The sequence below is a fragment of the Balaenoptera acutorostrata genome, chromosome 1 (genome assembly GCF_949987535.1).
Source record: "Balaenoptera acutorostrata chromosome 1, mBalAcu1.1, whole genome shotgun sequence".
Taxonomy (NCBI): Eukaryota; Metazoa; Chordata; class Mammalia; order Artiodactyla; family Balaenopteridae; genus Balaenoptera; species Balaenoptera acutorostrata.
Genome location: NC_080064.1, coordinates 157,279,801 through 157,351,889, shown reverse-complemented (window position 1 = coordinate 157,351,889; position 72,089 = coordinate 157,279,801). Strand labels below are relative to the sequence as shown.

At 39.0% G+C, this 72,089-nt stretch overlaps 1 protein-coding gene and 1 long non-coding RNA gene across 7 annotated transcripts; one reads left to right on the top strand and one right to left on the bottom strand.

The window, feature by feature from the left end:
- Positions 1-13,901: 13,901 nt before the first annotated feature.
- On the bottom strand, positions 13,902-50,799 carry LOC130704738 (centrosomal protein of 78 kDa-like). Of its 6 annotated transcripts, XM_057527810.1 has the most exons (13): positions 50,311-50,799; positions 46,695-46,867; positions 43,176-43,350; positions 36,024-36,137; positions 35,502-35,607; positions 34,199-34,263; positions 31,741-31,857; positions 30,133-30,268; positions 28,898-28,942; positions 27,349-27,499; positions 16,449-16,563; positions 15,454-15,625; positions 13,902-14,538 (listed from the first exon to the last, which is right to left on the bottom strand). In XM_057527810.1, exons 11-13 carry the CDS (start codon positions 16,535-16,537, stop codon positions 14,275-14,277), a joined length of 525 nt encoding a protein of 174 aa, XP_057383793.1. In that variant the 5' UTR covers positions 16,538-16,563; positions 27,349-27,499; positions 28,898-28,942; positions 30,133-30,268; positions 31,741-31,857; positions 34,199-34,263; positions 35,502-35,607; positions 36,024-36,137; positions 43,176-43,350; positions 46,695-46,867; positions 50,311-50,799; the 3' UTR covers positions 13,902-14,274. The 6 variants fall into 6 exon arrangements, with proteins under 6 accessions (XP_057383793.1, XP_057383787.1, XP_057383812.1 ...); XM_057527804.1 differs by having other exon boundaries at positions 34,199-35,607; XM_057527829.1 differs by lacking the exon at positions 35,502-35,607.
- A 65-nt stretch (positions 50,800-50,864) lies between these two features.
- LOC130704947 (uncharacterized) lies at positions 50,865-64,018 on the top strand. The gene is made up of 3 exons (XR_009005516.1): positions 50,865-50,938; positions 56,277-56,471; positions 63,810-64,018. It is a non-coding gene; the product is annotated as an uncharacterized LOC130704947 (long non-coding RNA).
- Positions 64,019-72,089: the final 8,071 nt, after the last annotated feature.

Here is a 72,089-nt window from a genome sequence, read left to right as displayed (position 1 = left end):
TATATATTTAACATCTTCATTGGAGTATAATTGCTTTACAATGTTGTGTTAGTCTCTGTTGTGTAACAATGTATCAGCTATACGTATATATATATGTCCCCATATCCCCTCCTTTTTGTGTCTCCCTCCCACCCTCCCTATCCCACCCCTCTAGGTGGTCACAAAGCCCCAAGCTGATCTCCCTGTGCTATTTGGCTGCTTCCCACTAGCTATCTAGTTTACATTTGGTACTGTATATATGTCCATGCCACTCTCTCACTTCGTCCCAGCTTCCCCTTCCCCCTCCCCATGTCCCTGAACAGAATTTTAAGAAGATAGCCAAGATAAAATGAGAAACTGATTTAGACTTAGGTCCCAAATTTACAGCTTCAATGATTTAGGAAAATTTCTTGACAGCTATACTGAGCCTCAGTTTTCACATTTGTAAAAGTGTGAGGATTAAAAAAACTGATACTTCTGAAAATGCCTGTCATTCTGATTGGATATTTTTTTAATGTTAACTGAAATTTAAATGTATAAATTATAAAAAGAAGATGACAAAAAGGCCTATTATCATTTTATTACCCAGATAAACCCTGGTGGTCCACTGATAGGAGAAGGGGCTTCTCTAAGTAGTTTTCTTCATCCTGATTTCTGGACACTCCCTTCTTTAATCTGCTTTTGGAGGCAGCGGGTGACATTTTGGCAAGTTTTATTCAATTTCTTTATGCCTTGCTTTTAGGAAAGAAGAATAGTAGCTGTGCTGAGCTCTGCCAGGTCAGATAGAATTTTAGAGTATTCTTTATCTCTCTTGTAGACAGCCACTGTCATTTGGTAAGCCATAAGCCTTCCTTTGCTTTGACTGTGGTTAGTGTGTTTGCTGGATTTCTAAAATATATTTTTAGTGTTTACTTGTTTAGATTGAAAAGATTGGGCTATATTTTCAAAAGTGTATCCCTTCATTTTGGAAGGCCTTTTAAGTTGTGATATTGCATGCAAGAGAGCTAACGGACTTCTGGACTCCATATTTTCATTTTTACCTTTTTTTTTTTTTTCCTCAGACTTTGAACCAACAATGGCTAAGAATGAAAGGAACTCAGACCCAAATATTTTTTCCCTTGTAAAGCACAAAGAATATGGGAAAAAATGAATTGTTTTGCTCTCTTCCTCCTCCTTGTTGGTCAGTTACCTTAGTCATCCACCTCACTTTGTATTTCCAGCCTGGCTTCAGAAAGACCTGAATTTGATGAACTACACACTGTTGGAGTAGTAGATTGCTAGAAGGAACCAAGATCCAGACAACCTTAAATGGCAGCTTCATGGAATTCTATTCAAGAAGGATGGTCCAGCCAATTTCCTCACTTCCATTGTGAAAGGAGTTCCCTATTCCTAAGAAAATGGACCTATGTCCGACTGACACAGAAGATGGAGATTTATCCCAGTGCATTTATACATGCATATATATTAAAATTATGTATATATATGTATATATATTTATATATATATAATGCCTAATGGAAATATCTCAGATGGTCTATTTTGTGTTTTTTCTTTACTTTTACTTATAAAATTGTGACCATTTTTTAACTCAAAAGAGGAGAACCTTAAAAATTAATTAAAAAGACATTCTCAGTAGTCTAAGTGACTTGGCAGAGAAAATTGCTGAATGGTTAGATAACAGTGCTGGTATGCTTGGCTATTGTAACACTTTACATTTGAGTTTCTCTTCCTTGAAATTACAAGAACTATATGACTCAAGAGGAAGATTGATAATTAGGAATATTCTGCTTGCTTTTTATATCGCCGATTGAAGAACATTTTGATTAATTATTTGGAGGTCATAGGAAGGAACATTCATGATCTAACTTTTGAACAAGCAGTGTTGCAACACAAAGCTATGGCTTCAAATTAAAAAGGAAATTTGAAATGACCTATTTCTTTTGGCATCTCAATCCAGATATCTGTCAGTAAAATGAGTCACTTTTCAGTCAAATGGGTGGTCAGCAATATAATTTTTTATTGGGAAGCTGAAAGACACCATTGCCAAACAGAGCATCTGCAGTGTTAACATCTATATTTGAGCATCTTTCGTTTTCCCAAGGGGTGCAGGTGAGAAGAAGGAAGGCAGAGAAATGCACTTGAATAAAGCTTTTCAAGATGGATAGAACAGAGAGCATTCCCAGAGGCAGGTCAAGTTCAACCCAAGAACAACTCTCTCAGTGCTTTCACAACTAGTTAAAATACAAGACCAGTAGTAACTCAGCTCTCAAATCAGTGCTGAAATCAAGCAGAAGGTTGTTAACATTGATACGGTTAACATACATCAAACAGGATTACTGAATTTTCTGAATCCAAAAGTTCTCCACAGTGTTGACATTTCCTTACTGAACTCCCAGGATTGTTTGGTTTCAAAGGCTGTTGGGCTCAAGACGCATTTTGTTTTAAATAATCCTTCATAAAATGTTCAGCTTTCAGTCTAATATGATCGAAACCCAGCTTGAGTGTGTTTTATAATGCACTGAACTGAAAAGACTATGGGCATTGAATTATTCAAAACATGGTAGGCGAAGGAGTGATTGGTGGGGAGGAGGTGATCAAAGAAATCAGTGAGACTTGATATGTCTTGTTATCTCATTTTATTTAGCTTTTAGAAGTCTTCCAAATATCAGAGGAAAGAAATCGATATCAATTTTCACCTGTCACGTTCCACACTTCAATCATTAATGAATGTCAAATTTGACCACAGTTTTCTGTACCACCTGCTCTGCAATAATATTTCTGAACCTTTATTAAAAATGTAAAATTGTCATTGAATTTCCAAATATGATTCTGCAGTGGCTAATTCAGCTTGTTTTATTAATAAGCAAGTTCTGATGAGTAATACTAATTTAATACGCCTGCATGTAAGGTTAAAGTGTAAATTATTCCTGCCGAAGGTAATGAGATATGACTGCGATGTGGTGGTAGGGTACTCACCTTCCTGAACGAACCCTGCAAGCACACAGTTCTTGGGAGAAACCAGTACTTCATATAGTAGCAAATCTGATATTATTTTGCATGTCTCCTGTAGCAGTGGAGTGCACACACACACACATCATGGGTGAAAAAACACACATGCGCACCTTAGATGCTTGCATTAATTTCTGAATATAGTTCTCCGGAAAGAAAAAGCTTTACTGATGATTTGTATTTTTATAGTTTATTATTTTATCCATACTAAAACACTTCATGAAATCACTTACTGTTTTGTTGTCCATGGAATCCTTTCAATTTTGAGATGCTAAATAGAAATCGAAATAATGATTATAGTCCTTGGCCATGAAAGACTTAAGTTACAGAGAGCCCGGTGACTGGAGGTCAGAGCTGCCACGGAATTATTCCCTGCTCCAGAGACCATTAGAATATCACTGTGTACCCACTTAAGGATAGAATGCTGCTATTGAGAAACTAGCTCTCTTTTATTTATGCTAAAAGGAGAGAAGAGTAGGGGACCTTGGCTGTGTGAGTGTATGAGACTTTCTCTGTTTTGTACAATAAGCCAAAAACTATACATGAAATAGCCTCCGGCCTTTTGTCTTTTGTACCCAGCTCTTTCCTGTATTGCTCCTGATCAATTACACTTAAATCAACAAGAGTGGCTTGAACATTTTGACAGTTATGTTCCCCATACCCTGAAGCATTTTTAAAGGGTTACTGAGATAAAGCTATTTCAAAAAATACTCCCTCCAAATGTTTTCAGGGTGGCATCAATGAAAGTAGCTTAGAGGAAGAAAACTCCACCTTGAGTTCCTGGCCTACCACTCTAAGGCCAGTCAAGCATAAACCTTCATAGCAAAACCTAACTTTGCTCCCAGTTGAGAATTTGGTTTCCATGGTCTTGTATGAAAAGTATATGGAGACTTTAATTCCCTATAAGCCCTTTCCAAAGAGTAAATACAGTTCATCATTCATAAGAGATGATGAAAATTACAATTTTGTTGAATAGGTGGAATATATATTATATGTAATATATATATTTATTTTTAATATATATATAAAATATATAATGTTACTATTCAGAGTCCTAAAACATGGATTTTTCTTACTTACCAAGAATGAACAGTAACTTGATCTCTAAACACAATAAAGCACCTGGTCATAGCAGAATCATAACAAATATTTGATATCAGAATGAATTCACTGTTCAGGTGTAAAGAGGGAATACCTTCAGCTTTCCTCTTTCTTGTACCGCATTATTGCATCCTGGACAGAGGGGATTTTTCTTGATTTTAATCTAAAGGAGAAATGTTCACTTTTGTTAAGATGGAAATTGACAACCTCAGTAGGCAGAGGCACTGTTTTTATTTGGCTGAATTCATGTTTCTAGAGATAATTCAAGGTGTAATAGGGTTTTCTCCACCACTCCAAAATCTGAAAATGATAAGCATCTCACCAGAGTTTCAGGACGGCCCATTACCTATTCTGTGGAAAGGATATTCAAAATACCATGCTTCATTAGTGTCTTCTTTGACTTATTCATCAATGGACAACTACTGAGTTAAGACAGTGTCTTATCCTTGCTTCAAAAAAATAAAAACAAAAAACCCCACAAACATAAAAAAACTGTTAATGATGAAAAATTATTATGCCAGGCCTTGGTATGGCCTGACTTGGAAATTTAGTTTCAGAGGCTTTTGTGAATATACCAAGGAAAGAGGACCTAGGTGTATCTTGTTCCCACAGGCCGCCAATAAATATTTGCTTAATGGAGAAAAAATTAATATATAGTACAGGAGAGAACCTGACAGATGCCTAACATTATTGAGTGATAGCAATGCCCAAACTCATCTGTGATCAAACACTATGAAAATATCCTCCTAAGGATAAACTTATTACAAATAAGACGTGAAAATTCAATTATGGAGATACTTTCAGTTTCAGCTCTGATATGCAAAATGCTTGGAAGTTGTCACTGTATCTTGTCCTTACAAGATAATGCTGTACAAAATGAAAATCAATGACTTTTCTCAGCCATGATTAATAAAACATGTAACTATGAAAGAATTTTAAAACTGTAATTATGTATGCGTATATATGTATCTCTGAAAAATCTGTGTCAAAGAAAACTGAGGCTATCAGTATAAACTCATTTAACTTCTATCTCTTCTTACCTTTATTTCCTCCCAAACTTACCAGTATCCATCCAACTCGAATGATACAAGTGATTTTTATATACTGTGCAAGGTTTTTTTCCTATTCATATGTCCATGTTTCCCCAGTTCTCTAAATTATTATCTACATCTTCAGGATCTCATTTATCGGTTCCTTCATTTCAACATATAAAATATGTCTTTCTCGTTCTAAAAAATTCTTTTTTACTAATTATTTTCTCTTTTCATCCAAACTCCTTCAGAGCAGCCTATTCCCACTGTCTTCAATAGCCCCGCCTGGCCCCCACAGGCAGCCCTATACCCTCAATTTATTGCCTTCTGGCTTTCTTGCCTACCACTTCACTGAACTGCTCTAAGGTCACTGGGGACCTAACTGCTCATATCCAATGGATACTTACATTCTCTGAAGGATGACACTGTCATCTACTTCCTCCTTCTTGAAACTCTATCACCTCTCTCCTTCCCAGAATTCTTTCTATGCTTATTACTTAAACGTTGTCAGTACTCACAATTCTCTGAAATCTCATCCATTTTCATGATTTTAATGACTGCTAAGTGCTGATGACATTCAAATTTTTTTTTCTTATTAGGCATCAATTTTATACACATCAGTGTATACATGTCAATCCCAATCGCCCAATTCAGCACACCACCATCCCCACCTCACCGCAGTTTTACCCCCTTGGTGTCCATATGTCCATTCTCTACATCTGTGTCTCAACTTCTGCCCTGCAAACTGGCTCATCTGTACCATTTTTCTAGGTTCCACATACGTGCACTAAAATACGATATTTGTTTTTCTCTTTCTGACTTCCTTCACTCTGTATGACAGTCTCTAGATCGATCCACGTCTCAACAAATGACTCAATTTCATTCCTTTTTATGGCTGAGTAATATTCCATTGTATATATGTACCACAACTTCTTTATCCATTCGTCTGTTGATGGGCATTTAGGTTGCTTCCATGACCTGGCTATTGTAAATAGTGCTGCAATGAACATTCGGGTGCATGTGTCTTTTTGAATTACGGTTTTCTCTGGGTATATGCCCAGTAGTGGGATTGCTGGGTCATATGGTAATTCTATTTTTAGTTTTTTAAGGAACCTCCATATTGTCCTCCATAGTGGCTGTATCAATTTACATTCCCACCAACAGTGCAAGAGGTTTCCCTTTTCTCCACACCCTCTCCAGCATTTGTTGTTTGTAGATTTTCTGATGATGCCCATTCTAACAGGAGTGAGGTGATACCTCATTGTAGTTTTGATTTGCATTTCTCTAATAATTAGTGATGTTGAGCAGCTTTTCATGTGCTTCATGGCCGTCTTTATGTCTTCTTTGGAGAAATGTCTATTTAGGTCTTCTGACCATTTTTGGATTGGGGTGTTTGTTTATTTGATATTGAGCTGAATGAGCTGTTTATATATTTTGGAGATTAATCCTTTGTCCGTTGATTCATTTGCAAATATTTTCTCCCATTCTGAGGGTTGTCTATTCGTCTTGTTTATGATTTCCTTTGCTGTGCAAAAGCTTTGAAGTTTCATTAGGTCCCATTTGTTTATTTTTGTTTTTATTTCCATTACTCTAGGAGGTGGATCACAAAAGATCTTGCTGTGATTTATGTCAAAGAGTGTTCTTCCTATGTTTTCCTCTAAGAGTTTTATAGTGTCTGGTCCCACATTTAGGTCTCTAATCCATTTTGAGTTTATTTTTGTGTATGGTGTTAGGGAGTGTTCTAATTTCATTCTTTTACATGTAGCTGTCCAGTTTTCCCAGCACCACTTATTGAAGAGACTGTCTTTTCTCCATTGTATATTTTTGCCTCCTTTGTCATAGATTAGTTGACCATAGGTGCGTGGGTTAATCTCTGGGCTTTCTATCTTGTTCCATTGATCTATGTTTCTGTTGTTGTGCCAGTACCATATTGTCTTGATTACTGTAGCTTTGTAGTATAGTCTGAAGTCAGGGAGTCTGATTCCTCCAGCTCCATTTTTTTGCCTCAAGACTGCTTTGGCTATTCGGGGTCTTTTGTGTCTCCATACAAATTTTAAGATGGTTTGTTCTAGCTCCGTAAAAAATGCCATTGGTAATTTGATAGGGATTGCATTGAATCTGTAGATTGCTTTGGGAAGTATTCTCATTTTCACAATGTTGATTCTTCCAATCCAAGAACATGGTATATCTCTCCATCTGTTGGTATCATCTTTAATTTCTTTCATCAGTGTCTTATAGTTTTCTGCATACAGGTCTTTTGTCTCCCTAGGTAGGTTTATTCCTAGGTATTTTATTCTTTTTGTTGCAATGGTAAATGGGAGTGTTTCCATAATTTCTCTTTCAGATTTTTCATCATTAGTGTATAGGAATGCAAGAGATTTCTGTGCATTAATTTTGTATCCTGCAACTTTACCATATTCATTAATTAGCTCTAGCAGTTTTCTGGTGGCAGTTTTAGGATTCTCTATGTATAGTATCATGTCATCTGCAAACAGTGACAGTTTTACTTCTTCTTTTCCAATTTGTATTCCTTTTATTTCTTTTTCTTCTCTGATTGCCGTGGCTAGGACTTCCAGAACTATGTTGAATAATAGTGGTGAGAGTGGACATCCTTGTCTCGTTCCTGATCTTAGAGGAAATGCTTTCAGTTTTTCACCATTGAGAATGATGTTTGCTGTGGGTTTGTCATATATGGCCTTTATTATGTTGAGGTAGGTTCCCTCTATGCCCACTTTCTGGAGAGTTTTTATCAGAAATGGGTGTTGAATTTTGTCAAAAGCTTTTTCTGCATCTATTGAGATGATCATATGGTTTTTATTCTTCAATTTGTTAATATGGTGTATCCCATTGATTGATTTGCGTATATTGAAGAATCCTTGCATCCCTGGGATAAATCCCACTTGAACGTGGTGTATGATCCTTTTAATGTGTTGTTGGATTCTGTTTGCTAGTATTTTGTTGAGGATTTTTGCATCTATATTCATCAGTGATATTGGTGTGTAATTTTCTTTTTTTGTAGTGTCTTTGTCTGGTTTTTGGTATCAGGGTGATGGTGGCCTCATAGAATGAGTTTGGGAGTGTTCCTTCCTCTGCGATTTTTTGGAAGAGTTTGAGAAGGATGGGTGTTAGCTCTTCTCTAAATGTTTGATAGAATTCACCTGTGAAGCCATCTGGTCCTGGACTTTTGTTTGTTGGAAGATTTTTAATCACAGTTTCAATTTCATTCCTTGTGATTGGTCTGTTCATATTTTCTGTTTCTTCCTGATTCAGTCTTGGAAGGTTATACCTTTCTAAGAATTAGTCCATTTCTTCCAGGTTGTCCATTTTATTGGCATAAAGTTGCTTGTAGTAGTCTCTTAGGATGCTTTGTATTTCTGCGGTGTCTGTTGTAACTTCTCCTTTTTCATTTCTGATTTTATTGATTCGAGTCCTCTCCCTCTTTTTCTTGATGAGTGTGGCTAGTGGCTTATCAATTTTGTTTATCTTCTCAAAGAACCAACTTTTAGTTTTATTGATCTTTGCTATTGTTTTCTTTGTTTCTATTTCATTTATTTCTGCTCTGATCTTTATGATTTCTTTCCTTCTGCTAACTTTGGGTTTTGTTTGTTCTTCTTTCTCTAGTTTCTTTAGGTGTAATGTTAGATTGTTTACTTGAGATTTTTCTTGTTTCTTTAGGTAGGCTTGTATAGCTATAAACTTCCCTCTTAGAACCGCTTTTGCTGCATCCCATAGATTTTGGGTCTTCGTGTTTTCATTGTCATTTGTCTCTAGGTATTTTTTGATTTCCTCTTTGATTTCTTCAGTGATCTCTTGGTTATTTAGTAACGTATTGTTTAGCCTCCATGTGTTTGTCTGTTTTACGTTTTTTTCCCTGTAATTGATTTCTAATCTCATAGCGTTGTGGTCAGAAAAGATGCTTGATATGATTTCAATTTTCTTAAATTTACTGAGGCTTGATTTGTGACCCAAGATGTGATCTATCCTGGAGAATGTTCCGTGTGCACTTGAGAAGAACGTGTAATCTGCTGTTTTTGGATGGAATGTCCTATATATATCAATTAAATCTATCTTCTGGTCTATTGTGTTATTTAAAGCTTCTGTTTCCTTATTAATTTTCATTTTGGATGATCTGTCCATTTGTGTAAGTGAGGTGTTAAAGTCCCCCACTATTATTGTGTTACTGTCGATTTCCTCTTTTATAGCTGTTAGCAGTTGGCTTATATATTGAGGTGCTCCTATCTTGGGTGCATATATATTTATAATTGTTATATCTTCTTCTTGGATTGATCCCTGGATCATTATGTAGTGTCCTTCCTTGTCTCTTGTAACATTCTTTATTTTAAAGTCTATTTTATCTGATATGAGTATAGCTACTTCAGCTTTCTTTTGATTTCCATTTGCATGGAATATCTTTTTCCATCCCCTCACTTTCAGTCTGTATGTGTCCCTAGGTCTAAAGTGGGTCTCTTGTAGACAGCATATATATGGGTCTTGTTTTTGTATCCATTCAGCCAGTCTATGTCTTTTGGTTGGGGCATTTAATCCATTCACGTTTAAGGTAATTATCGATATGTATGTTCCTATGACCATTTTCTTAATTGTTTTGGGTTTGTTTTTGTAGGTCCTTTTCTTCTCTTGTGTTTCCCACTTAGAGAAGTTCCTTTAGCATTTGTTGTAAAGCTGGTTTGGTGGTGCTGAATTCTCTTAGCTTTTGCTTGTCTGTAAAGCTTTTGATTTCTCCATCAAATCTAAATGAGATCCTTGCCGGGTAGAGTAATCTTGGTTGTAGGTTCTTCCCTTTCATCACTTTAAGTATATCATGCCACTCCCTTCTGGCTTGCAGAGTTTCTGCTGAGAAATCAGCTGTTAACCTTATGGGAGTTCCCTTGTATGTTATTTGTCGTTTTTCCCTTGCTGCTTTCAATAATTTTTCTTTGTCTTTAATTTTTGCCACTTTGATTACTATGTGTCTCGGCGTGTTTCTCCTTGGGTTTATTCTGTATGGGACTCTCTGCGCCTCCTGGACTTGGGTGGCTATTTCCTTTCCAATGTTAGGGAAGTTTTCGACTATAATCTCTTCAAATATTTTCTCTGGTCCTTTCTCTCTCTCTTCTCCTTCTGGGACCCCTATAATGCGAATGTTGTTGCGTTTAATGTTGTCCCAGAGGTCTCTTAGGCTGTCTTCATTTCTTTTCATTCTTTTTTCTTTAGTCTGTTCTGCAGCAGTGAATTCCACCATTCTGTCTTCCAGGTCACTTATCCGTTCTTCTGCCTCAGTTATTCTGCTATTGATTCCTTCTAGTGTAGTTTTCATTTCAGTTATTGTATTGGTCATCTCTGTTTGTTTGTTCTTTAATTCTTCTAGGTCTTTGTTAATCATTTCTTGCATCTTCTCAATCTTTGCCTCCATTCTTATTCCGAGGTCCTGGATCATCTTCACTATCATTATTCTGAATTCTTTTTCTGGAAGGTTGCGTATCTCCACTTCAGTTACTTGTTTTTCTGGGGTTTTTTCTTGTTCCTTCATCTGGTACATAGCCCTCTGCCTTTTCATCTTCTCTATCTTTCTGTAACTGTGGTTTTTGGTCCACAGGCTGCAGGATTGTAGTTTTTCTTGCTTCTGTTGTCTGCCCTCTGGTGGTTGAGGCTATCTAAGAGGCTTGATGGGAGGCTCTGGTCGACATTCAAATTTTTATCTTTCCATGTCTTCACGTGCAGTTCCAGTTATCTACCAGTTTGTCTCCTGAATTCTACAGGTGCCTTAAAATTCAACATGTCCAGAACTAAAGTCTTTTCCCCAATTCAGTTCTTTATCCCCTATTTCCAAACTCAGTGATACCACCACCCAAACTTAGTCACACAGATGGGGGTTCAGCCTCTGCCTCCTACTTCTTCCTTACTTCCCAAGATCAAGTCTTGCTTGTAATTTCCTAAATAAAATTAGAACTTATTTCCTCCCTTCATCTATACCTTATTTCAGACTCCTTTCTTCTTGTTATTACCTGGTCTAGTAGTTACCAAATTGCTGTTTGGTGGAACCAGTTGTTAGACACTTCTATTAAAAAAGGACTCTAGAGTCAAATAGCTTTGAGGATGGCTGTGTACCATATGCCTGCTGTGACGATCCAGAATGAACATTAGCCTACAGCAGCCCCAAGAAGCTGTACAGTAAAGAAACCTGATTACCTTTACTTAAGCTAGGTTCCCCCTTCTGCCAGCCTACAAACCTTTCAGTAGGGACAGGAGAGGATGTGGCAGCGTGAAAGTCCCACTCGAAAATAAAAAACACTGCTCCTCAGAAGAGTGGGACACAATTGTCTCCAGGCTTCTTCAAATTCCTCATCCATACTGACGTCAGTGGTCTAAAATGCCACCTGAACTTGTCCTTTCCATTCTTAGCTATTTTCTGAGGAAACCAGCTCCACACACATGGATGACTAAGACCCGCTCTCCTCCTCCTCGCTGCCTCCTTTAGGGGCGCTTGCCACTGCCTGGTGACACTGCACTGATGCTCCAGAGCCTGTGCCTGTGGCTCCGTAACACACCCCTCACACACTCACGGCTCTGGACTTCCGCTGTCTTCTCTGCCTTCAGTGTCCTTGCCCTTCACCGGCTGACTCACCAGTTTTTCACGAGTCCTTTAAGACTTAGCTTAGGGACTGCCTCTTTTGATGACTTTTCTTTGTCTCACAGCTCCCCCTCTTCTTCCACAAACACTGATGAAATGCCCTGAATATGCCCGTCACAGCATGTCACGTGCAGGATGAGACATCTGCTGTGCATCTTCCCCTCTCACTCCACTGCTAAAGGGCCAACGCTACATCTTGCTCATTGTTTCGCTCCTCTAACACTCAATCCATGACTAACGAACTAACTAGTACTCTAGCAGTCCTCTTAGTAACAATCAGGCATGACCTTTTGGAAGAAATCTGACACTCTAGCTTTTCTCTGATCTCACCTTTCAGTCTGATTGAACTAAAGACTTATCTGTGCATGTTTTACCAGGGAGACATAATTTAATCCAGAGATATGTCATCACATACTCTTACATACTCTGCCATTTAAAACTTCTGCTCAGATGGGGGAAGGAGACAGGTGTGCTTTCTGACAGCCCCACTGTTGTGCACTTCTACTGCTCACTGCTCACTGGCTTCTCTCTCGGTGCCTTCCTTAAACCCTTCTTCTCTTAACAAGGAAACAGGATAACAAAGTAATTAAGAGCCTGGGTTCTGCCTATCTGTGAAACAGAAACATAACCAAGGACATAGAGAATAGACTGGTGGTTGCCAAGGGGGAGGGGGTGGGAGAAGGTTGGATTGGGAGTTTAGGATTAGCAGATGCAAATTGGTGTATATACAGGATGGATAAACAAAAAGGTCCTACATGGGACTTCCCTGGTCGTGCAGTGGTTAAGAATATGCCTGCCAATGCAGGGGACACGGGTTCGAGCCCTGGTCCGGGAAGATCCCACATGCCGCAGAGCAACTAAGCCCGTGTGCCACAACTACTGAGCCTGCGCTCTACACCCTGTGAGTCACAATTACTGAAGCCCGTGTGCCACAACTACTGAAGTCCATGCACCTAGAGCCCATGCTCCGCAACAAGAGAAGCCACCACAATGAGAAGCCCGTGCACCGCAAAGAAGAGTAGCCTCTGCTCACCGCAACTAGAGAAAGCCCGCATGTAGCAACAAAGACCCAACGCAGCCAAAAATAAAATAAATAAATAAATACATTTATTTTTTAAAAAGTGGATGTATTTAAAAAAACCCAAAAAGGTCCTACTGTATAGCGCAGGGAACTATATTCAATATCCTGTGATAAACTGTAATGGAAAAGAATATGAAAAAGAATGTATATAAATGTATAACTGAGTCACTTTCCTGTACAGCAGTAATTAACACAACACTGTAATTCTACTATACGTCACTAGAAAATAAAATTTAAAAAAACTGCCATAAAAAATCATCACATAAAGGGGACTTCCCTGGTGGTCCAGTGGTTAAGACTTCACCTTCCAATGGATGAGGTGAGGGTTTGATCCCTGGTCGGAGAGCTAAGATCCCACATGCCTTGCGGCCAAAAAACCAAAACATAAAACAGAAGCAATACTGTAACAAATTTGATAAAGACTTTAAAAATAGTCGACATCAAAAAAATCTTTTAAAAAAAATCACAAAAATCAGAAACAAATGAAACATAATAAAGTCCATACATTAAAAAAAAGAGCGTGGGTTCTGGTCACATCCCAGGTTACCACTTACTTATAGCTGTGTAATTCTGGGTAACTCACATAATGTCTCCTCATACTCCTCATCTATAAAATGGGGATGGTAATAGTTCCCTACCTCGTAGTGTTGCTGTAATCCATAAACACGGTTAAGTGCCTTGGTAAATGTTTGATGCTCTCTGGTTATTGTGAATTAAAATATGTCAATGGCTCCTGGCCATACGATTTATAATAGTTTGACATTTAACCAAATGGTAAAACTATTCCATTTATTATTCCCATCTCTTTTTACCCCTTACCCTGTTTTGTTGTTTATGTTTTCTCCCACCACAGAGTGTTAGGTCCAGGAGAGCAAAGGCTTTATTTTGTTCACTGCTGAAAGCAACAGCACCCAGAAAAGTACAGTACATATGAAGCCCTCAGTAAACACTAGCTGAATGAATGGTGCAAAGTGTCACAAGGAAAAATACACCAAAACTTTCAATTTAATAAAAAGTATAGATAAATCTTTCTCTAATGGCTTCCAGTCAAGTATTTTAAAACACCATATGCTATAATAAAAACATAAGTAATTTATTAAAATTTGAAGGCAAAAACATAATTTTAAAAGATTTTAAAAGATTTAGACCTATGTTAGGCGTGATGGAGTATGGATGCTTACTGGAAATTCACAATCAGATCCAAGAGTATCACTTTCAGAATGTTCTAGTAGATTGAGTTTACTTTTAGTTGTCTTTGATGAAACAGTCACTATTCTACTCTCTTTCTTAACAGAAATGTGTTTTTTCGAAGACTCACTTCTAATTGGTTCATTAAGCAAAGAATTATTTTGCCCACTTCCTTTGCTTTTCTGCTTTACAGGTGAGTCAGAGCAGGAATGCAGGTCCTTCCCAGGTTGTTTCTTAGCAGAGTATTTTTTGATATATTATTCTTTGGTCATTTTCTCTGAAGAAGACCTGCTATTTCTAGATAATTCCTCTTCTCTTCTTTGACTTCCAGTTCCAGAAATGACGTCTGCTGAAGGAAAACATGTTCTAGCAATGAAATCTTCAAAAGACTCCTGCCGCTGCTCTGTGACTGGGACCCCCAGGTTGTCTTTGGAAGTTTCTAAGGCCTCCTGAGTAGAGACTGGGACATGCAAGGAGTCGAGAGGCAAAGGAAGCCCAGCATCACCTGTAATTTTCTGAAACTGGAGGGAAAGACAAAAGACAAGACAAAAATTCAGTGATGAACAAAGCCAACCATTAAAAAGCAGAGTTCAAAACGTCAATGTTATTCTGTGATCTTATTATTAACACAGTAGTTGATTATTCAGAAGATTTCAGAGCCAGTTTTTTTCTAATTATATCTTGCCAAGTGATTCTCAACTTAACCTAGCTATATATCCAAGGCTATGTCCGCTACATTTTCAGACTTTGGTGATTGGGGTAGTTATTACCCATTGCCTTTCCCTCACTAAAAATGAAACCCTACTCTGTAAGAAAATTAATTTCTTTTCTATCCTCCAGGCACATGTAAACAGTATATAGTTTGTGACCAGACTGTGTTCTCAAGCTGTCAGTTCCCAAGACCAGCCTGAGATTGGCTGAGGTGGGCGAAGGGTGCTCCAAGTAAGGCTAGAGGAAAAGCTGATATGTTTCCCCTCCCATTCCCATGACCAGGTGAGTCACTATAATATCTTACGTATTAGCTATGTCAAGATTACTTATTTTAAAAATTCTATCAGTACGTGTACCTTCATTAGTGTTCCTTCGTTGTAAGCTGACTGCATACAAATAGAAACCTAGATAAACTATGAATAGAATAGACATTTATACAATTTAAAATTTGGAATAGTTTCTGTAATGTTTTCTTTCTTCATTAAGGAGAGTTTGCTTTAACTCATAAATTTTCTAAAGAACTTCCAGTTTTCTTATATACAACAATACAGTATCATGAAATGGGCCCACATTTACTAATCTCAGGTTTGGAGAGGACTCCACAGTCTTCTAGCTCCCGAGCATGTGAACTACTAGAGACTGAACATTATTATTTTCTCCTGACTTGGTCATTTCCTTTTTGCTAATCACTCTTAGAATCATTAAGTGCTGTCCTGTCCACTTACTTGGAGATTTTGCGTTTGTACTGGGGCACTCTGCTTTGATTCTGATTTTTCTTCTTCAAGTGCCTTCTTTTCTTCTTTAGATGGACTACTAACAGTAGATTTCATCTGGGGACGACCTAGTAAATGAAAATCTGACCTATCTATACCAGCCATTGTGGCCAGCTGCCCAAGCCTGGACCAGAGGAGGAAAGGAGAAAAGACAAAAGTTATTATAATCACATAAGAAGAGTTTAGATTTCCCCAGACCTACAATCATGAAATACTTCTAAAATCTTAAAAGCCAACATCCTACTCCAGACTACAAGCCTCTCTCTCCCCCAAATTCTCAGCCCTTTCCAGATTCATCCTCTAGGAGACATCCCACTGTCTCACTAGCAGCTTCAACATGTACCACGCACCCCGTCCACTGCCTGTCACACCTCCACTCCCACATTTCTTTACCACCTTTCCTCCAGTTTCCAAGAATGTGTTTGTTCCTTCCTTCCCAACACCAATTCATTCACTGACAAAACACCACTCCATCAACTATCAATCTCCACTTCCCTCTTTCAGCAAAATTGCTCCCGGTTGAGGACCACTGACCAATATCTTCCCTGTAGATTAATAATAATTTTTATGTCTAAGACAAAAATAACTTTAATTCAAACTTATCAAACAAGCAAAATAAATGAAAGATAGGAAAATTCTTATCCATTCCTGAATATTTTCAATGAAAACTGCCTTCAATTTAGTCTTTACAAAAAATTATACCTACTAATTACTCTGTCTACAGGTTACTCTTTTATAATGGGCTCCCCACTCTACCAAAGCAGGCTCCCCTATTTGCATTTCTTAAAAAATTTAATTCCTCATTTTAAAACGTCAAATATATTACCTACAATTACACTAAATTTGGCTAAATATGGCCACGTAAGTGACGAAAATTGCTCCAGTTCCTCAGCAAACTACCATTATAGTCACAAAGAGAACAACGCCATGAAGAGAAATGAACTAACCCAGCATCTTTAAGGAGATCCAAGAAAGCAATGAACTTCTGAAAAGAATTCTCAGTGCTGCCGAAAACACCTTCATCATCCAGGATCATGCTTGTCAATGAGTGAGCATGAAGGGCTTCAGACAAAGAGAAATTTATATTTTTTAACTGGGCATTTTCATGTTCCAGCTATAAAAGAAGACTGAAAATGTCTGACATGATTTTTTCTCATTGTCATCAAAAGCTGTTGTCTAGTTTCAAGGAACAAAACTAAAACACTCAAAATGTAATTAATCTGTAATTAACCTAACTCTCCACCAGTAAAGACATAGGCCATATCACATAATAACCAAAACCCCCAGGCACCCAACAAAGTTTCCTATATAACACTTAGGTGCTATATAAATAAACCAAAGATATCATTTTATTAATGATCTTTCACAAAAGATCCCATTTCTAACTGGTTAAATACATAATGGAGTCTCATTCCACATTAGAAAATTACCTGCTTTAAGTTTCCCTTAAATTAGAAAGTGAATTATAGAATCTGATTTGAGCAAAACATATTACAACTCTGCTGAATGTTAAGAATTAACTTTAGTGAACAAAATATCTAATGCTTACGTTTAAAAGTCCTAAATCATACCCAACCCAATTTATTAAATGTACGATCACCAATATTTCCTTTGGCTTCTTCAAAATATTCACTCCCGTGCACTCTTCCCCTTCTGCTCACCACCTATGCACTTAAAACCCCCTATAAGCTCAACTCTAGTATTTCTCAGAAAGGCTGTTATGTTCATGATGCCCCTTTTGCCTTAGATAAGCAGGTGCTCAACATTTATTGAATGAGTGTCCGCCAATCCAGTGGATGCACTTTGAAAAATTTCTCCCTACGCTCAACCTATGATAAAGTATATTTATATAGAACTTTTTAGATTATGCCCTGCTTTCATGCACATTACCTAATGAAATTCTTATAGTATATATTTTTATCTTTCATTGCATTCTTAGAAGTTTTCCAATATCTTAAATTTATTTAAATGATTCACTTTCCTAATTCATTGCCAGGAGAGTCTCATCATGTCTTTTATGCTACTGTATATACAGTATATGCACAAAAAGTGCTTTCTTGAATCAAAGAATCATGATCAGAAAATAAGCTAATGTAATAAGAAAGCACACACACACACACACACACACACACACACACACAAAACAAGATTTTCACATTTTTAAAAACATGCTTTCTGGAATATAGATCATATGATCACTAAATACCGGTAAATGCAAAAGTCCATATGATACAACCAATTTGCAACATATTACAGTTTTAAAGTTTATAAACTGTGTGTGTATGGCTTAAAATCAAATCAAAATAAAACGAAAACACTCTCAAAAGTATAAGAAATTGTTTGCCTCATTGACTCATTTATCAGCCTTAAGTCTTATTACTCTTTCCTCCTTTAACTGCTTTGGGCACTCCTCCAGTTTTTCCTAAACAAACAGAGTAAATATTATAACTAATTCGTAGTATAATATCCAAAAGCCTTTCCAGCTATAGGACTCATCAGGATTTAGGGGGCAGAGCCAGAAGTGAACTCAGGTTTTAGTCTGCTACTGGTAATATCATACCATGCTAGTGAAATGAATTATCAAAATCTATCAAATTAGCATAGTAAAGATTTATTTAAATTCCACTTTTTCCAACATAAATTTGTGGCACCCACCATAAAAGGCATATGCGTATAACATAGCAAGTCAGAAATAAATAGTTAAGACCAAGAAAGAAAACTTCTATTTTTATTTGTGGGTCTCTTTATAGTAGGAAGTCCTATTAATGAACATGCTTAATATACCTGAATTGCATAATTGCAGATTCAAAAGCATTTTTTAAAAAAGTAATCACTTTTAAAGCAATTTACAGTCAAGCACTGTTCCTGGAGTTCCCTGGGCATTAAATAATCCAATCATCAAAACCCTAAGAGGGGGGCTTCCCTGGTGGCGCAGTGGTTGAGAATCCGCCTGCCAGTGCAGGGGACACGGGTTCGAGCCCTGGTCCGGGAAGATCCCACGTGCCACGGAGCAACCAAGCCCGTGCGCCACGACCAATGAGCCTACGCTCTAGAGCCCCCGTGTCACAACTACTGAAGCCTGCGTGCCTAGAGCCCGTGCTCCGCAACAAGAGAAACCACCGCAATGAGAAGCCCGCACACCACCACGAAGAGTAGCCCCTGCTCGACGCAACTAGAGAAAGCCCGTGAGCAGTATCAAACACCCAGCACAGCCAAAAATAAATAAATAAAATAATTTATTAAAAAAAAAAAAAACCTACGAGGAAAGAACAATCACTAACTCCATGTTATTTTACAGATGAGGGAAACGGAGAGAGAGAAGTAGAGTAAGTAGAGCAGCACAGCCGAGGTGACACCACTAAGTAGCAGAGCCACACTGTGGACTCAGGAAGCTGGGTGCCATTCCTGTTCATGGAGGTGGTAGTCTTCCCACTCACCAAGGTCAATCAAATAAAATGAACACTGATAAACTCTCTTAGGAGTTTTAGGAACTAAGACACTTCGGTCCTTGAAGTGGGGACACTGCTTGCAATAGGCAGAATTCTAACAGAGCCCCTAAGACTCCTACTTACTGAAGTACACAAACCTTCCACTTAAACAATCAAACCCTAAATCTGGGTGCTGTAGTGAAGGGATTTTGCAGACGGAATTAAGATTCAAAATCAGTTGATTTTTTAAGATAGGGAGATTATTCTAGGTGGATGTGACCTACTCGGGCACCCCATGAAAAGGACTTGAACTCTTCCTGAGTTGAAGTACAAAAGGGACAAGAGGGAGACTCTCCATTGCTGGCTCTGAAGAAGTCCAATGCTGCGGCAGGGAAGGGAAGCGAGAGGCCTCTAGGAGCTGAGACCGTCCCCCGACTGACAGCCAGCAAGGAAATGGGGACCTCTGTCCTGCAACTGCAGAATCTGAATTATGCCAATAAGCCGAAGAAGCTTGGAGGCATTCTTTCTCAGAGCCTCTGGATGCTAACACAGCCAGACTGACATCTTGATTTCAGCTCTGTGACCCACACAAACTATGGTGAACATCCAACGTTTGGGGCTCAATGTTTACACTTAAATTTCACGTGCTTTAACACTCTCAGGAGGGAGCCCACATGTTCCCGTGTGTATCTGAGCAGGAAACCCAGTCACGCTGTGCCTGAACTTCTGACCTGCAGAACTGTGAGCTAGTCAAACAGGTATTGTTTTCAGTCAGTGAGAGTGTAGTAAAAGAATTAATATTCTACTCAACCTCCAGGTTCGTGGACAAAATAAATGATTGTCATTGTTTTGGGCCACTGTTTCGGGGTGGTTTCTTATGCAGCGATAAACAGTCAGAATACCTGTACTTATGAAAACAGTAAGGTATATTTATACATTTTAACTGCTTTGAACAATCACTTAAAGAATGAGGAACTCTATTATATGCCATCATTGGGAGAGGAACTGGTATCACTTTCTGGAGAGTAACTTTTCGTACCTAACAACAATCCTACATCACGAGTTTACCCTAAGAAAATTAAAGATGTGGGCAAAGATTTATCTACCAACATGATGTCATAAGATTGTTTATAACCAAACCCTAGAAGAAAGCTAAGAGGCTCCAAATTGGGATTGGTTTCAATAAAAATAGCTCAACGTATGAAGGAATGCGCTGTGAAGCCACTAAGAAAAGAATGACAAGAGGTCTCAACTAGAGTTAATGAAAGGGCTTCAGGAGTTCTACATTCAAAATATATCTGTGCGTTTCTCCTGGGAGATGATGCATAAGCTTAATCAAATTCTCTGATGTAGAAGAGTATTTAGTGACATGACAAAATATTTTTGATACTTTTTTAAGACAAAAGAGCAGATTAGGTGTGTGTACATGCAGAGGTGGCTTTTATTTCCTTCAATAAGTTGTTCACTGTTTTCAAAGATTTGCTCAATGAACATATATTTTTATATTCAGAACATGTTTAAAAAATTGAGAGTCTAAGAACTTCAAATTATTTAATGTTTCATTACTAAAGCCAGTCAAGTTTTCAATGGGGAAAAAGGGAAAAAACTTGCAAAATTCCTCCACTTTTAACATAATGGTTTAATCAATCTTCTAAAACTGATTTCAAAGAAATTCTAAACAAATAAGCAAACAAACAAAAAACCCTCACCACAGTCAGAGGAAAGTAGACTAAAATTCCTGACTGGTTCTAAATAGCACATCAAAGTGCAATTACATGAAATAGTTTCTCCCTCTAATGGAGGGAATTAGAACACAGTGTGAAATTTTTGTGAAAAAGTGTACCCCTCTCCTACAAAGTATTAATAATTCATGTTCCTTACGTGGAAATATGGAACCAAAAAAGTTAGAAAGTAAAATTGCTTGATATTCTATTACTTAAGTAAGACTAATGATAAGCCTTTGGAATAATTTTCCTTCCTGTCATCTGCTCTCCTTCCTCCCTTCTGTACACTGGCTAGGGTGATTTTTCTGGGACAAAGCTCCCATCATATTGGATATCAAATTTTATGTTCAACTTTTCTCCACTTAACATTGAAATCAATCATTTCTCGTATAATCAGGGGATTCATAACCTTGATTTTTTTTTTTTTTTGTGGGCTACAAAATATTGCACTGAGTGGGTTTACTGGTTAACCATTTTACACATTTAAATTCTTGCCAACTTTTCAATATTATAAGACAAAATAACCGTTTTTATGCATGAAGGCTTTTTTCCACATTGAGAATAACATTCTTACAATAAATGCATAAAAATGAGTTTGAGATCAAAGCAAATGAATATTTTTAAGGCTCTGAGGTACCTATCTCCAAACCGCTTTCCAAAAGATTCCTGAGATTTTATACTGCCATCAGCGATGTATCACTTGGTATATAACCTCTACTATAACTGTTGGCTTACTTCCTCACCTAGAGTGCAAGTTATTTGAAGATAGGGGGTGTATTTTATTAAGTGTTTATCCCCAGCACCTGTGCCTAGCACAACGTAGACGGTCAATAAATAATTGCTTAATAAGGAAAATCCCTGCCAATACAAGATGTACGTGTGTGAAAGACAGACTGTGTGTTTTTCTCTAACTGGATAGATGAAAACTTGTCATCTTCTTTAATGTGCAACTTTTTTGGCTTATAATTAGTAATTAAATTTCTCTTTTAGATTATATTGTAAAAATTCAGATTCTCTGAGGCAAATGGGCCTGGCACTACCCATTAGCTATATAACCTTGGACAAGTTCTATAACTCTAGGCCTCAACTTCCTCATCTATAAAATGGAGATAAGCTCCCATATCACAGAGCTCTTGTTAGGATTACATGAGTTAAATCACATATAAAATTAGAAGAGTGCTTGGTACACAGCATATGTTCAATTAATGCTGAATGAATGAACATGTGAACGCAAGCAGTAGTGAAGGGCTTAAAATGAAATAGTCTCATCCCACTCCCACATCCAGCACTCAAGAAGCGACCGATTCTGTACACAGGTTTTTAATTGTAAAATACGATATGCGTACTGAGAAGTGCACAGGACAAAACTGTCAATGTGACAAATCAAAAGAGAATACTTACATAACCACTACTCGAATCTGAAAGTATTGATACTTGTCAGCATCTCAAAAACCCCCCATATCGTTTTCTCATCACAAGCTCCTTCCCTCTTCCGGGTTAAACACCATCCTCATTTCTGAAAATCATTTCCTTTAACCTGCATGCATCCCTAACAAAAGAGTTTAGTTTTGTCAACATCTAACTTTATCTAGAGGATCATAGTATATGAAGTCTTTTCTATCTTATTTCTTTCACTCAACATTGGTTTAAAAGATTCATCCACATTGCAGCCTGTAGCTCTAGTTCATTCAGTTTTATTGCTTGATAGTTTTCCCACTGTATGAATACACATAATTTATTTCATTTTTGACTCTTAATGGACATTTGGGTTGTTTTCAGTTTGTGCTAATGCAAATCATGGACAGGAATCCTGCTGTACCGGTTATTCTGGTGCATTTACACAGGGCGGGGGTGAGGGCTGCTGGGTCACAGGCTATTTATATACCTTCAGTTGATGGAGAGTGCTAAATGCTTTCCAAAGTAGTTGTGTCGATTTATACTCCAGTATAAGCAGGGTAGAAGATTCCCATAGTACTCCAGGTCTACAATACCTGATACTACCAGACTTTATTTATGTATTTGTCAATCTGATTGGCATGTAGTTTCACTGGTTTTGACTCACTTTTCTCTTATTACTTAATGAAGTCGTATACTTTTCTGTGTTTACTGGCTGTTTGGATTTCCTTTTTTATGAGGTTGACGTCAACTATTGTTATTTTTTATTCTTATTTTTTAAATTATCATTTATTTATTTTTGGCTGTGTTGGGTCTTCGTTGCTGCATGTAGGCTTTCTCTAGTTGTGGCGAGCGGGGGCTACACTTCATTGCAGTGGCTTCTCTTGTCATGGAGCACAGGATCTAGGCACGAGGGCTTCAGTAGCTGTGGCACGTGGGCTCAGTAGTTGTGGCTCACAGGCTCTAGAGCACAGGCTGCGTAGTTGTGGAGCACGGGCTTCATTGCTCCGCGGCATGTGGGATCTTCCTGGACCAGGGCTCGAACCTGTGTCCCCTGCCTCGGCAGGCAGATTCTTAACCACTGCGCCACCAGGGAGGTTCAACTATTGTTATTTTGAAGTCTTCTCCATTTCCAAGTAATACTCTTACATGACTATTTTCTGACTAAATTTGAGGCATAATCTGTTCACTTTCTGATTTACTAAATAAGGGTTTAGTTCCTTTACACTCTTTCCTATGTCCACACTGCTCAGTAAAGTTATGTCATCATTAGTTATTCCACTGCTCATGATCTCTTTGACTTTAGTGATATACTTAAAAACCTACATTGTTGATCCACTATAAACTCTCTCAACGTCACGCTTTGTAAAATGAGGACATTCATACCATCTTCCCTTTTTTCTACCTCCTGTCTACCTTCCAAACCTAGCTTTTACGTTGTCAAAGTTGAAATTTATATTCTGTTCTATGTGCAGTTAAGTCTTCTGTCATTTGAGAGTCAGTAGGGAGTACGGTTTAGGAGAACAGGCAGAGAGCCTAACCTCAAAGCCTCGATCCAACCCTAAATTTGGTACAGCCTGGGCAAGGTCCTTCCCTGTCTTAGCATCCTTTTCTCAAAAGTGGGAATGATATTAGCACCAACCTCATAAGACTATTCAGAGGATTAAATGAGTTAATATATGCAAAAACACTTAGAGCCTAACATATACTAAGTACATACTAGTACACAATACATATCATTACATACCAAGTTAATACTAATACATACTAAGTATAGTTTAGGTTAGTTATTTGTTATTACATGCAAGTTGACAATAAAAGCTGCAAACCAAGACAGTATTGCCATTATTACAATTAAATTAATATTGCCCACTGCAGATGTACTGTGTCTCTGTGTATAGACTACACTTCGTTCCATACTGTGTCAGTGTCACTGCCCTTGTGCAGGGTGACCACATACCCCAAGCCGCCTTGGGCTGTTCCAGTTTATACCTGTTGTCCTGATGTTACAGCATTAGAGCGCCTCCTTACACTATTGAAGTGTAAGGAGTTTGGACAAGTTCTGGTTTGGACAACAAATTAGATAGGTGGTCATTACCCCTGTGTGTCACTGAAAACGGGGGCATCTATAGTGTCAAGTTTAAGTGGATTCTTCTCTTCCTCACCAATAGTAGCTTAAAAATCAACCATAGTTTAGTTTGCTTCATGTTTATGTCAGTATAGCCTTTTCTCCTCTGGAGTTCAAGTTCCTTCTCCTCTTCCTCTCCCTCCTCCCTTCCAACAGTGCCTAATACCTAGTAAGTACAATATGCCTCAAGGTGTTTCTAAGCTCTCAATCACACAATCAATAGAAGCCTCTCCAATCTAGACTAGCTGCTCTCTGCACTGAATTCCCTATTACCTTCTTTCTTGGTTTATTGCCTCATTTTGCTGGATTATTTCTATAAATAGCTTAAGGTGTAGCACAGGAGGTAAATTTTTCAAATTTCTTTGTGTACAAAATATCTCATTCAGCCTCCACTTATGACTGATAGTTTGGCTGGATACAAAACCCTAGGGTGAAAATTATGTGCTGGAAAAATTTGGAGGTATCTTTCTAATACCTTCCAGCATCCATGGTGCTGATGACAACTATGATAAAGTCAGATTTTTAACTTTTTTTTTTTTAGGTGACCAGTATTTTTCTCTCTGGAATGGATGTATCCTCTCAGTATTTTATTCTATTTTTCTTTTAATTAATTAATTTATTTATTTTTGGCTGCATTGGGTATTCATTGCTGCGTGGGCTTTCTCTAGTTGCAGTGAACGGGGGCTACTCTTCGTTGCGGTGCACGGGCTTCTCATTGCAGTGGCTTCTTCTGTTGCAGAGCACAGGCTCTAGGCGTGCAGGCTTCGGTAGTTGTGGCATGCGGGCACAGTAGTTGTGGCACATGGGCTTAGTTGTTCTGCGGCATGTGGGATCTTCCCGGACCAGGAATGGAACCCATGTCCCCTGCGTTGGCAGGCAGATTCTTAACCACTGTGCCACCAGGGAAGCCCAATGTATTTTAATTTATTTTTTCAGTATTTTAAAGTTTCACAATGAAGGGTGCCTAGGTATGAGTCTATTCTTGTTCATCTTGCTCAAAACTTGAGTGACTATTTTCAATCTGAGGCCTGATGTCTACTTTCAGCTGTGGGGAATTTTGTTGCCCTTTGACAGCTTCCCTCCATATTTTGTCTGGGTCTGGAGTTTCTAATAGTAACATGTTGGATCTCCCAGATGCAGCCTCTCTAACATATTGCTATCACATTTTCCATGTGTCGTTCATTTTTATATACTGAGAAATTTTTTAAATTCCTACTGAATTTATTTCAACAACCATATTTTCATTTCCAAGACACCTCTCTTGCTTTCTGACCATTCTCTTTTTATTTAACACCCTAGTCTTATTTTATAGTTGCTAGCTCTTTTTAAACCTCTCTCAGGATACTAATTAGGGTTTTTGCTTAAATTATTTTGTTCCCTAAATTGTCCCCGGTCCTACCAGGATATGTTTTCTCTCTTTTTCCCCCTCTCTCACGTTGTAAGCTTTACTCAACTATCAGGCAAATGACAGTTATTTTCTATTTAAGAATGAGCGCAGAAAGCTCCCTGAAGTCAACGATTGATTGGCTTCTTATGCAGGAAGAAGTGGGGAGTGACTGTAATAGGATCCCCCCCAAACACTCTTTTCTAGGGTGTAAAAACTCACACTAGCTGCCCTAGTTCTCCCCAGTTTCACTGTTTTCAAAAGGAAATCATCTTATTTCAGGAGCTTGAGGGCTGGGCTGGGAGTCCACTCCTCCAAACACAACCCTTCAATGAGCTCCCCTATTTCAGTCACACTTTTAACTAACTCCACCCTCTCTCCTACATGTGCACCTGAGCATGGGGCTACTTCTGCAGGTGGGGTCAGAATCCTCCTCAGTTGCAGGTGGTCCCTGTGCATATTCTAGGTGATGCTTTTCCTCTGTTCTACTGCTTCAGTTTCACACTCTTCCACTTGTCTTCCGTCTTTCAAAACTATGTTGAAATCTCTTGACTGTTGTTGGATTATGTACTTAAACACTTTGATACCATCCTTGTAGTGTCTTTTCAAAATGGAGAAGAGCTGCAAGGGTTCTCAGTGCATTCTGAATCTGCTATTCTGTGGTCCCAGGGTTTAAAGTTCTTGGTCTTCCCCAGTCTATCACTGCTTTTAGAAATACAATCTCCTGTTCTACTCATGAAGGAAACGAATACAACACATCTAAAATGACAAGGAATGAGGCTTAGATGCTCTAGGGTCTTGTCGTACTCTGCAATTTACTAAGAAACCACTTATGTGCTACAAATTGTAGGTGCTCATTTATAAAACGAAAGGGGGTAACTCTACATGAACTATAGATTTCTCCTACTGTAACATTTCATAATTTTCTAAGTTTTCTTAAAATTTCTCTATATTATCATTAATTTTAATTAAAAACATAAAAATCTAACATTCTCTTTTGAAAATCAAAGAGTAATTACCATAGTCCTACAATAAGGGGATAATTAGTTCTGAAACCTGTCAAGTTTCATGTTTCATACGAAAAGAGAATCATATTAAATAATTTTTAAAAATTAAACATGGACTTTGTAGCACAAAGACAAGGTCCCCCCAAAAGGTATTCCCTTATTTACTAGAAATGTTCAGCTCTGCATTAAAGTTGAAATAAAACAAATATATTATTTTTGAGGTGCAAAAGTTTCTTATGAAAATCAATTTTTCTTTTCTGTCCGTACAAACAAAAGTATGGAATCACATTAGATGTCAGGTTTATGAGGGAATATAATGTAGCTTCTTGATGTTTTTTATTTTAGGAAAGGAGAATATTAACAACAAAACATTTTTCAACCTTACTTTTATTTAAAATGAGGCCATATTTTCCTCTTATAAAAAGAGAGTTCAACTAGAACTGTCAATTTTCTCATTTGTAAAACAAGAGCACTGAATCAGCTGACTATATTCATTCAGAACTCAATTTCTTTATCTTATGATCACTAAGGTTCTCCCTAAATCGAATATCCTAAGGTTCTAAGGAAAGGAAACTATATTACTAACGACATGTTTTGATTTTTATTTCTTAGAGTTCAAATGTCCACCATTCACCTTGGTCTAAGCTTAAGGAACCATTCAAGGGGATACAATGCAGATGGGAGGAGAAAACAGAACCCTCACTCAAGCTGTGCAGTGTTGCAATCAGGCTTCCATTTGAAAAATAATCTTCTCTATAGCTTTAAAATGATAACTTCGTACCTGCAATGCTTCTTGTTTCAAACTGGTTTTCTCTGGCTCTTCCTGAACACTTTCTGAGGAACCTTTACCTCTTTGATTTCTGAGGAGGAAGGACTCTCTACTGTCACAGTCACAGGAAATTCTGATGGACCTGAGTGTCACAAGAAGAAGACTGGAAACCACAGAGTTGTTAAACTGAAGTGCAAAGAAAGAAGACAAGATTGTATAAAAGATAACACAAGCCAGATACCAAATATCCACATATTAGAGGATATTTAACAAAAGTGATCTGAGGTATCATTATTTATAAATGTCTCTCACTGCTCCTTAGTCTAAAACAGGCAATGACTAAGTAAAAGTACAGTAACTTATTTTTGCTATGTTACTGTACAGACCTCTGTTGTACATGGTTAGGATTAGTAATGGGAATTGCCCATGTTATTAAGTTTCTTTCACAGAAGCCAAGTGAAGAGCCAAGGTAAACATTTTTTCTCAGATCAACTTTATATTGCAAATGAAAATTTTATTCTTTACCATCAGACAAAAACAGTCTGGAAGAAAATGTAGCTTTTCGGAGGAAAATACATCAGTAAAGGGACTGATGAATAATCAGAAAGTCAACGTATCTAAGCTGTGAATAACAGACGTTTGAATTTTAAAAAATAAATCACATACACATACACAACTAAAACTGACCCATCAAAAATTTCATCTTCTCATCACCCTTAAGCCAAAACTAGGGTAACAGTAATACAATTCTCCTGTCAAGCGTCACTGCCACTGCAATGTTGTTCCATAGGACATTTCCAAACATTTAAAAACTGACCTGGCCACAACCCCATAAAAGTCTATAGATCATACAGAAGTGTGCTGGGATTATATAACTACGCAGAAGACAAGTCACTAGGACATCATTTTCACAACAAGCAGCAAACCTGCAGCATAGGAAATTCCCAACAGGAGAACGAGGCGCACATCCCTCCCTCTGGGCATGCAAGGGCAGGACTGACACCCAAGGTGCTCTTCTCTCAATCTCAGCAGTGGTGCCTTTCACAGAGCAACTATGCAGTCTCCCAAGACCACTGGGAAGGAGAATCTGATACTGACAGTATTAGCTTGCCATGAGGCCATAAGCGAGGGAATGTGTGTGGCCTTGGTGAGAGAGCAGAGGTTTGGGAGATGTTGCTTTATATTGGCTTTCAGATCAGGAAGTTGTACATATAGCCTGCAAACAACATTTCTTGAAAACATATGAACATTCTTGAGTATGACAGCTCCATGTGAGGGGTCAGAAATGGCAGTCAAGTTCATTTCACTGGGTAACAGCTGATTTGCGGACTGAAGAACAGGCTTCCTTGTTCACAGACATAACCACAAGGCTGCCAGTTGTGTGCGAAATCCACACAACTACACAGTTGCATTGGGAGAGCGACCAGACAAGTTTTACATGGATTTATTTCAGAGAGGGAAATGCTTCTTGTAAGGCTCTGTCAGTTTAAAAAGCAAAAAGAATGACCACCCACCTTTCCCAATTCGACCCCTACATATCATAAATATGATAGCTACATACCTGCACCTGATTACATACATCACGAGTTTGATGAATGGAAAGCCCCTAAAAGGATATCAACAAAACCAAGTTAGATCTTGATGTAAATACATCACCAGTTAAATCCAGTTAATACAACTATTTAGTATTATGTACAGTATCCATACAGAATTGTGTATAAAAATAAATAAGCTCAAAAGAAGGACCTGGAGGGCTCTGCTACAGAGAAAACTGAACAGAATTCAGCCAACTGGCTTGGTGATAACTCTCTGAACTGCTGAGAGGCCCCTTCAGTTCCTATGTTCAGGATGGTTGAGATTTCAGTCTCACTTCTTTAAATGGTGATATTAATCGTTCTCTAATTTACCACTCTGTGTGACGAGGATGGACCTGAGATTAAGTGTCTCACCAAGAAGATAGGAAACCACAGAGTTGTTAAACTCAAGTGCAAAGACTGGGGATTCAACACTATAGTTTATGCAACAGCAATTCACATTAACATTTACAAAAAATTAGTTGGTTGTCCAACAGGGATTATAAACATCCATTTAACATGAGCTACTGAACAGATACTTTACACAGTAACTCCTTCAAGTACTATTTAAAATCAATTCTCTTTGTTTTCTTAAGCAATTTTTAACCCCCAATTTCATGAATACTACCAAGTAAGTCACTTGAAAATCATCTAGAGCAATCTATTTCACTTAGCAAGCCTAAAGCTATAATTCAACAATTTTATTTACTGTTCTATGACAAAAATTACTATGAACAGCTATCCCCTGGATAAGTAATCAGCTAAAGCTAGTTTGACTCAGTAAATCTGATTTACTGAGTTAATAAGCCAGTTGATTTAGAATAGGTCTAATGCAGATTTCTCATCCATTCTGCATTAAACTACTTCCCATGCCTAAAATGTCTTTCTTCCCATTCGTACATATCCAAATTCCTACTTCTGTGCTGTAGGGCTTGGCTCAACTACACCTGCCTTTAGTGAAACTTTTCTCACCTGCACAATTGGAGATAATTTTAGTCTCCTCATGACTCCCATGGGGTTACCTCTGTTGTGACACTTGAGAAACAACTGGAAACTCCCAATTACTTTTTGTTTTTCTTCCTTAGAGGGCTCATTAGACAGAAGCCATGTGTGAGTTATCTTTTTTCCTCTATAGAAAGCACCAGAGACCGCCCACGTAATAGAAGTTCCAAAATAAAGAATTCTGAACGACTGAAAAAGACAGGGAATGCAAACACATTACCTGTTGCTTTTTGCACGTTCTGCAGTACGCCACGGCAGGAAACCAGACACACCAAGTGGTAGAGGTTCAGGACCATAACATTCTTTACCAGCAGAGTGTTTCCTTCCATTACTTACAGGTTTCTTTGTGGCCAATCCTATGTTTGACAAAGCACGAAAGAAGGAATCAAGATGCACCAAAGGTCTACAGAGCAACTCTCAAACGTGTACAGTTTGAAAGGAATCAAACAGGCACTGTACAATGATGCCAAGGCCATTAAGAAAAGGATCGGTTTGTAAAAAGGTTTTACATAAGCCAGCATTTTTTTAAAATATAAATTCTCTACAGTAACAAGTTATTTTAACTAAAACAAAAGTATTGGGATGTGCAGAAATGGAAAAATAAATTTTTTAAAAATCCCAAAGTATGATACATTTTATGTATCATACAGAAACACTCAAGTTTATTGAATCTTAGAACACCTTTGGCATTTCTGAATCTCAAGGATAGCGAAACACAGGTACACCCATGACTTCTGCCAAACAGAATCTTCAGAATTAGACCAAAATTTCAATTTAAGATGAATTTTTCTATGTAAAAACAATAAAAGTTATAAGACTGCAAGTTGCTGGGTGGTAGGTGAGTCAATGTTACTCTCCTATAAGCCTGTCAACCTTCACTGCTCCTTTGATTTCATATAGAAAACTCACAAAAAAACAAATGAAACCCACTGGATAAAAGAGTGAAATGTGGAGACTTATCCTATATTTCAGTAGTAAAGAGGCAAGTATCTTTATATGAAATATTTGGTTGCAAAAACTAGACCTATGTGTTAATATTTTATTTAGAACAAGCCATATATTAAAATTCACATTTAAATATTTAATTTGAATTTACTGAAAACAAACATCATAGGTTAAAATGGTTATATTTATCCTTCAAATCTACTATATTTCATGTTATTTAATTAATTTATTTTAATAGATCTTTATTGGAGTATAATTGCTTCACAATTCTGCGTTAGTTTCTGTTGCACAACAAAATGAATCAGCCATATGCATACACGTGTCCCCATATCCTCTCCCTATTGAGCCTCCCTCCCACCTTCCCTATCCCACCCCTCTAGGTCATCGCAAAGCACCGAGCTGATCTCCCTGTGCTATGCTGCTGTTTTCTACTACATTTTAGCAGCATTAGGATGGAGTGCAAAATAGAGTGTATGTGGTAATATAGGATAACTATTTCATAGAGTGTAGCTTATTGATAATCACCACATGATCCTGTGTGATTTAACATGCCTCTTAAAAATGTATAGGAGCTCAGTTCATTTTGTGCTATTTTATTTTGTTTTTTAACTTAATTACCCTCCCAAAAAAATGTCTGTATGCATGTGGTTTGTATGTGTATACCCTTCCTTTACTTTCAGAAACTAATGCAAATACATTTGTATTAAAATTTTTTTTAATTACACTTTTCGTGTTAGGAGATTAAAAAAAAAATTTCTAATAAAAGTTCCCATCTTTTTTAGACATACACAATTATAATATAAATGTGACACAATTCACACCATTATCTTACCCCTATACTCACCTGGATCTAAGTATATACCCAGCTATTGATTTGGCTTACCTCTATGTCTCCGAATAACTGAGGCAAATAAAAAAATAGCCCAAGAAATAAAATTACTCTTAAAATAGCTCAATCAGCTTGTATACTTCAGTTACATTTCCACTTTGTTTAATCACGCTAAATAAAAAAAAAAAAATTTTAATTGTTTTATTCTCATTCCATGATGCCTTATTATATACCACCAGGTACTAATAATACAGAATTCCTAATATGTTTTACATATACATGTTTTATTTATATATATTTCCATTTCTAATATTATAGCAAAAGGCAACTCAGCTATTTTAAGAATGCTTTACATATCATATAAATTTTAATAATAATATGTAATTAGTGTGATACCACAAATCTTAACTTCTTTGTATGTACTATTTGATTATTAAAATATCACTGTCTTGAAATAACAATTGGCAGACAAATCATAAGCTTTTTTTTGACTTCATAAACACTCTTAACAACTTCTATTTAATACACTATTGTCCAAGCAAGTTGATTAATGGAGAATCAAAAATATACATCTTTAAGTAGAAAAAGAAAAGTTGTATTTATGAAGATGTTTACAATAGTTTATTTTATGTTATTTCCAATTTTTCACCAATTTAAAAAAAAATGGACCAACTCAATGAAACCTTCTGAATCCAATGTTAAAAAGTATAACAATGAATCATAAAATTTAAATTTAGTATGAAAAGATAAGAATGGCAAATTATATTGAAGCTACGTGGAATTATGTTTATAGACAACAGGAAGAGAAAAATAAAAATGTAAACAATGCTTGATAGGATAATGGGATTAGAGATGGTCTTTTAAATTTTTCATTGTTATGCTAATACAATACCTTTATAAAACCTAAAAATCTTGAAACAACACATTTAAAAAAAATTGTGGTAAAATACACAAAACAGAAAATTTATCATTTCAACCATTTTAAAGTGGACAGTTCAGTGATATTATGTCAACAAATTTTTAAAACTTTCAGATGGCACCCGAGTAAAATATGTGCTGTCCATTGGTGATTTTAATATATCTGGTATATAACTAAAGTCACCACAAAACTTTTTCTGGGAAACTGGCAGATCATAAACATAAAAAATTTATTTTGCTTTATATTAAACCTTATTGTTTTACTATTTCAAAATTCAAATTTACTCACAAGAAAGAGTCAGTTTCATATTAGATTTGGTTTAACAAATGCTGCTCCTGCTATTCATTCTTATCACCAAAAAAAAAAAAAAAAGACTATTTGTGACTAATGATAATATGTTCCAGAAAATTAAAAGTTAAGGTCTCTTAGAAACAATACAAACGTTATCAGTAGAAGTGAAGTATACCAAATTTATATATTCAGGAGAATGTGAAACTTATACCATTGATTGTTAAAGGGTTTTAAAAGCTTTTTATTACATTTGGTAACAAAATTCTAGACTTAGTTGTAAAATCCTGGGTTAACTATCATTTGGAAATTTAAATATACATTACAGTAAACATTTAGAAAATGTTTTTCTAAAATGTTCCATCTAGGTCAATAAACTGGTCTGTAGAAGTCTTTTATAAGGATAATACATATTTCAAGTTTTTTTTATCATTGAGAGAAACAAGATATTATCTGATTCAAAAATTTAGGTAAGAATTCCTAAGAAAGAAGCAGGGAACAATGGGAAGGTTGGAACTGGGAAGAAATTTTGTTTCGTATAGCACAAAAGGTAATTCTTCATATAAAAAAAAAAAATCATCCCTCAAAAGCACCACTACTAAAATTACCATCAAAGTGCACCCCAAATTTCAATTGCAAAGTATTAGAAGTAATCATCAACCAGGAAATATTTTCAAAATAATGAACTTTTTATGAAATTCAAACAATAATGTTGGTTAATATGGTTAATATTAACATCTCTTTAAATTCATTTATTATATCTATATTCTATAAATTCTCTTAAGTATCAAAATAATTCTAGGCCTCCTAATATGCATGCAGTTAATATTGGCTGTTTTAATTTTAGCACACCAGAAACATAAGGGGTATAAGTTCTAGTAGCATTAAAAACAAGAAAGAGTTACCAATTCTAATAGTAACTTTTCCTTTTCAACCACTTTCCAAAATTATAGTTCTCTTTTTCTGTCTAGCAGCTTTGGATGGTTCCTTCCCAATGGAGAAGTTATCCACTAGTACTGAGACAGAAATAATAAATATGCCATTTCAGTTACAGGTAACTTATGAGGGTTTGATCTTAATTGGAAATTAAGATACTTTAAGTTAATAAAAGGTTTTCAATCTGCATTTCTGGGAACCTAAATTAAAGCATCACACAATATTTTCAAAAACAGAAAAGCCATTTGATTTGACTAAAAACTTAGTTTTAAGATGGCAGAAAGTACCTTGATAATTTTCTTTAAGAAAGAAAGAAAAACAAGCCATTAAAGAGAAATTCTTCTGAGAGAACTAAAACACGTTATATACCTCTGACTTGGCACTCCTTCCATTCTGGAGACCTTTTTTGATAACTGCTTTCATCACAGAATGATCTAAAGTAAAATAAATTGAAATTAGAGTAATTATTTCCCAATGAGTGGCTATTTCCATTTAAAACCAAAAGCCAACTAATTATTGCTTTTCCCATAAAATTAAACATGAAATCTTCATTATGTAATTATACACTTATTTCCCCCTTCGAGTATTCTAATTTCTTCCTCAGAAACCTATGATGCCATCTTGCAGACTGCCCCCAGTGGCTACTATTTTGGCAGCAGCAAAGGTCAACTTTAAACATTTTGCATCTAAAGTGGCTTTGGATACCTCTGGATAGAAAGTACAGTCTGAGCACTGTCCAGACACTTAGATACCTAAAGGGCATCTAAGATGTCAAACCAAAGTCCTGATATTCCCTCAAAAGCTGCTCCTCCCATCAGCCCCCTTCTTCTAAGTGATACCACCCAGTTGCACACATAATCGTCAATGACTTGTCTCCTTGTTACTATTTCCTTCATACCTCACATCTAATCTATCCACAATTCTTGTTAGCTACACTCTCAAAACACAATCTGAATTCAACCACTTTTCACTTGCTCCAAACTTCTAACCTAAGCTAAGCCATAAACATCTCTTATTTGGACCACTGTGACAGTCTACTAACTGGTCTCCCTGTTTCTCTTCTTTAACCCTCCCCCCGCCCTGAGTCTATTCTCTATAACAGGTCATCTTATTCAGATACTATTTGGATCATGCCTTTTTCCAGTTCAAAACCCTCAACTCATTTAGAATAATCCACATCTTTACTCTGGCCTTCAAGACTTTACAAGATCAGACCCCTGGCTAGCTCCTTGAACTCATGTCATACCACACTCTTCTTCACTCAGTACTCTGGCCACGTTGGCCTCCTTGCTTTTCCTTAAATACTCCACCCACCTACATGCCTGCATACGCATTGCCTCCTTGTCCTGGAATGTGCTTACCCCAGATCTTCCATGGCTTGCTCCTCTCTTCATTCAGGTCTCCATTTAAATGCCACTTCTCCAGTGAAGCTGTCCCCTAACAAACCTATCCAATGGAGTCCTACCTGCCCCTCCCCACTCTCCTTACATTAAGATATCTTTGCACTTCCTACTATCTAAAATTATATTACTTATCTGTTTACTCATTTCTATCTGAACTCCTTCACTAGAATGTAAGCTCCATGAGGGCAAGACTTTTGCCTGTCTGGTTCACTGCTTTATCCCTACTGCCTGAGCGGTATCTGGCACACAGAAGGTATTAAAAAAATTACCTGTGAAACTGACAAATGAATAAAGTACTCCTTGCAAGAAATCACAGGTTGAACGAGAAGGAAATAATGCTCTTGGTGGAAGCAGGTTTAGTATCTAGGTTCACCTCTATTCAGAGTAGAGATAAGAACAATTTAAAGGTATAACTCACTTTAATTAGTACATTATCTGCTAAAAACATAAGGTAAGTGCCACACTAGAAAAGTACAGTTGACGCTTGAACAACATGGGTGTGAACCTCGCGGGTCCGTTAACACACGGATATTTTTCAATAAGTATGTTCTAGCGTCCTACACGATCCAAGGTTGGTTGAATCCACAGATGCAGAACCAATGACTATAAACTTATACCCAGATTTTCAACTGCATAGGGGTCGGCACCCCTGACCCCCACGTTGTTCAAGGGACAACTGTATATGATGAGGAAAGTTAAACACATTAAGTTTTAAAAACTGTCAACACGTGAACAAACTTTTTGTTTTGCTATGTGTTAATCAATTAAAAAAAAAAAAAGTGACCACATACCAACAAGTGGATTTTTTCTTATATCCAGAATGACCAGAGTTCTGTTGGTTTCAAGGGCCTTTAGTAAAGCCTTTGCTCCTTCACTGGTGAGGCCACACTGCTGCAGGTCAAGTGCTTTCGATGAAAGACAAAAGGTCACTTGTGAAGTCTATACAGATTTCACATATAGACAACACTCATTTTCTCACGTGTGGAAGAGTCCAGCACAAGACCAGCCATGGCAGGTCTGTAATTTTGGGTATGGAAAAAAACAGAAACATATACGCACACACATAATGCATAATCCAATCTAAAAACCTCTTTTTCGATGTGCAATGATAACCCTGCCTTTAGTACCAAAAAATCATCCAACATACTTTACAATTATAGAACTGAAGAATAACTGTATATAACCTATGAGCAAAAAACATCACAAAATGAATCTCAGTTCATAATTAGGAAGGGCGGCAGTGGCATGTAAACCTCACAAGCAAAAACTGGTGGAGCTCAGAAATGCACTGCATTCTTTTGATTATGGTATTGAGCTTCAAATCACACTTTAAACTAGTTAAAAGGGGAAAACGAAAGAGAAGAAATGTAATGACTTTTAGTTTTAGTATAGAAAAGACAAGTCTAAGAGGATACAAATAATAACAAATTCTAACAATGTGTTGAATACACAATACATACTAAAAACCTATCATGAAAGTATGATGGTCAAGAACTCTCTCAGTAAAAGGTCAGACAAAAACTAGAACAAATGATCATGAATTCTAGTAGTTCTGGGGCTGAACAACCTACTCATTTAAACAAAAGGGATCATCACAAAAGCACAGGTATTAAAACATATTACATGAAAGGCAACTATCATGAGTCATTTTTTAAGCATTGTGTGGAGCATCACATTAAAAAACTGGAGTCTTTCAAAACCCCATGACACACAGAAATTGAAAATCAGACATATGGATCTGACAGGATAGGATACAACCGATACAAACTCTCACTACAGAAGAATGGACACAGGGTATAATTAACCAAGTAGCCAAATTAATACAAACAGCCAGTAAACCCACCAGTAAATCAAATGAATATAAAATAAAATAAAATGTGGTTATTCTCCTATCAGATTAAGATAAAGCCTTTAAAATGTGTATACCCTTTTGATCCGACAACTCTCTAAGTATTTAACCAAAAGAAATAGTCAGAGATATAGGCAAGGATGCATATCAGAGTACTATTTGGAACTGAAAAACTGGACATAGCTTATATACAAGAATGGATAAGCTATGTGTACTGTGGCATATTCATATAATGGAACACCTAACAGTCACAAAAAATCATGCAGTAGATGCAAATTTACTGACTTGCTAAGATGCTCACACTAAATTAACTGAAAAAAGTTATGACATTTGGAGTAATCCCACTTGCATGAAAAAGGGAGAGGTACTCGTTTTTGTAGTTTTACACTTTTTAAAAAGTGTTACAAGCCAGTGTTTGTGTGAGGCAGGCTTCACATCCACTGTTGGGGTGGACTACAAATTGGCATAGCATTTCTGGATGGTAATTTGGCAATGTGTATCAAAAGTCTTAAAAAGGCAGAAGCAAGAAGAACTACAATCCTGCAGCCTGTGGAACAAAAACCACATTCACAGAAAGATAGACAAGATGAAAAGGCAGAGGGTTAGGTACCAGATGAAGGAACAAGCTAAAACCCCAGAAAAACAACTCAGTGAAGTGGAGATAGGCAACCTTCCAGAAAAAGAATTCAGAATAATGATAGTGAAGATGATCCAGGACCTTGGAAAAAGAATGGAGGCAAAGACCGAGAAGATGCAAGAAATGTTTAACAAAGAACTAGAAGAATTAAAGAACAAACAAACAGAGATGAAAAATGCAATAACTGAAATGAAAACAACACTAGAAGGAATCAAGAGCAGAATAACTGAGGCAGAAGAACGGATAACTGACCTGGAAGACAGAATGGTGGCATTCACTGCTGCAGAACAGAATAAAGGAAAAAGAATGAAAAGAAATGAAGACAGCGTAACAGACCACTGGGACAACATTAAATGCAACAACATTCGCATTAGGGGTCCTAGAAGGAGAAGAGAGAGAGAAAGGACCAGAGAAAATATTTGAAGAGATTATAGTTGAAAACTTCCCTAACATGGGAAAGGAAATAGCCACCCACGTGCAGGAAGCGCAGCGAGTCCCATTCAGGATAAACCCAAGGAGAAACACGCTGAGACACATAGTAATCAGATTGGCAAAAATTAAAGACAAAGAAAAATTACTGAAAGCGGTGAGGGAAAAACGAGAAAAAACATACAAGGGAACTCCCTTAAGGTTAACAGCTGATTTCTCAGCAGAAACTCTACAAGCCAGAAGGGAGTGGCATGATATACTTAAAGTGATGAAAGGGAGGAACCTACAACCAAGATTACTCTACCCGGCAAGGATCTCATTCAGATTCAATGGAGAAATCAAAAGCTTTACAGAAAAGCAAAAGCTAAGAGAATTCAGCACCACCAAACCAGCTCTACAACAAATGCTAAAGGAACTTCTCTAAGTGGGAAACACAAGAGAAGAAAAGGATCTAAAAAAACAAACCCAAAACAATTAAGAAAATGGTCATAGGAACATACATATCGATGATTACCTTAAATGTGAATGGATTAAATGCTCCAACCAAAAGACACAGGCTTGCTGAATGGATACAAAAACAAGACACACAAATATGCTGTCTACAGGAGACCCACTTCAGACCCAGGGACACATACAGACTGAAAGTGAGGGGATGGAAAAAGATAGTCCATGCAAATGGAAATCAAAAGAAAGCTGGAGTAGCTATACCCATATCACATAAAATAGACTTTAAAATAAAGAATGTTACAAGAGACAAGGAAGGACACTACATAATGATCAAGGGATCAATCCAAGAAGAAGATATAACAATTATAAATATATATGCACCCAACATAGGAGCACCTAAATACATAAGGCAACTGCTAACAGCTATAAAAGAGGAAATCGACAGTAACACAATAATAGTGGGGGACTTTAACACCTCACTTACACCAATGGACAGATCATCCAAAATGAAAATAAACAGGGAAACGGAAGCTCTAAAGGACACAATAGACCAGATAGATTTAACTGATATTTATAGGAGATTCTATCGAAAAACTGCATATTACACTTTCTTCTCAAGTGCGCATGGAACACTCGCCAGGATAGATCACATCTTGGGTCACAAATAAGCCTCAGTAAAGTTAAGAGAATTGAAATCATATCAAGCATCTTTTCTGACCACAATGCTATGAGATTAGAAATCAATTACAGGGAAAAAAACATAAAAAACACAAACACATTGAGGCTAAACAATACGCTACTAAATAACCAAGAGATCACTGAAGAAATCAAAGAGGAAATCAAAAAATACCTAGAGACAAATGAAAATGAAAACACAATGATCCAAAACCTATGGGATGCAGCAAAAGCAGTTCTAAGAGGGAAGTTTATAGCTATACAAGCCTACCTCAAGAAACAAGAAAAATCTCAAATAAACAATCTAACATTACACTTAAAGGAACAAGAGAAAGAAGAACAAACAAAACACAAAGTTAGCAGGAGGAAAGAAATCATAAAGATCAGAGCAGAAATAAATGAAATAGAAACAAAGAAAACAATAGCAAAGATCAATAAAACTAAAAGCTGGTTCTTTGAGAAGATAAACAAAATTGATAAACCATTAGCCAGACTCATCAAGAAAAAGAGGGAGAGGACTCAAACCAATAAAATCAGAAATGAAAAAGGAGAAGTTACAACAGACACCGCAGAAATACAAAGCATCCTAAGAGACTACTAGAAGCAACTCTATGCCAATAAAATGGACAACCTGGAAGAAATGGACTAATTCTTAGAAAGGTATAACCTTCCAAGACTGAACCAGGAAGAAACAGAAAATATGAACAGACAAATCACAAGTAATGGAATTGAAACTGTGATTAAAAATCTTCCAACAAACAAAAGTCCAGGACCAGATGGCTTCACAGGTGAAGTCTATCAAACATTTAGAGAAGAGCTGACACCCATCCTTCTCAAACTCTTCCAAAAAATTGCAGAGGAAGGAACACTCCCAAACTCATTCTATGAGGCCACCATCACCCTGATACCAAAACCAGACAAAGATACTACAAAAAAAGAAAATTACAGACCAATATCACTGATGAATATAGATGCAAAAATCCTCAACAAAATACTAGCAAACAGAATCCAATAACACATTAAAAGGATCATACACCATGATCAAGTGGGATTTATCCCAGGGATGCAAGGATTCTTCAATATACGCAAATCAATCAATGGGATACACCATATTAACAAACTGAAGAATAAAAACCATATGATCATCTCAATAGATGCAGAAAAAGCTTTTTGAGAAAATTCAACACCCATTTATGATAAAAACTCTCCAGAAAGTGGGTATAGAGGGAACCTACCTCAACATAATAAAGGCCATATACAACAAACCCACAGCAAACATCATTCTCAATGGTGAAAAACTGAAAGCATTTCCTCTAAGATCAGGAACGAGACAAGGATGTTCATTCTCACCACTATTATTAAACATAGTTCTGGAAGTCCTAGCCACGGCAATCAGAGAAGAAAAAGAAATAAATATTGGAAAAGAAGAAGTAAAACTGTCACTGTTTGCAGATGACATGATACTATACATAGAGAATCCTAAAGATGCCACCAGAAAACTTCTAGAGCTAATCAATGAATTTGGTAAAGTTGCAGGATACAAAATTAATGCACAGAAATCTCTTGCATTCCTATACACTAATGATGAAAAAACTGAAAGAACAATTATGGAAACACTCCCATTTACCACTGCAACCAAAAGAATAAAATACCTAGGAATAAAGCTACCTAAGGAGACAAAATACCTGTATGCAGAAAACTATAAGACACTGATGAAACAAATTAAAGATGATACCAACAGATGGAGAGATACACCATGTTCTTGGATTGGAAGAATCAATATTGTGAAAATGACTATAGTACCCAAAGCAATCTACAGATTCAATGCAATCCCTATCAAATGACCAATGGCATTTTTTACGGAACTAAAACAAATCATCTTAAGATTTGTATGGAGACACAAGAGACCCCGAAGAGCCAAAGCAGTCTTGAGGGAAAAAAACAGAGCTGGAGGAATCAGACTCCCTGACTTCAGACTATACTACAAAGCTACAGTAATCAAGACAATATGGTACTGGCACAAAAACAGAAACATAGATCAATGGAACAAGATAGAAAGCCCAGAGATAAACCCACACACCTATGGTCAACTAATCTATGACAAAGGAGGCAAAGATAGACAATGGAGAAAAGACAGTCTCTTCAATAAGTGGTGCTGGGAAAACTGGACAGCTACATGTAAAAGAATGAAATTAGAACACTCCCTAACACCATACACAAAAATAAACTCAAAATGGATTAGAGACCTAAATGTGGGACCAGACACTATAAAACTCTTAGAGGAAAACATAGGAAGAACACTCTTTGACATAAATCACAGCAAGATCTTTTGTGATCCACCTCCTAGAGTAATGGAAATAAAAACAAAAATAAACAAATGGGACCTAATGAAACTTCAAAGCTTTTGCACAGCAAAGGAAACCATAAACAAGATGAAAAGACAATCCTCAGAATGGGAGAAAATATTTGCAAACGAATCAACGGACAAAGGATTAATCTCCAAAATAGATAAACAGCTCATGCAGCTCAATATTAAAGAAACAAACAACCCAATCCAAAAATGGGCAGAAGACCTAAATAGACATTTCTCCAAAGAAGACATACAGATGGCCAAGAAGCACATGAAAAGCGGCTCAACATCACTAATTATTAGAGAAAGCAAATCAAAACTACAATGAGGTATCACCTCACACCAGTTAGAATGGGCATCATCAGAAAATCTACAAAAAACAAATGCTGGAGAGGGTGTGGAGGAAAGGGAACACTCTTACACTGTTGGTGGGAATGTAAACTGATAAAGCCACTATGGAGAACAGTATGGAGGTTCCTTAAAAAACTAAATATAGAATTACCATATGATCCAGCAATCCCACTACTGGGCATATACCCAGAGAAAACCATAATTCAAAAAGACACATGCACCCCAATGTTCACTGCAGCGCTATTTACAATAGCCAGGGCATGGAAGCAACCTAAATGCCCATCGAGAGATGAATGGATAAAGAAGATGTGGTACATATATTCAATGGAGTATTACTCAGCCATAAAAAGGAACGAAATTGAGTCACTTGTTGACACGTGGATGGATCTACAGACTGTCATACAGAGTGAAGGAAGTCAGAAAGAGAAAAACAAATATCGTATATTACTGCATGTATGTGGAACCTAGAAAAATGGTACAGATGAACCGGTTTGCAGGATAGAAGTTGAGACACAGATGTAGAGAACAAACGTATGGACACCAAGGGGGGAAAACCACGGTGGGGTGGGGATGGTGGTGTGCTGAATTGGGTGATTGGGATTGACATGTATACACTGACGTGTATAAAATTGATGACTAATAAGAACCTGCAGTATTAAAAAAAAAGTCTTAAAAATATGTCACATTTAGTCATTCCACTTCTAGGACCTTATTCTACAGAAGTAATCCCAATGTACACAAAGATATATATACAACATATTCACATTGTTTCTGACAGGAAAAAGCAAACTGTAAATCTAATGGCAAAGAATTGATTAAACTATGGGACATCAATACAATGGAATACTACATGACACATCATTAAGTGAAAAAGCAGGAATATGAAATAGCAAGTATACTACAATTCTATTTTTGTAATCCCTAAGTGTACAAATATATTTATAGAAAAATAAAAGACTGAAAGTGTATGCACCAAAATGAACAGTGATTATGTCTGGGTATTAAGATTATTGCTATTGTAATTGCTCTCTTGTTATTCTGTATTTTCTGTAAAGAATATACGCAACTCTTAGAGAAAGTTTAAAAGCAAAATAAAAGCCAACAGTAAAATGAGGCTTTAAAAGAAATCCTATCACAATAGTATCATGCCAAAAGCTAAGCATATATCATATTAAAAATTCAATATTTTCAATTTTAGAATTTACCTCTAATCCATAAATCCTCACTAAGAGATTCTGCCAAAGCACTTGCACCCAGGTCACCAATGAGCGTGCTGCAGCTCAGAGGGATGCGCCTCAAGCCAGCCATACAGTCAAGATCAGGTCTCCTGGAACGAAGACTCTCAGCCCAGGTTTCTTCATGCCTTCTGGTAGTCTGATACTTCAAAGATTTAATGGGATGAAATTAAGATGCTTGAAGAAGGAAACAGGGTGTGCCTACTGAGTATGGCTTACTATGTCAGAGATTTACACACACACATATCAAGCATATATGCCAGGAGAATCAACCTGAGAAATTAAACAGTCAGTTCTGGTTTATGAGTCCAGTGACCCAGATTCTAGTCGGTCAGTGATTAGATTCCAGCCACTGGATGACCTGCTTTTGAACAGTTATGTAAAGTTGGACAACTCAATTACAGTCTATGAATTATTTTCCTTATCTTCTAAGTCAGGGAACTGGTTCTAAATTCTATCATTGCTGAGGCTCTAAATTTCATCATTCTGTCCTCCAATGGTCTCCAAACACCTGACTGGGTAACCCCTAAGAAAACTTTTTAATATGCATCTTATTTTTTAGCAAATTATATACATGAAGTTCTATACATATAATGTATGTACATTATAAACTACACAGATATTTTTTAAATGATACAAAGCTAAATAGGTTCTAATATTTTCTTTTCCTAACTCCTAAGGCATTATTTTATTTATTTTTAAAAAATATTTATTTATTTGTTTGTCTGTTTGGCTGTGCCGGGTCTTTAGTTGCAGCATATTTAGTTGCAGCCGGATCTTTTAGTTGTGGCATGTGGGCTCTTAGTTACGGCAGGCACGTGGGATCTAGTTCCTTGAGCAGGGATCGAACCCAGGCCCCCTTCATTGGGAGTGCAGAGCCTTAACTGCTGGACCGCCAGGGAAGTCCCAGGCATTATTTTAAAAACTATATTTACAAAATGGATCTCACATGCTACCTAGGGTATGCACACAAACTTTAGAGGCCTGGACTATGCACAGCCAGTTTGATGTGCCTTGGGAAAATAATGGTTTGACATTTAACCACAAGTCTTGTCTTAAAGACATTCAATTCTTTATATTCATAAAATAAATTTGGGTAACAGGGAACACTGACTTTAAATGGAAAAAGTCTTATTACATTCTTGAAAAAATAAAAGACTCAAAGTGCCTTTGATACTCTAAAAGGAAAATCATTAGTGTCATTTTTCTATTAACAATAACTTATAAAAGCTCCAAGCAGAAATAACACCAATCACTTACACAGTGCTTACTATGTGCCAGGCACTATTTATACAAATGAGTTCATTTAAACCTCATGATGAGGCATAGACGTTAAGTGATTTGCCCATGGTCAAATGCTATGAAAAGGGAGAAAGGGAATTTGAACCTAGGCCATTTGGCTTTGGCACCCAAGTTCTTGACTGTTTTCTACCCCAGGGGTTAATGGACTTGCCCTGTATAGGCTCAAAGAATTTTTCAATTTTTCAAATCTAAATCTAAACATTTCCAGCTTTCTGGGCTTTACAGTTTCTGGTGTAACTACTCTGCCCCACTGGTGTAGGGTGGAAGTAGCCACAACTACCATGTAAACAATGGGTGCGACTATGTTCCAAAAACACTTTCTTTACAAAACCAGGCGACGGGCTGGATCTGGCCCACCAGCCATAGTTTACCTATCCCTGATCTGCACCATCAAACTATTAAAAAGGCTTCATGTCAAATTATTAAATAACTTTAGGCCTAAATACAGTCATTATAACCACTGTAAAGTTGTTAAGGCATTATTTTAAAAACTGTATTTACAAATTGCTGATGTAGTGATTTTTATGACTTTATAAATTACAGCAGCTAATAAACACTTGATTCATTTAAGTCTTGAAGACTATAATGGCATACTTTCTTCACAGTATCACAATCAAAGTTTTCAGTAACTAAAAATACATAAAAGTATTATTATGTATTATATATTAAATCTCTTATTTCTAAAATTAAGTGGACTATCTTTACTAAATGGTAGAATCTCAAACTTAAAACTGGTCATATTCTTTCAACAAAACGAAAGCTGCACTCACATGTATTAAAAGACAAAAATTCACTGCCATATGTATCAATATGTTAATGTGCTTCAATCACATGTTTTCATGGAAGTTTAAACATAAAATCACCTTTAAGATCTTGAACATGTGATCTGCTCCCTGCCATTTCAAATTACAGCCCATGAAGTCTACTGTCTTAAGATTGATAGAGTTCCTTATACCTTGACAAATAACTGAAAGGAAAAAAAAACCACACACACAATAAGATGAAGAGCCTATACATTTGTCAGTCTTAACTTATTTGCTTTTCTTGAGTCAATTGGAGGTTTATAGCCACATTCTTAAAATCATTAACTACAATCTTCCCAAACAGGTAATTGATGAACAGATGCATTCTAAAACTTGTCAGTAACAAAGCGTTATTCCACTTTACAGCAACAGTTTAATTCTTTTTAGATACTAAAACTGAATACACTGAATACTGGAAACTTTATTCCCAACTGCTCAGTAAAGTACTACGTACCTTTTGAGACACAGGAAAAAAAAGAAAAACCTAAAAAGCATAAGACTCTTCCTATTTTCATTTCCAATGATACATCCCAACCTTGATGATCAATCAGCGATTTAAATGTCAACTATAAACCCAGTATGTTATGAGGTGCTATGCAGTATACTAGAGCAATATGAGAGAGAGTACCTCAAACCTTCTGTTCCCTCAAATTGAAAGGCAGGCTTCCTGACTCCTGCAGACCACTACTGGACACAGAGAACGCACACTAATGTTTCAGGACCCTAATCAACAGTCACCTGCTTTGTGATTACTTCCATGACACACCCTCACCAACACCACTGAGTTTGCTGCTCCTACGGGACGTTACATATATTTCCTTTTTTAACACATACCACAATGCATTATAATTATGACTACAGATAGATGTTCTAAAAATTTAAAGAGAATGATGACTTTTTTGCTCTTTACATCTTGCTATTTCCCTTCCCATAATATTTCTTGAAGAGAAACCATAAAAATATAAACAAACACAAAACCAAGAAAATAGGCAAAATGTGTGGTTTGTGGCTTAACACAAACTTAAGTAAAATTAGTTCTGACACTATCCAGCATGACAAACTTCCATGGTACAAATGAGAATGGACCAAGGTTTGAGCAGGTACAGGAGACAATCCAGACATGAACAACACCAAGAAAAGGTAGACAGGATGCAACGTAGGGTGAAGGAAATCACGAGACCAGTCTGATGGGAAGAGACTTAAACAAGACTGAAACTCACTTTCTAAACCTCCATCTCCAGTTGGACAATTTGCAAGACACAGGTGCACAAAAGTGGCCAATTTATTCAATCCCTTTAATGGGGAGAACAAGTTTAAAATTCCATTGCTTTAGTTTGCCCCAAAAGCAACTATCAAATGTTGGCAGGACACGATGAGGGCTTACCTTTGTTAACATAGTTAAGTCTCTCTCTCTCAGAACTAGCCCATTTAGCTCCAGGTTCCTTAGCGCACCCGACACACTTACACAGCAATTAAGAGCTTTACACAAATGGAAGGTCACATCTTTATTTCTTATCTCAGGAACACGACTTCTGTAAACTTTATTTCTGTCAGAACCTAAAGCAAAATTATTGTAAAATGAGTGATTTAAACCATACATTTTATCATCATTAAAAAGTGTCTTAAAAAAAAAAAAGTATCTGCTCTGTGGTAAGGATTAGAAACGACTCCTGCCCTTAAAGCCTTCTTTAAGGAGGGACATGTGTAAACTCGAAATTTCAATCACATGAGATAAAGAAACATAACCTTTATGCCCAGAGGTTCATTTGGAGGCAAAATGTTATATCGAAGTGATGGCTTCATGATAACCCTGAAGTTGAACCTAGAAATATGAGGGTATGCAGAGTTGGAGTAGGAGGTGCCTTAACTGCAGAGGGAGCACCTGTGCAAAGAAACTCAAGGCTGACACCTGCTGGGCACAGTAAATACTGCAGGTGGCAATGACTAAAGGCCAGGGGTCCAAGTGTCAGAAGAGGTAGAAATGAAAATAGAGATGTTGGCTGAAGCAAGCCTGGGAGAGAGCATGGCTTGCATCCCACAGGTGATGAGCCCTGGGGCTACCACTGGCTGAGTAAGGGTGCCTCCGCTGATTAGAAAAAGGTGCCCCACTGCTGAAGGACCGATTACATAAAGGAAGTGATCACAAAAAGCTCCCCTTCCTCAGGGTCAAAGAGCCCCATGAGGCTTGGCCAAGCACAGTCCAGGCTACACGCCTCTGTGCAGAGTACACGCTGGGTGGCTAGTATGCACTAACTCTGTGTGGGCAAGCCATTAGCAGCATTATTTTAGGTGTATCCTTTTATGTTAGAAGATTAATCGATCCGAGCAGGCAGAGGAAGTTAGAGGAACTGAGCCCAGGGGCCACAAAATCACCCAGCACCTTCTGCCATAGTCCAGGCAAAATGTAATATGGATGAAGAAGCAAATTTAGGAGGAGGCCAAAATCTACAAGCTGGACCCACTGGATGCAAGACATAAAGAAAGTTCAGTGGGCTTCCCTGGTGGCGCAGTGGTTGAGAATCTGCCTGCCAATGCAGGACACACGGGTTCGAGCCCTGGTCTGGGAGGATCCCACATGCCGCGGAGCAGCTGGGCCTGTGGGCCACAACTGCTGAGCCTGCGCGTCTGGAGCCTGTGCCCCGCAGTAAGGGAGGCCGCGACAGTGAGGGGCCCACGCACCGCGATGAAGAGTGGCCCCCACTTGCCACAACTGGAGAAAGCCCTCACACAGAAACGAAGACCCAACACAGCCAAAAAAAATAAAGTAAAAAAAAAAAGAATAAAGGCAAACACATTTAAAAAAAAAAAAAAAAAAGAAAGTTCAGTGAAGGAACTCTGAAGAGAATGGGCTCTGCAATAAATTTTTCTTAAATTCAAAGTAAAATATTAGGCAAAATTAAGTACAGTGGCCTTTAAGGTCCCTTCCAGCTATAATTTCTTTTGATTTCTACGTTATTACTCTGTTTAAGTAAAGTCCCTTCAGAGATATAGAACAGTTCCTACACCTGAATGGTATGCAAAGAATAATCTGACTTCTCTTCACCAGGGGAGGAGTTGAACTGCCCTTGCAGAAGAGATAACAAATGGTGTGAACCCCAGATCCTTGAAGAGGGGCCAGGCACACGATAAGTATTCAGCTTTTTGAAAACAAATGAACAGTCATTTCCTCTCCTAGATCTTCACAACCTTCCTCTGCTGGCTACTTTCTCTCAGCTTATAAACATCCTCAAATATACCCATTAAAAAAACTCTCAGACCTATGATTCTTTGTATCGTTTTGTGGGTAACCTAAGTCTCTCCCATGTCTTCAAACACCTGTCCTCCCAAAAAGCCCAGATCTGTACCTTGGGCCCAGACCCATCTACCAGGCCGCTCTAAAGCACTGAAGATGAAGTAAGATCCTCTCCCCATCCCCAATCCCTTCCTACTGTGCTCTGTATCTCACAAAAAGATGCAGCTGTAAACTGTCACCCACGCTTGCTGCCCTCCCTTTTCTAACTGGTCACCAGGCCACACCCATTCTGTCTCTGATCTCCAAAATCCAGTCCAACCTTTTATAACTTAAGTGGGACCCTTAGATTACAATTCACCCTGCACCCAATCAACTGCCTTCCAAATGGAGGTCCGAGTGAGTCTCTAAACCAGAAGTCCATCTCACTGTTCTTCAGGGTTTCCCACAGCCTTCAGGATAAACATCCAAACTTCTGACAGGATAAACAAGGCCCCTTTCTGTTGGACCCCACTAGGTTTCCAGTATCAACTCTCATTTCTTTCCCAAACCCTGAATTCCAGTCCTGTACCTTAGTTTTGCCATATTTTCTTATATTTCTCAAACTCTGACACACACTTCTCCCTTCTGCTACCCCAGGAGCTTCTACACATCCTTAGAAAGGATGGCAACTCCTCCAAGAAGCCTACCCTGAACTTTCCCTTCTAAGATTCTGTACTCTGAAAATGGGAAAGGTGGGGGGGAGGAATAAATTAGGAGTTTGGGGTTAACATATACACACGACTATATATAAAATAGGTAATCAACAAGGACCTACTGCATAGCACAAGGAACTCTACTCCATATCCTATAACAACCTGTATGGGAAAAGAATCTGAAAAAGAATGGATATATGTATCACTGAATCACTTAACTAACACAATATTGTAAATCAACTATCCTCCAATATAAAATAAAAATTAAATTAAAAAAAAAAAAGATTCTGTGCTCTGTAGCACCAGAACTCACTTCTTCCAGAGCGCTGACTACTGTGCTTGTGTCTACCTGCCGCCCAGTAGAAGGGAAGATTACCTAGGGCAGAAGCATCGTCTCCAGCAGCCCTTGGTTCTGACAACTCATTCAAGTGCCAGGATACTTTACACACATAACCTGCTTAATTAATTCTAAGAACCCACAGAAAGAGTGGTTTTTAATGTCATTTTGCAAGTGTGGGGATTGCAGTTCAAATGTAACCTGCCCAGGCCACAGAGAGCATAAGCCCTGGAATTCAAACCCTAAGCTGCCTTTACACCGGTGCTCTTCCCACTACATGATACGACTATTGAAAAAATACTTTTTTTTCCTGAGCCCTGTTTTAATGGAAAGGAAATGAAGCGGGGATATATCCATTTCCTAATCACTTTGGTGTGTACCAGGCAAAGTCATTCAACAGACCAGGTAACAGCTGTGCAAAAATTAACGATGCTCCAAAGTGCGCTAAGTGTTCTACATTGTAGAGCCTACAAGCATTAACAGAGTGAGTCCTTGTAACCGCCACAAAGAGTGGGTCCTGTTAAGCCCATGCTACAGATGAGAACACTGAGACCTAGAAGCCTTAAGGCATTCGGCCGGGGTCACCGAGCTGGCAGGAGTCCTAGGCCGCATGCCCCATCTAGTGCACGCACACCTGGGCACTGGGCACTGGTTCTTGTGCCCACCCTCCACCTTGCACCATCCAAAACACCGCTTCGCAGCGCCCACACGAGAGCCCCTGGAAGCGGGAACTACAAACCTGTCTTGCCAAGCTGCGGCTGGAAGAAGCTCTGGATACAGATCAGGGGTAGAGGGTGCTCAGGAGCGGCGCCCAGTCCACCCGGCGGAGGCGGTTGGCGTTAAGTCCAGCAGGCCCTTCTACAGGAAAGCGCGCACGGCGGGCTGAGGCACCAAGTCCCGCAGCGCAAACAGGTCCTCACAGTGCGAGAAGTCGGCCGCGCTGTCCCGGCGCAGCTTCACCGTGTGATCATGGCCCGAGCGCGGCCTCGGGGACGCTGGCTGCGGACACGATGCCGACACTCGCCTGGGGGCCCCTGCTCGCCTCCCGGCCCCTCGGGCACCCACCGCCCAGCAACTGCGGCCCCGCTGCGTGCGCAGGACCGGCGTCGCAGCCATACGGCCACAGACCCCAGCTAGGACGGCCCCTCCAGGCCGCTCTCCCGCGCCGCCCCCATCGCTGGCTGTTGGCACCAGCATCAAAGCCCTGCGCGCCGCAGGGCTGCGGTTTAAGCCTCCGGGCGGGTCCATGGGGGCGGGGCTAGAGGACGTCTGCGCGCTCGCCGTGCGTCCGCACGCAGCCCCGCCTCCCATGGGGACCTGGCCTGAGGAGCAGGGGCGGGAACTTAGAGACTAAGGCAGCGCGAAAGGTAAGAGGTGTGGAGAATTTGGGGTTTCCAAAAAGCGTTTGCTGACTCATCCAAACAAAAGTGAGACCTGGTTGTATCAACTCATTTTAAAAGTAGTTAAACTCCCGCTAATTGTCTGTGCTCGCCCCGCCCAGGAGAGAGCGTGCACTCCGTGAGGGACACATGAAAGGCTGAGTGAACATCTGCCTGTGGTCCGTTACCTGGTGCACGAGTGTGTGAATTTCTGTGAAGAGTTCTCAATTTCTGTAGTTTCTGCTGACTTGACACGGTGGTTGGCAAATGGTGACGTGTTCCATGCATTCAGGACATGATCATGGTTACTAATAACCACTTTGTTTTGTACTGACAACTCCACAGAGAATTTACTACTGAATATCCACTTTACAGAAGAGAAACTGAGGCATAGGAAGTGAAGTGACTGAGTAAGAGGAAGGACTCAGGCACTTGGTGTTAGTAAATTAACCCTTCAAGGAGGCCGTTAGACCGCGGTGGCTCTAGTGATGCGGCCCCCTCCATAAGCCAACCAAAATCTAAGCCTGTCAGCGCCTCAGGGTGACGAACACCGTTAAGGACAACCAGTCACAAACCACCAACTAGGCTTTAAAGCTATAGCAAATCAGTCTTTTCCTTGCTTTGCTTCTGCCCTTTTAAAGTAAAAATCTCTGCAGCTCCTGTGGCTGGAGTGCTCCTCACCACTTCCGCTTTGGTGGTGCCTGAGTTGAATCTATTTTTGCTCACATAAAGTCTTAAAATTTTAAATATGCCTCAGTTTGTCTTTTAAGATTGGCCTTAGAAGTTGGATTTGTGTCCAGTTTCTAGAACAGTGGTCGTCCTCTGGTCAGGCCTTAGGCGTTACGTGCACAACGTTCCTCTTCTACCACCACCTTCTGGATACCTCCACCCACTACCAGCAATCGCGCATCAGATCCCCTAGATGTGGTCAGCAATGGGTTTTACATGCAGCGTGCTCACATTATAACATCGCAGACACTCCTCCGTCCTCCAGCCAGCGTGTGAGGTGAACCATTACCATTCCTGTTGAAGAGCCTGCTGTAACCACTTTCCCAAACACAGCCACTCTCCAGCTGACCCTGGGTAACCACTCATCTGAACTTGGTCTCCATCACTGCCGTGGATGTCTTTATATTTAGGCTACATTTTTAAGTATTCTTAAACAGCATATAGTATTCTACTATGTTTTCTCTTGTTACTTGCTTTATTTAGTGTTATCTTTGCTCGGTTCATCCATGCTGACACGTAAAGATCTGTGTAGTTCATGTACTTTCCTCGCTATGTAGGATTCCCATGTAGGGAAATAAATAATTTATATGTGTATTTTCCTGTTGATAGACATTTAAATTGTTTCCAATTTTCAGTGTGATTTCTGTTTGAAAAAAATTTTATATAATTTTTAAAGGTTACTTTACATTTACAGTTATTGCAAAATTTTGGCTATACTCCCTGTGTTCTACAACACATCCTTGAGCCTATCGTACACCCAGTAGTTTACATCTCTCACTTCCCCACCCCTGTATTGCCCCCTCCTCCCCCTCCGCACTGGCAACCATTAGTTTGTTCTCTATATCTGTGAGTCTCCTTCTTTTTATTTATTTATTTATTTATTTATGACTGTGTTGAGTCTTCGTTTCTGTGCGAGGGCTCTCTCTAGTTGCGGCAAGTGGGGACCACTCTTCATCGCGGTGCATGGGCCTCTCACCATCGCGGCCTCTCTTGTTGCGGAGCACAGGCTCCAGACGTGCAGGCTCAGTAATTGTGGCTCACGGGCCCAGTTGCTCCGTGGCATGTGGGATCTTCCCAGACCAGGGCTCGAACCCATGCCCAGACCAGGGCTCGAACCCGTGTCCCCTGCATTGGCAGGCAGATTCTCAACCACTGCGCCACCAGGGAAGCCCCATAGTGCCTCTTTTAAATGAACACTTACTATGTGCCAACACTCTGGAGTTTTACGTATATTTCTTAACTTATTCTTCCTCTTATCATTTCCTTTAATAGATGAAGCAACAAGTTGACAAATGTCTTGATAAGCTAGTAACTGCAGTTTAAAACTTCATATCACCCCAGAGCTCTGGGGAAGCACATGAGTAGTAGAGAGGGTGCCGTCTTGGGCTGGCCTGGTCTGGAGGTTCTCCCTTCATCCCCCCACGAGGGAAGCTCAGGTTTTCCCTGGTTCTTGACCAAACCTGGTGATGTCGCAGGCCTGGCTGCATGTGCAGTAGTTTGCACCAAGGCTCCAAGGCAGGGGGTGAGGTGGAGAGCAATGAATCCCCACCCGGTTTCTCTTCAGAGAGAGAAGGTTATGGCCCTTTCCATAACCTGGATGTCTGCTTCTGGGTGTCTCCTTCTTTTTTATTATATTCAGTAGTTTTTTGTATTTTTTAGATTCCATATATAGGTGATATCCTACAGTATTTGTTTTTGTTTGACTTATTTCACTTAGCATAATGCCCTCCAAGTCCATCTATTTTGCTGCAAATGGCAAAATTTCATTCTTTTTTATGGCTGCATAGTATGCCATTGGTTATATGTACCACATCTTCTTTATCCATTCATCTCTTGATGACACTTAGGTTGCTTCCATAACTTGGCAATTGTAAATACTGCTGCTCCGAACATTGGGGTGCATGTATCTTTTCAAATTAGTGTTTTTGTTTTTTTTCGGATATATACCCAGGAATGGAGTTGCGGGGTCATATGGTAGTTCTATTTTTAGTTTTTTGAGAACCCTCCATACTGTTTTCCACAGTGGCTGCACCAATTTACATTCCTACCAACTGTACCAGGGTTCCCTTTTCTCTACATCCTTGCCCACATTTGTTGTTTGTGCTCTTCTTGATGATAGCCATTCCGACAGGAGTGAGGTGATACCTCAGTGTAGTTTTGATTTGCATTTCCTTGATGATTAGCAGTGTCGAGCATCTTTTCATGTGCCTGTTGGTCATCTGCATTTCCTCTTTGGAAAAATGTTGATTCAGTTCTTCTGCCCATGTTTTAATCAGGTTGTTAGTTTTTTTGATGTTGTGTTTTATGAGCTGTTTCTATGTGTTGGCTATTAATCCCTTATTGGTCCTATCCATTGCAAATATTTTCTCCCATTCAGTGGGTTGTCTTTTCATTTTGTTGATTGTTTCCTTTGCTTGCAAAAGCTTTTAAGTTTCATTAGGTCTCATTTGTTTATTTTTGCTTTTATTTCCTTTACTTTAAGAGATGGATCAAAAAATATTGCTGTGATTTATGTCAAAGAGTGTTCTGCCTATGTTATCTTCTAGGAGTTTTATAGTATCCAGTCTTACATTTAGCTCTTTAATCCATTTTGAGTTTATTTTTGTATATGGTATTAGAGAATGTCCTAATTTCATTCTTTTACATGTAGCTGTCCAGTTTTCCCAGCACCACTTATTGAAGAGACTGTCTTTTCTTCATTGCATAATCTTGCCCTCTTTGTCGTATATTGCTATTAATGCATGGGTTTATTTCTGGCTTTCTATCCTGTTCCATTGATCTATATGTCTGTTTTTGTGCCAGGACCATACTGTTTTCATAACTGTAGCTTTGTAGTATAGTCTGGAGTCAGACAGCATGGTTCCTCCAGCTCTGTTCTTCTTTCTCAAGATTGCTTTATCTATTCGGCATCTTTGGTGCTTCCATACAAATTCAAAAGTTTTTTGGTTCTGGTCCTGTGAAAAGTGCCATTGGCATTTTGATAAGGATTGCATTGAATCTGTAGATTGCCTTGGGTAGTATGGTCATGTTAACAGTATTGATTCTTCCAATCCAAGAACATGGAATATCTTTCCATCTGTTTGTGTTACCTTCAATTTATTTTACGAGTGTCTTATAGTTTTTGGAGTTCAGGTCTTTTGCCTCCTTAGGTAGGTTTTTTCCTAGGTATTTTATTCTTTTTAATGCAATGGTAAGTGGGATTGTTTCCTTAATTTCTCTTTCTGATAGTTCATTGTTAGTGTATAGAAGTTCCACAGAGTTCTGAGTGTTAATTTTGTATCCTGCAACTCTACTAAATTCATTGTTGAGCTCTAGTAATTTTCTGGTGGCTCTTTGGGATTTTCTTTGTGTAGTATCATGGGATCTGCAAATAGGGACAGTTTTACTTCTTCCTTTCCAATTTGGATTCCTTTTATTTCTTTTTCTTCTCTGATTGCTGCAGCTGGGACTTCCAAAACTATGTTGAATGTAAGTGGTGAGAGTGGGAATCCTTGTCAGTATGATTTCTGTGTCACTACGTCCATTTTTTTTAGTCTCCAGCATGACTTAGTGTAGTCGTCTCCTGTCTAATTAAAGCTCCCTCTTCTGCGTTTTCCATCAAGCCACTTGATTTTTTTATGCCTCTCTACTTCCTTCTTCTCAGTCTCACTCTTGGGTGTCTCTTGCTTACACAGTTTCAATGTATGTGTTCTTTAGTTTCCCATCCTCAGCATCCACCCCTTTGGACATTTCACAGTTTCTCTGGGTGATCTTATTTCCTGTTCAGGCTTAACTTCCCCCTCCAGGGTGATGTCTTCTAAGAAAGATAACGCTCTCCATACATCAAACTGCCTCCTGGAAAGCTGCATATTTCTCATTGTCCTCAGCATCAGATCTGTGTTCCTTAGCTTGGCATATAAGCTCCTTCACGATTGGACTACCTCTTTTGTCTTACTTCTGGCTTCATTCCTTCCTGAATGTCTTCTCTAGACATGTGGACCAGCTTATAGTTTCTGATGTTCTATCATTCCTGCCTGGGCCTTTACAGATGCTGCTTCTTTACTTAAGACCCTCCTCTTCCACTTGCTCTACAGTGAGCTGACATCCGCTTGTTTCCCAGCCTCAGGTTGGGGGCCAGCTTCCCTGGGAGGCCTTCTTTCCCTAACCCTCATCTCTCCTCCCCTGCTTGTTTAGTGCCTCACTACTCTGCTCCCTGACATCCCTGTATCATAATACTTACTGTCTCCAGCGATAAGCATCTTTTTAGATAGTTTTCCTTCCATGGACTATAAGCCCTTTGAAGGCAGGGACCGTGTTTCATTCATCCTTATATTCCCTATGCTTAGCACAGTGTTGGTACACAGGAAGTGCTGATTAATGACTCCTGGAACTTTCTCGTCTATTCTGCATATAAGTCATTACTAGCACCTTGTGGCTACTGCCCACAGATGAAGCTCAGGGAAGCTTTATCATATTAATTAATCATGTAACAGATTAACTTAAAATGTGTTCTCCTCGAGCTTACCTATTTTCTGTCTGGCAGTCAAGGCTTGCCTGATCATCTCTTCCCTCCTTACATTTAATTATGGCTTAATAGTGGCTTTGGTTCTCCTTTCAGCATCTGGTGTGTTCTAGCTTCCCTGAACATGGTGAGCAAAAGCTGCCTCCCCACAGCACCTCTGGGACCCTCTGACGAGCCAGGTGCATGCCTGGCCCAAGACAAGATGCCTGGGCTTCCCTGCAGGTACCTGACCTGGGAGGGACATGGCTACTGGGCAGTACAAGATGCGGGCTCTCCTCCTTCTGGTCTCTGGTGAGTGTAAGTTTGACTAGAATACAGTGTATCATTTTACCCCTGATTCCCTGTAGTTGACTGCTGGTCCATCACGACAACATTATACCCAGACTGCCAAGCCATTTTACCTTCCCATGGAACCTCACTGCAGACGCATTCTGCTCATCTCTAACATTCATCTTCTCTGGACCCGCTTTCAGAGCAATGTGTTTTGTTAGATCCAGTCACAGAGCTATGTCAACAACATAGGCTGTCTTATTTTAACTGACGTGTGGTCCCCATTTCTTTTTTCTACTCCCTTACTTATGGCTGTTAACAATTACTCTTTCTCCACTCTTTTCATGTCCCACTAGACTCTGTTGTGTGTCCTTGCTCTCTCACCTGAAGAGGATACCTCTTCTTTCACCAGGAAAGTAAGGGTTCAGACACACACTTCCTCGTCTTCTTTCTGCTAACTCTGGCTGCCTTCCAATCCATGCTCCATGACGCAGACACCACCATCTCCTCTTCAAATCCTTCTGTGACTTTCCATTGCTCTTAGGATAAAGACAAACCTCCTCACAGTGGTCTAAAATGTGGAGTCACAGGCTGGCTTCCGGTGGAGAACTGTTGCCGTTCTGTAAGATAAGGAGCTTGCTTCAGAATGTAAATCATATGTCCACTAGATATACTGTTTAGTTTAACAGGCAAGACTTTCTTGCTGAAAGAAACAGTGTGTTGACTTGCATTCTAGAGCAAGCTTCTCATCTTGTTGTGCACTGGCACTCTGGGTGTCCTAGTCTGCAGGGCAGGACATCCCCTGGGCATGATGGAGCATGATCTCTGCAGCCTCGTCTTGCACCTCCTTCCTTTCATTCTCAATCATCCAGCCCACAGTGGCCTCCTTTCAGGCCTGCATACTTACAATGGCACATTGCCCATGCTGCCTCTTTGCATGAAATGTCCTTCTGTTTAGTTTGCCACTGATTAATGCCTCCTCATCCTTCTCATCTCTTCTCATGTGTCACTTTGTCAAGAAAGTATCCCCTTACCTACTCAACTCATCACATCCCCCTACCGTAGCTCACATAACACCAGGTACCTCTCGCTTATAGCCTTCATCACATTTCACAGCCAGTTTTAGATAGGTGTTTACCATATGGTCCGTGAGGAAGAGATCATGACTGTTTTGCTTACTCTTTTTTTTTTTCACACACACACACTGTATTTTATTTTTACAAGAGATAAATAGACTGACACCAAGCATTGTACATGGATGACCACAACAAAAGCAACAATGATTGCAATTACCAAACATGAAACACACTCATACTATGTCATAATATTGACATTCAGTCCAGTAATCCTCCACTGTAACAGCTCCTTTACTTTGCAGTGAAAATTGATTTGTATATTCTTTGCCTCTGAGTCCTTGTGGGATTTTTTTTTTTAAATTCAAACAGAAAGTCACAAAAATTATACTCATCCTCATCAGTTCACTCAGTCCCATGTAATTAATTTTTTTTTCATCTTGACCTTTTGTTAGCACTTTTATGAGTTCATCAGTTTTTCATTAGAGTTCTGAAAATGCTTATTCATTCAGTTCAGCAGTACAGTCAGTTACCAGAAACCTGTACTTGTCAGAGACTTTTCCTTGAATTTCTTGAAGATGAAACCCTTTTATAGGAACATATTTGCAAAAGCATCAGAGTACACCCAGAACTGTCTGTAAATGACAAAAGACTTAAAAATGACCACGGTTAAAGATTTGATGAAAGTTCATAATAATGCAGTTGACAAGAAAATTAGTTATTTCTGAGATATACATTTTAAAGTAATAACTAGGATTATGACTTATAACATTATACCAGAACATATAAGATTTTTAGAAATTTCATGTAATGTCTGAAACATTTATATTAACATATTTCCATACCAATAACCCAATGAAAGTTTAGTATTAGTGGTTCTGTTTGTTTGTTTTCTTATACTGCAAGTTCTTATTAGTCATCAATTTTATACACATCAGTGTATACTTGTCAATCCCAATTGCCCAATTCAGCACACCACCATCCCCACCCCACTGCAGTTTTCCCCCCTTGGTGTCCATATGTCTGTTCTCTACATCTGTGTCTCAACTTCTGCCCTGCAAACCGGCTCATCTGTACCATTTTTCTAGATTCCACATACATGCGTTAATATACGATATTTGTTTTTCTCTTTCTGACTTCCTTCACTCTCTATGACAGTCTCTAGATCCATCCACGTCTCAACAAATGACTCAATTTCGTTCCTTTTTATGGCTGAGCAATATTCCATTGTATATATGTACCACAACTTCTTTATCCATTCGTCTGTTGATGGGCATTTAGGTTGCTTCCATGACCTGGCTATTGTAAATAGTGCTGCAATGAACATTCGGGTGCATGTGTCTTTTTGAATTACGGTTTTCTCTGGGTATATGCCCAGTAGTGGGATTGCTGGGTCATATGGTAATTCTATTTTTAGTTTTTTAAGGAACCTCCATATTGTCCTCCATAGTGGCTGTATCAATTTACATTCCCACCAACAGTGCAAGAGGTTTCCCTTTTCTCCACACCCTCTCCAGCATTTGTTGTTTGTAGATTTTCTGATGATGCCCATTCTAACTGGTGTGAGGTGATACCTCATTGTAGTTTTGATTTGCATTTCTCTAATAATTAGTGATGTTGAGCATCTTTTCATGTGCTTCGTGGCTGTCTGTATGTCTTCTTTGGAGAAATGTCTATTTAGGTCTTCTGCCCATTTTTGGATTAGAGTGTTTGTTTCTTCAATATTGAGCTGAATGAGCTGTTTATATATTTTGGAGATTAATCCTCTGTCTGTTGATTCGTTTGCAAATATTTTCTCCCATTCTGCAGGTTGTCTTTTCGTCTTGTTTATGGTTTCCTTTGCTGTGCAAAAGCTTTGAAGTTTCATTAGGTCCCATTTGTTTATTTTAGTTTTTATTTCCATTACTCTAGGAGGTGGATCACAAAAGATCTTGCTGTGATTTATGTCAAAGAGTGTTCTTCCTATGTTTTCCTCTAAGAGTTTTATAGTGTCTGGTCCCACATTTAGGTCTCTAATCCATTTTGAGTTTATTTTTGTGTATGGTGTTAGGGAGTGTTCTAATTTCATTCTTTTACATGTAGCTGTCCAGTTTTCCCAGCACCACTTATTGAAGAGACTGTCTTTTCTCCATTGTGTATCTTTGCCTCCTTTGTCATAGATTAGTTGACCATAGGTGTGTGGGTTTATCTCTGGGCTTTCTATCTTGTTCCATTGATCTATGTTTCTGTTTTTGTGCCAGTACCATATTGTCTTGATTACTGTAGCTTTGTAGTATAGTCTGAAGTCAGGGAGTCTGATTCCTCCAGCTCCGTCTTTTTCCCTCAAGACTGCTTTGGCTATTCGGGGTCTTTTATGTCTCCATACAAATTTTAAGATGATTTGTTCTAGCTCCTTAAAAAATGCCATTGGTCATTCGATAGGGATTGCATTGAATCTGTATATTGCTTTGGGTAATATAGTCATTTTCACGATATTGATTCTTCCAATCCAAGAACATGGTGTATCTCTCCATCTGTTGGTATCATCTTTAATTTCTTTCATCAGTGTCTTATAGTTTTCTGCATACAGGTCTTTTGTCTCCCTAGGTAGGTTTATTCCTAGGTATTTTATTCTTTTTGTTGCAATGGTAAATGGGAGTGTTTCCATAATTTCTCTTTCAGATTTTTCATCATTAGTGTATAGGAATGCAAGAGATTTCTGTGCATTCATTTTGTATCCTGCAACTTTACCATATTCATTAATTAGCTCTAGCAGTTTTCTGGTGGCAGTTTTAGGATTCTCTATGTATACATGTATCATGTCATCTGCAAACAGTGACAGTTTTACTTCTTCTTTTCCAATTTGTATTCCTTTTATTTCTTTTTCTTCTCTGATTGCCGTGGCTAGGACTTCCAGAACTATGTTGAATAACAGTGGTGAGAGTGGGCATCCTTGTCTCGTTACTGATCTTAGAGGAAATGCTTTCAGTTTTTCACCATTGAGAATGATGTTTGCTGTGGGTTTGTCATATATGGCCTTTATTATGTTGAGGTAGGTTCCCTCTATGCCCACTTTCTGGAGAGTTTTTATCAGAAATGGGTGTTGAATTTTGTCAAAAGCTCTTTCTGCATCTATTGAGATGATCATATGGTTTTTATTCTTCAATTTGTTAATATGGTGTATCCCATTGATTGATTTGCGTATATTGAAGAATCCTTGTATCCCTGGGATAAATCCCACTTAATCGTGGTGTATGATCCTTTTAATGTGTTGTTGGATTCTGTTTGCTAGTATATTGTTGAGGATTTTTGCATCTATATTCATCAGTGATATTGATCTGTAATTTTCTTTTTTTGTAGTATCTTTGTCTGGTTTTGGTATCAGGGTGATGGTGGCCTCATAGAATGAGTTTGGAAGTGTTCCTTCCTCTGCAATTTTTTGGAAGAGTTTGAGAAGGATGGGTGTTAGCTCTTCTCTAAATGTTTGATAGAATTCACCTGTGAAGCCATCTGGTCCTGGACTTTTGTTTGTTGGAAGATTTTTAATCACAGTTTCAATTCCATTACTTGTGATTGGTCTGTTCATATTTTCTATTTCTTCCTGGTTCAGTCTTGGAAGGTTATACCTTTCTAAGAATTAGTCCATTTCTTCCAGGTTGTCCATTTTATTGGCATAGAGTTGCTTGTAGTAGTCTCTTAGGATGCTTTGTATTTCTGCCATGTCTGTTTTAACTTGTCCTTTTTCATTTCTGATTTTATTGATTTGAGTCCTCTCCCTCTTTTTCTTGATGAGTCTGGCTAATGGTTTATCAATTTTGTTTATCTTCTCAAAGAACCAGCTTTTAGTTTTATTGATCTTTGCTATTGTTTTCTTTGTTTCTATTTCATTTATTTCTGCTCTGATCTTTATGATTTCTTTCCTTCTGCTAACTTTGGGTTTTGTTTGTTCTTCTTTCTCTAGTTCCTTTAGGTGTAATGTTAGATTGTTTATTTGAGATTTTTCTTGTTTCTTGAGGTAGGCTTGTATAGCTATAAACTTCCGTCTTAGAAATGCTTTTGCTGCATCCCATAGATTTTGGATTGTCATGTTTTCACTGTCATTTGTCTCTATGTATTTTTTGATTTCCTCTTTGATTTCTTCAGTGATCTCTTGTTTATTTAGTAACATATTGCGTAGCCTCCATGTGTTTGTGTTTTTTACCTTTTTCTCCCTGTAATTGATTGCTAATCTAATAGCATTGTAGTCAGAAAAGATGCTTGATATGATTTCAGTTTTCTTAAATTTACTGAGGCTTGATTTGTGACCCAAGATGTGATCTATCCTGGAGAATGTTCCATGGGCACTTGAGAAGAAAGTTTAATCTGCTGTTTTTGGATGGAATGTCCTATAAATATCAATTAAATCTATCTAGTCTGTTGTGTCATTTAAAGCTTGTGTTTCCTTAGTAATTTTCTGTTTGGATGATCTGTCCATTGGTGTAAGTGAGGTGTTAAAGTCCCCCACTATTATGGCGTTACTGTCAATTTCCTCTTTTAGAGCTGTTAGCAGTTGCCTTATGTATTGAGGTGCTCCTATGTTGGATGCATATTTATTTATAATTGTTATATCTTCTTCTTGGATTGATTCCTTGGTCATTACTTAGTGTCCTTCCTTGTGTCTTGTAACATTCTTTATTTTAAAGTCTATTTTATCTGATATGAATATTGCTACTCCAGCTTTCTTTTGACTTCCATTTGCATGGAATATCTTTTTCCATCCCCTCACTTTCAGTCTGTATGTGTCCCTAGGTCTGAAGTGGGTCTCTTGTAGACAGCATATGTATGGGTCTTGTTTATGTATCCATTAATCATGTCTTTTGGTGGGGGCATTTAATCCATTTACGTTTAAGGTAATTATCAATATGTATGTTCCTATTACCATTTTCTGAATTGTTTTTGGTTTTTTATTGTAGGTCTTCTCCTTCTCTTCTGTTTCCTGCCTAGAGAAGTTCCTTTAGCATTTGTTGTAAAGCTTATTTGGTGGTTCTGAATTCCTTAGCTTTTGCTTGTCTGTAAAGCTTTTGATTTCTCCATCGAATCTGAATGTGATCCTTGCTGGGTAGAGTAATCTTGGTTCCCTTTTGTCACTTTAAGTATATCATGCCACTGCCTTCTGGCTTGTAGAGTTTCTGCTGCGAAATCAGCTGTTAACCTTATGGGAGTTCCCCCTGTATGTTATTTGTCATTTTTCCCTTGTTGCTTTCAATAATTTTTCTTTGTCTTTAATTTTTGCCAATTTGATTACTATGTGTCCTGGTGTGTTTCTCCTTGGGTTTATCCTGTATGGGACTCTCTGCACTTCCTGGACTTGGGTGGCTTTTTCCTTTCCCATGTTAGGAATATTTTTGACTATAATCTCTTCAAATATTTTCTTGGGTCCTTTCTCTCTCTCTTCTCCTTCTGGGACCCCTATAATGTGAATGTTGTTGTGTTTAATGTTGTCCCAGAGGTCTCTTAGGCTGTCTTCATTGCTTTTCATTCTTTTTTCTTTATTCTGTTCCGCAGCAGTGAATTCCACCATTCTGTCTTCCAGGTCACTTATCCGTTCTTCTGCCTCAGTTATTCTGCTATTGATTCCTTCTAGTGTATTTTTCATTTCAGTTATTTTATTGTTCGTCTGTTTGTTTGTTCTTTAATTCTTCTAGATCTTTGTTAAACATTTCTTGCATCTTCTCGATCTCTGCCTCCATTGTTTTTCTGAGGTCCTGGATCATCTTCACTATCATTATTCTGAATTCTTTTTCTGGAAGGTTGCCTATCTCCATTTCATTTAGTTGTTTTTCTGGGGTTTTATCTTGTTCCTTCATCTGGTACATAGCCCTCTGCCTTTTCATCTTGTCTGTATTCCTCTGAATGTGGTTTTTGTTCCACAGGCTGCAGGATTGTAGTTCTTCTTGCTTCTGGTGTCTGCCCTCTGCCCCCATATAACTTATGAAACTAAGCAAAATGAAGACTCAAAATTCATTTCAAATAATGAAGTGAAAATATAATGTGGAATGGAACTGGGAAAATACCTGGTTTAAACTCTGGAAAGTACTAACTATACAATTCTGGATAAGTTGCTTAATCTTGCTTAGTCTAATTTAATGCCCATCTCACAGGATGTTATGATGATTAATTTAATATCTTTGTATAACATACAGTGTTATGTAATTTGTTCTTGTTGTTCTTCTTGAGTAAATTCATATCTTTAAGCAACTCACTTTAAAAAGTAGTTACTGGGGCTTCCCTGGTGGTGCAGTGGTTGAGAATCTGCCTGCCAATGCAGGGGACACGGGTTCGAGCCCTGGTCTGGGAAGATCCCATATGCCGCGGAGCAGCTGGGCCCGTGAGCCACAATTACTGAGCCTGCGCGTCTGGAGCCTGTGCTCCACAACAAGAGAGGCCGTGACAGTGAGAGGCCCGCGCACCATGATGAAGAGTGGCCCCCGCTTGCCACAACTAGAGAAAGCCCTCGCACAGAAACGAAGACCCAACACAGCCATAAATAAATAAATAAACAAATACTTAAAAAAAAAAAGTAGTTACTTACTTGCTTAAATTACTTTTACCTTCTATTATCAGCTGAATTGTGTCCTGCTCAAGTTAATATGTGGAAGTCTTAACCCCCAATACCTCGTAATATGACTGTATTTGGAGATAAGGCCCTTAAATAGGTAATTGAGGTAAAATGAGGTGAAATGGGTGGGCTCTAGTCCAATATGACTGGTGTCCTTATAAAAAGAAAATATTAAGACATAGACATTCACAGAGAGAACAAAGTGAGTATTAGTAGTCACAATAACTTTCTGAATGCATGGAACACGTCACCATTTGCCAACAACCGTGTCAAGTAAGCAGAAACTACAGAACTTGAGAGCTCTCCGCAGAAATTCACACACCCACGCACCAGGTAACAGTCCACAGGCAGACATTCACTCAGCCATTCATGTGTCCCTCACGGAGTGCATGCTCTCTCCTGGGCAGTGTGAGCACAGACACTTATTGGGAGTTTAAACTACTTTTAAAATGCGTTGATACAACCATATCTCACTTTTGTTTGGATCAGTCAGCAAATGCTTTTTGGAAACCCCAAATTGTCCACACCACCTAACTTTCACGCTGCCCTAGTCTAGAAGCTCCGGCCCCTGCTCCTCAGGCCGGGTGCCCATAGGAGGCGGGGCTGCGTGCTGAAGCACGGCAAGTGCGCTGACGTCCTCGAGCCCCGCCCCCACGGGGCTGCCCGCAGGCTTAAACCGCATCCCTGTGGCGCAGAGGGTGATGAGGTCCGTGCCAACTGCCGGTGATGCGGCAAGGCAGGCGGCATGGGAGCGCGGCTTGGAGGGGCCGGCCTAGCTGGGGCCTGTGGCCCTATGTCTTCTGGCTGTGACGCCGGTCCTGTGCACGATGCGGAGCCACAGCGGCCGGGCAGTGGGCACCCGAGAGGCCGGGAGGCGAGCCGGTGTCCCCAGACGGGTCTGGGCATCGTGTCCACAGCTAGCGTCCCCGAGGCCACTCTCGGGCCATGATCCACTCGGTGAAGCTGCCCCGCGACAACACGGCCGACTGCTTCTCCACTGTGAGTACCTGTGTGCTGCAGGACTCGCTGCCTCTGCCCGCTGTGCGAGCTTCCCTGCAGGAGGACCTGCTGGACTTCAACGCCGACCGCCTCCGCGTGGTGGACTGGGCGCCACTGCTGAGCCCCCTCTGCCCCTGATCTGTATCCAGAGCTTCTTCCAGCCACGGCTTGTCAAGACAGGTTTGTAGTTCCCGCTTCCAGGGGCTCTGGTGTCGATGTTAGGAAGCAGGGTTTTTGATGGTGCAAGGTGGAAGGTGGGCACTAGAACAGGTGCCCAGTGCCCGGGTGTGCGTGCACTAGACGGAGCGTGCCGCCTAGGAGTCCTACCAGCTCGGTGACCCCGGCGAGAGCCTTAAGGCTTCTAAGTTTCAGTGTTCTCATCTGTAGCATGGGCTTAACAGGACCCGCTCTCTGTGGCGGTTACAAGGACTCACTGTGTTAATGCTTGTAGACTCTACAATGTAGAACACTTAGCACAGTTTGGAGCATTGTTAATTGTTGCACAGACGTTACCTGGTCTGTTGAATGACTTTGTCTGGTACACACCAAAACGATTAGGAAATTGGTATATCCCAGCTTCATTTCCTTTCCATTAAAACAGGGCTCATGAAAAAAAAATTTGTTTTCAACACTTGAATCATATAGTGGAAAGAGCACCAGTGTGAAGGCAGCTTAGGGTTTGAATTCCAGGTCTTATGCTCTCTGTGGCCTGGGCAGGTTACTTTTGAACTACAATCCCCACACTTGTAAAATGACATGAAAAACCACTCTTTCTGTGGGTTCTTAGAATTAATTAAGCAGGTTATGTGTGTATAGTATCCTGGCACTTGAATGAGTTGTCAGAACCAAGGGCTGCTGGAGACGATGCTTCTGCCCTAGGTAATCTTCCCTTCTACTGGGCGGCAGGTAAACACAAGCACAGTAGTCAGTGCTCTGGAAGAAGTGAGTTCTGGTGCTACAGAGCACAGAGTCTTTTTTTTTTAATTTAATTTTTATTTTATATTGGAGTATAGTTGATTTACAATATTGTGTTAGTTTCAGGTGTACAGCAAAATTTTTCGGTTATACATATATCAATTCTTTTTCAGATTCTTTTCCCATACAGGTTGTTATAGGATATGGAGTAGAGTTCCCTGTGCTATGCAGTAGGTCCTTGTTGATTATCTATTTTATATATAGTAGTGTGTAATCCCAAACTCCTAATTTATCCCTCCCCCCCCCATCTTTCCCCTTTGCAGAGCACAGAATCTTGGAAGGGAAAGTTCAGAGTAGGCTTCTTGGAGGAGGTGCCATTCTTTCTAAGGATATGTAGAAGCTCCTGGGGTTACAGGAGGGAGCAGTGTGTGTAAAAGTTTGCGAAATATAAGAAAGTATAGCAAAACTAAGGTACAGGACTGGAATTCAGGGTTTGGGAAAGAAATGAGAGTTGATACTGGAAACCTAGTGGGGCCCAACAGAAAGGGGCCTTGTTTGTCCTGTCAGAAGTTTGGATGTTTATCCTGAAGGCTGTGGGAAACCCTGAAGAACAATGAGATGGACTTCTGGTTTAGAGGCTCACTCGGACTTCCATGTGGAAGGCAGTTGATTGGGTGCAGGGTGAATTGTAATCTAAGGGTCCCACTTAAGTTATAAAAGGTTGGACTGGATTTTGGAGATCAGAGACAGAATGGGTGTGGCCTGGTGACCAGTTAGAAAAGGGAGGGCAGCAAGCGTGGGTGACAGTTTACAGCTGCATCTTTTTGTGAGATACAGAGCACAGTAGGAAGGGATTGGGGGTGGGGAGAGGATCTTACTTCATCTTCAGTGCTTTAGAGGGGCCTGGTAGACAGGTCTGGGCCCAAGGTACAGATCTGAGCTTTTTGGGAGAACAGGTGTTTGAAGGCATGGTAGAGACTTAGGTTATCCACAAGAAGATTTGAAGAATCATAGGTCTGAGAGCTTTTTTAATGGGTATATTTGAGGATGTTTATAAGCTGAGAGAAAGTAGCCAGCAGAGGAGTGGTGTGAAGATCTAGGAGAGGAAATGATTGTTCATTTGTTTTCAAAAAGCTGAATACTTATCGTGTGCCTGGCCCTTTTCTAGGATCTGGGGTTCACACCATCTGTTATCTCTTCTGCAAGGACAGTTCAACTCATCCCCTGGTGAAGAGAAGTCAGATTATTCTTTTCATCCCATTCAGGTGTTCTGTACCTCTGAAGGGACTTTACTTAACCAGAGTAATAAGTTAGAAATCAAAAGAAATTATAGCTGGAAGGGAACTTAAAGGCCACTGTACTTAATTTTGCCTAATATTTTATATTGATTGTAAGAAAAATTTATTGTAGAGCCCATTCTCTTCAGAGTTCCTTCACTGAACTTTCTTTATGTTTGCATCCAGTGGGTCTATCTTGTAAATTTTGGCCTCCTCCTAAATTTGCTTCTTCATCCATATTACATTTTGCCCGGACTATGGCAGAAACTCCTGGGTGGTTTCGTGGCTCCTGGGCTCAGTTCCTCTAAGTTCATCTGCCTACTCGGGTTGAGTGATCTTCTAACATAAAAAGATATGCTTAAAGTAATGCTGCTAATGGCTTGCCCACACAGAGTTAGTGCATACTAGCCGCCCAACGTGTGCTCTGCACAGAGGCGTGTAGCCTGAACTGTGCTCGGCCAAGGCTCATAGGGCTCTTTGGCCCTGAGGAAGGGGAGTTTTTGTGATCACTCCCTTTATCTAATCAGCCCCTCAGCAGCGGGGTTCCTTTTTCTAATCAGCGGAGGCACCCTTACTGAGCCAGTGGTAGCCCCAGGCCTCACACCTGTGGGATACAAGCCATGCTCTCTCCCAGGCTTCCTTCAGCCAACATCTCTATTTTCATTTCTGTCTGTTCTCACACTTGGACCCCTGTCCTGTAGTCATCCTCACCTGCAGTATTTACAGTGCCCAGCAGGTGTCAGTCTCGAGTGTCTTTGCACAGGTGCTCCCTCTGCATTTAATGCACCTCCTACTCCACTTCTGCATAGCCTCAGCTTTTTAGATTCAGCTTCAGGGTTATCATGAAGCCGTCACTTAGATACAACTTTTTTGCCTCCAAAGGATCCTCTGTGCATAAAGGTTATGTTTCTTTATCTCATGTGATTGAAATTTTCAGTTTACACATGTCCCTCCTTAATGCAGGCTTTAAGGGCAGGAGTCGTTTCTAATCCTTACCACAGAGCAGATGCTCTTTTTTTTTTTTTTTTTTTTTTTTTAAGGTACTTTTTAATGATGATAAAATGTATGGTTTAAATCACTCATTTTACAATAATTTTGCTTTAGGTTTTGACAGAAATAAAGTTACAGAAATCGTGTTCCTGCAATAAGAAGTAAAGATGTGACCTTCCAGTTGTGTAAAGCTCTTAATTGCTGTGTAAGTGCGTCGGGTGTGCTAAGGAACCTGGAGCTAAATGGGCTAGTTCTGAGAGAGAGAGACTTAACTATGTTAACAAAGGTAAGCCTTCATTGTGTCCTGCCAACATTTGATAGTTGCTTTTGGGGCAAACTAAACCAATAAATGTTTAAACTTTTTCTCCCCATTAAAGAGATTGAATAAATCAGCCACTTTATCAGCACCTCATGCCTGTCACATTAATGGCTGAACTAGAAAATCAGAAGCATCAGCACAGGTTTTATTTTCTTAATCCTTACCTCAGGGTGGAGAAAGGTCAATCCCGAACTGAACCCCAAGTTTAGGTCAGGAAGCCCTCGGGTTCCTTATAGTATCTCAGAAATATGGGAAAGTAGAAAGGAATGATAAAGTGTAGGGCAGATTAGCCTCATTTTCCTGTGAAGCTTGAGGAGAGGGAGGGAGGAGGTGGATGACCATGGGCCTTTGGGCAGGTTGTGCACTGTACAACACCATAAATGTAGAACGTTTGCATATATTATTATGACAACTTTCTGACAGATGGAAATAGTGTCTTGAGGAAGTACCTTTTTCTGTTTCTCTTAGAGAAGTGCTTCTCAATGGGGTGATTTTGTCCCCTAGGGGATATTTGTCAATATCTGGAGACACTTTTGGTTGTCCCAATAGTTGATATGTTACTGGCATCTAGTAGGTAAGGACAGGGATGCTGCTAAATATCCTACAGTGCACATAGCAGTCACACATAACAAAGAATTACCTAGCTCAAAATGTCACTAGAGCCGGGGCTGAGAAACCCAGGTCTAGAGGATGAAGGTGAACCTCCCTGTCTCTGGTATGTTTTCCCCGCTTGTTCTGGAGAAATGACTGCTGGAGAGGGAGTGAACCATTTCTGACTCTACATCCAGTATGCTCCAGCAGCCTGTAGTTCACCATGTACTCATAGGGCCAATGTGCCTGGAGGAACCCAAGGCTACCTGATGGCAGAGCTCTGGATCAGGGTGACAGCCAACATGGGAAAAGCCTTCCTGCCTCCAGGCCCTGGGTTCACCAGGCCCAGGTATCTCTTCCTTCCATCCATGGGCCTCTGAGATGAACCAGCTTTCCTTGTCTCTCCTAAGCTTCCCAGGTTGTGAGTCCTTGCCTCTCAAGAGTAGGGCACAGTATCCTCAAGTTTGTTTTCCACGTTGCCTCCTGAACCAGTTTTGGAAGGTTTGTGGATGATCAGTTGGGGGATAACAGGTAGAAAATTGAGACAAAACAGAGAACTCCGAGACTGGTGACTGGGTTCAAATTCCAGCTTTTCCACATGTCAGATGTATGACCTTAGGCAATTCACTGAACGTCTCTGTGCCTCAGTTTTCTTGTCTGTAAGATGGGGGTGAGAATAATAGTGCCCACTTCATAGAGCTATGGTAAGGATCGAGTTAGTATTTGGCATGTAGTGGTAAGGGTTCCAGGCCTCATTCCACATTAATTTTTGGTATCTGTATGAGTTTGCTAGGGCTGTCATAACAAAACACCACAGTCTGGGTAGCTTAAACAACAGAAATTTATTTCTCACCGTTCTGGAGGCTGGAAGTCCAGGGTCAAGTTGTCAGCAGGGTTGGTTTCCTCTGAGGCTCCTGAGGGAAGAGCCTGCTCCAGGCGTCTCTCCTTGGCTTGCAGAGCGCTGCCTTCTCCCTGTGTCCTCACATGGCTTTCACCCTCTGGGCAGGCCTGGTTCCTCTCTGTGTGTCTAATCTCCATTCCTTATAAGGACACCAGTCAGATTGGACTGGGATCCACCCTAATGGCCTCATTTTAACTTAATTACTCTTTAAAGGAGTAATTTAAAGAGTACCTCACATGCTGAGGTACTGGGGTTTAGGGCTTCATCCTGTGAATTTCGTGGTGGACACAACTCAGCCCATGACACCCGACAAGGACCTGGTAACAACACCAACATGGTTCTAACCATGTTTAACTGTGATACCAGATGCAAAAAAAAAAGCCAGGACAGACCTTGAGGCCATTACTCTAAGTGAAATTAGAGAAACACAAATACTGTATGATCTCACGTATACGAATCGAAGAAAACTGAGCTCATAGAAACAGAGAACAGTTTAGTGGTTGCCAGAGGTGGAGTAGGGGGGATGGGAAAGGTGATCAAAAGGTACAAACTTGCAGTTATAAGAGAAACAACTCCTGGGGATGTAATGTACATCGTGATGACTATAGTTAAAATTACTGTTTTCTTTTTTTTTTAAACATCTTTATTGGTGTATAATTGCTTTACAATGGTGTGTTAGTTTCTGCTGTATAACAAAGTGAATCAGCTATACATATACCTATATCCCCATATCTCCTCCCTCTTGCATCTCCCTCCTACCCTCCCTATCCCACCCCTCTAGGTGGACACAAAGCACCGAACAATACTGTTTTTTAATTTGAAAGTTGCTAAGAGTATAGATATTAAAAGTTTTCATCACAAGAAAAAAATTGTAACTATGTGAGGTGGTAAATGTTAACTTATTGTGGTAATTATTTTGCAATTTATACACATATCAAATTACTATGTTGTACACCTGAAATTAATATAATATTATATGACAACTATATCTCAGTAAAATGGGGGGAAAAAAGGAATCCAATACCTCAGGTATAAAGCCTCCCTCCTCCTTCCCTCTCACATTCCCGGGAAGACCTCAGGCCCGGGCCTTACACCTGCCTTGATTATATTCCTGTTAACTGTGTCAGTAAATGGTAGGTGCTTCCCTTCCACACCTTCCTTTGCTCATCATTGGAGATTATGCTAGAGCGACTCTATAAGAGTGATCACATATCTCCGATTTTCTGGACAAACGTGGTTTCAAAAATTCTGTCCTCTTGTCCACCTAACAACACTGGTATTTTTCATACTACAGGTTCCAAAATGTGGTTCAGAAATCATGGTCACGGTGCCTGCCATGCCAGGATGGCAACTTGGAGGGCTGGGGAGGGCGTGGCAGGTGGCAGGTGGGGAAAGCCAGCAACCAGAAGGAGGAGAGGACAAAGAAAAAGACCCAGGAAATTCGTAACTCTAGAACAAATTCCCCAATAGTAGTAGTTTACTGTAGCAGCAAGTCCTAGCCTCTAGTTTACGCTAAATCTAGTCCTCAAGGAGCACAGCAGTCAGAACATTTAATACAAAATTTCCTAGCTCTAAAACGGAAATATTAATACCTGCTTGTTGTGTTTGGAAGTTATTTCAAAGAGTAATGCTACTATCAATAAAGCCCTTTATAAATGAGCTAAAGGAACTCGGTAAGTATTACTTTTTTTTTTTTTTTTTTTCCCCATCACTCTTCATAGCTGCCAAGCAGTAACGGCTCTATTTGTACTGAATCCCGGAAGTGTCTCTGTATCCTGGAAGTATTACAATGATCGTCTGCACACCTGCAAAATATTCCTGCACCATGTACGCAAATGATGATGGCTCTGCTCTTGGGCCTCATCTGGGAGCTACTGCATGTGAGGATCAAATTGATACACATTAGGGCATACTCAGTGGTCTTTGACAAAGGCCTATAGATTACTTCGCTATCCAATTTGTTAATTGGACAGCAGAGCCTGAGTGGAAAGAACAAT

What these genes read in the sequence shown, in the direction of transcription:
- LOC130704738 (XM_057527804.1), bottom strand. Translation starts at nt 16,537, where the DNA reads ATGATCCTGGATGATGAAGGTGTTTTCGGCAGCACTGAGAATTCTTTT. An exon ending in GATCTCCTTAAAGATGCTGG is followed by an intron (nt 15,626 to 16,448) that starts GTTAGTTCATTT and finishes CCTCTGGTCCAG; the next exon opens with GCTTGGGCAGCTGGCCACAA. An exon ending in TACAAACGCAAAATCTCCAA is followed by an intron (nt 14,539 to 15,453) that starts GTAAGTGGACAG and finishes CTTTCCCTCCAG; the next exon opens with TTTCAGAAAATTACAGGTGA.